Genomic DNA, 72,089 nt, shown 5'->3' with positions numbered 1-72,089 from the left:
TTTCTCCAAAGAAGACATACGGATGGCTAACAAACACATGAAAAGATGCTCAACATCACTCATTATTAGAGAAATGCAAATCAAAACCACAATGAGGTACCACTTCACACCAGTCAGAATGGCTGCGATCCAAAAATCTGCAAGCAATAAATGCTGGAGAGGGTGTGGAGAAAAGGGAACCCTCCTACACTGTTAGTGGGAATGCAAACTAGTATAGCCACTATGGAGAACAGTGTGGAGATTCCTTACAAAATTGCAAATAGAACTACCTTATGACCCAGCAATCCCACTTCTGGGCATACACACCGAGGAAACCAGAATTGAAAGAGACACATGTACCCCAATGTTCATCGCAGCACTGTTTATAATAGCCAGGACATGGAAACAACCTAGATGCCCATCAGCAGATGAATGGATAAGAAAGCTGTGGTACATATACACAATGGAGTATTACTCAGCCATTAAAAAGAATTCATTTGAATCAGTTCTGATGAGATGGATGAAACTGGAGCCGATTATACAGAGTGAAGTAAGCCAGAAAGAAAAACACCAATACAGTATACTAACACATATATATGGAATTTAGGAAGATGGCAATGACGACCCTGTATGCAAGACAGGGAAAGAGACACAGATGTGTATAACGGACTTTTGGACTCAGAGGGAGAGGGAGAGGGTGGGATGATTTGGGAGAATGACATTCTAACATGTATACTATCATGTGAATTGAATCGCCAGTCTATGTCTGACGCAGGATGCAGCATGCTTGGGGCTGGTGCATGGGGATGACCCAGAAAGATGTTATGGGGAGGGAGGTGGGAGGGGGGTTCATGTTTGGGAATGCATGTAAGAATTAAAGATTAAAAAAAAAATGAATATACCACCCAAAACAATCAATAGATTCAAACCAATACGTCTCAAACTACCAACAATATTTTTTTATAAAACGAGAACAAATTATTTTACGATTTGCATGGAAACACATAAGACCTCGAAGAGCCAAAGCAGTTTTGAGAAAGAATGGAAATAGAGGAGTCAAATTTTCTGACTTCAGACTACACTGCAAAGATATCAAGGAAGTATGAAACTTGCACAAACATAGAAATATAGACCAATGGAACAAAAAATACAGTCCAAAGATAGATTCATGCACCCATTATCTTTGACAATGGAGGCAAAAATGTGCAACAGAAAAAGACATTTTCTTCAAAAAGTGTTACTGGGAAAACTGGACAGCTATGTGTAGAAACTAGAACACTATCTAACATCATGTTCACAAATAAACTGAAAATGGATTACAGATGTAAATGTAAGACCAGAAAATATAAAACCCTTACAGTAAAACATAGGTATAACCACCACAAAATAAATCACAGCAAGATCCTCTATGGCCCGTTGCCTAAAGGAAATAAAAATAAATTCTAAAAAAGGAACCTAATTAAACTCTATAGTTTTTGTACAATGAAGGAAACTATAATTAAGGTGAATATGTAGCTTCAGAATTGGGAGAAAATAAGAGCAACTCTGAGTGAACTCCGGGAGTTGGTGATGGACAGGGAGGCCTGGGGTGCTGCAATTCATGGCGTCACAAAGGATCGGACATGGCTGAGCGACTGAACTGAACTGAACTGAATAGCAACTGAAAAACTCACACAAAAAATTTAATCTCCAAAATATGCAGGCTGCTCATGCATCTCAATATTCAGCTACAAATACTACTCAGTAAAACAAACCACCAATCAAAACATAGGTAAAAGCCCTCTGCAAAGAAGATATACAGATTACCAAGAGACACAGAAACGTTGCTCAGCATCACTCATTATAAGAGAAATGCAAATCAAAATCACATTGAGGTATCATTTCACACTGGTCAGATTGGCCATCATTAAAATGTCTACAATATAATTGCTGGAGAGGGTGTGGAGAAAAGGGAACCTTTCTACACTGTTGATGGGAATGCAAACTGGTACAACCATTATGGAGACTCCTTAGAAAGTTGGAAAGAGAAATACCATATGAACCAGCGATCCCACTCTTAGGCATGAACTTCGAGGAAACGAGAATGGTAAGAAACACAGTACTCCAATGTTTATTGAAGCACTGTTTGCAATACCTAGGATGTGAAAGTGACCAGGAGGTCCATCAGCAGATGAATGGTTAAGGAAGTTTTGCTACATATACATATGAAGTATTACTCAGGTATAGGAAGTCATGCATTTGAGTCAGTTCTAATGAGTGGGAAGAGCATGAAACCTATTACACAGAATGAAGGAACTAAGAAAGAGAGAGACAAAGCTGTATATTAACTCACATATGTGGAACTTAGAAAGATGGGCTCTACGCAGGCAAGGAGAAGAGACAAAGATCTCAAGAACAGACGTTTGACTCAGTGGGAGAAGGTGAAGGTGGGATGATTTGAGAAAAGCGCATTTAAATGGGTACGGTACCATACGTAAAAAATGGAAGACCAGTGTGAGGTTTTACAACATGGGTGATATGGGATACCCATGTCACAACTTCTGAACTTGCAATCTAATGCACGCATCAGCCACCAAGGAGCCCTCATTCTAGTGCACATCATGCACATTCTGAGCTTGCAGCCTCCAGCTCTCGTTTTACCCCTTCTGACATCACGATCCAGGGTAGGCTGTGGTAACTGCTGAATTTGCAGTTTAGGGGAGGCATCACGAACTTATTAAGCCCGCATTCTAGTGCAAACATGCTGCGTCTTGAACCGGAACTCTGGAGCAGGCATCTTGCCACTGATAATACTGTTCATCATCAGCTAGTGTTTCACTGTCATGACATGTTCCCATTGCTTCTTCATCTCTGGTCATCACTCTGTGTCGCTTACCACCATCCAGTGTTTCTCTCAGTTCTGTAACCTGTTTCGAGTGCTTGTTCAACTCACTCCGGGACAAACATATCTAGTATTCAGTGCTGTGACAGGCTCAGTGTTTCTTCATCCTCCCCTAGTTAAACACCTAGTAGTTTACCACCCTTAGTGTTTCATTTTGTGACATGCTTCATCCACTCCAGGTCTAACACACTCAGTAGATTATCATCATCCAATGTTTAACTGTGGAACATCCCACAAGTCTTCTTCATGCACCCCATGTTAAACATACTCACTAGCTTATCACTATCCCATGTTTCAGTGCAGTGAGGTGATTCAAGTGTTTCTTCTTTTTCTCCAGGTAAGGCACACTCAGCAGTTTGTCACCAGTGTTTCACCTGTGACGTGATTCTTCTTCATTTATGTAGTTGGCTTTGTTGGGTCTTAGTTGTGTCACGTAAGATAGTCCTTGAGACAAGCCAACTCTAACCATGGCATTCAGTCTCTGGAGCATGAGAACTTCAGTATTTTAAGCTATGTGGGTTTAGTTACTCTGTAGCATATGGGATGTAAGTTTCCCAATCAGGGATTGAACCTTCATCCCCTACACTACAAGGTGGATGCTTAAGCACTGGACCACCAGGAGAGGCCCTGTGACATGCTCTAAGTGCCTGCTTTTACACCCCATATCAAAAAGACACATTGTTTGATGGGAACATATCAGCATCCAGGGTTGCAAAGATTGGACATGCTTCAGGAACTTCTTCATCCACACTGGTCAAATACAAGCAGGTGTTTATCACAATGTAGTGCCATTCCATGTGCTTCTTCATTGATTACTCATTGAACCTATCCAATAGATTATCATCATATACTGTTTTAGTGCAGTGACACCTCGAGTTATTCTTCATGCACCCTGGGTCAAACACATCCAGTTGTGTATCTCCATCCAGTGTTTCACTGTTGTGACATGCTTTCAGTGTTGCTTCATCCACCCCAGGTCAAACATAGTAAGTAGCTTATCAGTATCCACACTTCAGAGAGGAGATTCAGCCGCGTCTTTCTCCACCCCAGGTAAAATAGCCTCACCAGCTTATCACTTCCTGTTTTTCCCTGCTGTCACAAGTTCAAGTGCATCTTTATCAAACACACCAGTAGTTTATCACCATCCAGGACTTCCAAGCTGTGACACAAACTGCTGTATCATCCAGCCTGGAAAAATACATCCAGTACTTTACTAAATTCAGTGTTTCAGTGCTATGACATGATTCAAGTGCCTATTCATCCACTCTCTGGAAAAACACACTCTATAGTTTAATACCATGCAGTGCTCAGTGCCTTGACATAGGACATGCTCCGAATGCGTCTTTGCCCACCTCGTGTCAAATACTCAATAGTTTATCAACATCTATATTTCAGTACTGTGAATCCCTGCAAGTGCTCCTTTGTCAATCCTGGCCCATCACTCCTTGGAGTTTACCACCCTTCAGTGTTTCAGTGCTGTAATGTGCTTCATGTGCTCCATCTTCTCCTGTAAAACATACTCATTAGTGTGTCATCATCCAATATTCAGTACAGTGATATGTTTCAAGTGCTTAATAGTCCACATCAGTCAAACATTCCCAGCATTTTATCATTAGCCAAGGTTTCAGGGCTGTAACTTGTGGCATATACTAGGTGTTTGTTTGACCCCCAGAGGTGAAACTCAACAAGTGTTTTATCACCATTCATTCTATCAGTGCTGTGACATACTACAGTGCTTCCTTATCTACTCTGGGTTAATACACACATCAGTTCTTTCAGTGCTGATTAACGCACAAGTGCTTCCTCAACTATCCTCTTTCAAATACATAGAGTAGTTTATCAACACCCAGTGTTTAAGTTGTGTGACACACTTCAGATGCTTCTTTATTTACCTGATTGATGTTTTTCAGTCACACAGTCATGTCCTGCTCTTTGAAACCCCATGAACTACAGCACACCAGGCTTCCCTGTCCTTCACTGTCTCCTGGAATTTGCTCAAATTTGTGCCCATTGAGACACTTATGTCTACAGTCAATCATTTTATTCATTGTCACACCCATCCCCACCTGCTTACAGTCTTACCCAGCATTAGGGTCTTTTCTAATGATTTAGCTCTTTTCATCAGGTGGAAGTATTGCAATTTCAGCATCAGTCCTTCCAATGAGTAGTCAGTGTTGATTTCCTTTAGGACTGACTGGTTTGATCTCTTTGCAGCTCAAGGAATCAAGAGTCTTCTCCAGCACCACAGTTCTAAAACATCGATTATTTGGCATTCAACCTTCTTTATAGTTCAGATCCCACATCCATGCACAGCTATTGGAAAAACCATACCTTGACTTTTGCCAGCAAAGGGCTGTCTCTGGTTTCATGTGCTGTCTAGGTTTGTCATAGCTTTTCCTGCAAGAAACAAGTGTCTTTTAAATTCATGTTTGCAGTCACCATGCACAGTGATTTTGGAACTCATGAAAAAAAAAATCTGTTACAGTTTCCATTGGGTCCTGATTTATTTGCTATCAAGAGGTGGGACTGGATAACATGATCTTAATTTTTGAATGTTGAGGTTTATGTCAACTTTTTAAATCTCCACTTTCATCTCAGCAAGGAGCTCTAACTCCTCATCTGCTTTCTGTCATCTGCATGCCTGAGTGTATATTTCTCCCAGCATTTTGATTCCAGTTTGTGCTTCATACAGTCTGACATTCTGCCTGATATACTATGCATGTAAGTTACATAAGTGGGGTGACAACAAGATAGCCTTGACATACTCCTTTACGAGTTCTGAACAACTCCATTGTTCCTGTATTATTCTGTTACCTCGTGACCTGCATACAGATTTCTCAGGAGCCAGGTAATGTGGTCTAGTATACCCACCTTTTTAAGACTTTTCTACAGTTTCTGTGACCCACACAGTCAAACGCTTTAGAATAGTGAATGAAGCAGAAGTAGATCATTTTCTGGAATTCCCTGCTTTTTCTATGATCCAGTGAATGTTGGCGATTTGATCTCTGGTTCCTCTGCCTTTCGTAATCCAATTGGTACATTTGAAAGGTCTCAGTTCACATATTGTGGAAACCTAGATGGAGGCATTTTGAGCATTACCTTGCCAGCATATGAAATGAGAACGACTGTGCAGTAGTTTGAGCATGCCTTCACAATGCCCCTTTTTGGGATCAGAGTGAATCTGACCGTTTCCTGTCCTGTGGTCATTGATGAGTTTTCCAAATTTCCTGGCACATTGAGTGCAGCATTTTAACAGCATTGTCTTTTACAATTTGAAATAGCTGAGCTTCAGTGCTATCATCTCGACTAGCATTGTTTGTGGTAATTCTTCCAAAGATCCACTTGACTTCACACCCCAGGTTGTCTTCTCTATATGAGTTATCACACCATTATGGTTATATAGGTGATTAAGTGGAGAAGGCAATGGCACCCCACTCCAATATTCTTGCCTGGAAAATCCCATGGACAGAGGAGCCTGGTAGTGTGCTGTCCATGAGGTCGCTAAGAGCTGGACACGAGAGAAGCAACTTAGCAGCAGCAGCAGCAGCAGCAGCAGGTGATTAAGACCTTTCTTTGGTACAGCTCTTCTCTTGTACACTTGCCAACTCTTCATCGCATCCTCTGCTTCTGCTAGGTTCATACCACTTCTGTCCTTGATTGTGCCCATGTTTGCATAAAATATTCCCTTGGTGTCTCTCAAGTTCTTGGCAAGATTTCTAGTCTCCTATTCTATTTTCCCCTCTATTTTCTATTGGTATTAAATGCACACAATATTATATCCCCATTCAGTGTTTAAGTTTAGATATGCTTCAAGTGTTTTTTAATCCACTCCAGAAGAAATTAATGTGATAGCTATCCATCCATTTTGTGTTTTTCCAGGAAGTGGATGAATAGGCACTTGAATCATGTCATAGCACTGAAACACTGACTTTAGTAAAGTACTGGATGTATTTTTCCAGTCTGGATGATGCAGCAGTTTGTGTCACAGCTTGGAAGTGCTGGATGGTGATAAACTACTGGTGTGTTTGATAAAGATCCACTTGAACTTGTGACAGCAGTGAAAAACAGGAAGTGATAAGCTGGTGAGGCTATTTTACCTCAAAATGGATACCATCCATCTTTTTCTGTATTGTGACATGGTTTGAGCCTCCTCCATTCCCTCCAGGTTAACACACACCCTGTAAATTATCATCTTTATTGATGCTGTGCTAGTACAGGCTTGAAGTGTCCCTTTGTCTCATTTAATCAAATACTCCCTGTCGTTTACCATTATGCAGTGTTCCAGTACTGTGGCTTGCCTCATGTACTTCTTTATCCTCTCCAAATAAGATATGGTAAGCAGCTTATCACAATTACTGTTCAGTTCTGTAATGAGTTTCAAGTCCTTCTTTGGTCTATCCTAGATAAAACACACTCAGAAGTTTACCATGGTCCCATGTTTTACTCTGTGCCATGCTTCCAGTTTCTCTGCATTCAACATGTATCAAACACACCCCATAGTTTATCACCATCCAGTGTTTCAATGATGTTTCCTGCTCAACTGCTTCTTCATTCTCTGCAGAAAATACACAAGCAATAATTTATCACAATCCAGTGTGTTAATTCTGGTATATGTTTCAAAAGATCCTTTTTCCACCCATGGTTGAGCACACTCTTAGTTTATCACCCTCCATTGATTCAGTGCTATTACATACTTTCATTGATTTTTCAACTACCACAGGTCATCATACACAATGCTTTATCATGATACAGTTTCAGTGTTGACATGCTCCTTGTGCTTCCTTCCCCATACAAGATCAAACACAGACCATTTGAAGTGTGAACTTATAGTGTGTCAGTCATGAAACCCACTTCAAGTGGTTCTTCACTTACTCCACAACAAATACACCATATAGGTTACCGACATTCATTGTTTCAATGCTGTAGCCCATACTAATGGCTGCTTCACTAACTCCAAGTCAAACACATTCACTGTTTTACCACTATCTTGGGTTTCAGATCTGTGACATGCTTCAGTAGCTCCTGAAACTACTCAAGGTCAAATGCACTCAGTAGATTTGTCGTTGCTGGCTGTTATTTGTTGTTCAGTCACTCAGTCATCTCCAACTCTTCATAATCCCATGGACTGCAGTATATCACGCCTTCTTGCTCTTCACCATCTCCCGGAGCTTGTTCAAACTCAAATCCACTGGATCAGTGAGGCCATCCAAGCATCTGGTCCTCTATCATCCCCTTCTTCTGCTCCAATCTTTTGCAGCATCAGAGTCTTTTCCAACGAGTTGACACTTCACATCAAATAGCCATAATATTGGAGCTTCTGCCTCAGCATTAGCCCCTCCATTGAATTTTCAGGATTGATTTCCTTTAGGGCTGACTGGATTGATTTCCTTGCAGCCACAGGGACTCACAAGAGTGGTCTCCAAGATTGTGGTTCAAAAGTTTCAATTCCTTAATGTTCAGCCTCCTTTATGTTCTAACTTACATTGTCACATGGCTTGTTAAAACACACACACACACACACACACACACACACAAATATAGCTCTGACTATATGGACCCTTCTTGGCAAAGGAATGTCTCTGCTCTTTAACATGCAGTCTAGGTTTGTCACTGCTTTTCTTCCAAGAAACAAGTGTCATTTTATTTAATAGCTGCAGTCATCATCTGCCATGATTTGGGGGTCTAAGAAAACAGAAGTCTGTCACTGTTACCATTGTTTTCCCATCTATTTGACATGAAATAATAGGACCAGATGCCATGATCTCAGTTTTTTTAATGTTGAGTCTTAAACCAGCTTTCTCGCTCTCCTCTTTCACCTGCATCAACAGGCTCTTTAGTTATTCTTTGCTTTATGCTATATCGGTGGTATCATCTGCATATCTGAAGTTATTGATATTTCTATTGATATTTCTGTTTTTCTCTTAATCTCAGCTTGTGTTTCCTCCAGCCCAGCATTTTCCAAGATATGTTCTGCATATAAGTTAAATAAACAGGGTGGCAAATATAATAGTTTTTTTTTATCCCCAATTTCAAACCATCTGTTCTTCTTTATCTGGTTCTCACTGGTTGTTTCTTGACCTGGATACAGGTCTCTCAGGAGGCAGGTAGGTAGTCTGGTATTTCCACGTCTTTAAGAATTTTCTGCAGTTTGTTGTGATTCACACAGTGGATTTTTACCATAGTCAATAAAGCAGAAATAGATTTTTTTAAAAAAGAATATTCTTGCTTTTTCCATCATCCAATGGATGTTGCCAATTTGACCTCTGGTTTCTATATTTTCTAAATCCAGTTTGAACATTTGCAACTTCTAGGTTAATGTGCTGTTAAAATTTTGCCTGGAGAATTGTGAGTATGCCTTTGTTCGATTCACTTCAGTTGCTCAGTTGTGTCTGACTGTGAAACCATGGACTACAGCAAATCAGGCCTCCCTTTCCATCACCAACTCCCGCAGTTTACTGAAATTCATGTCCTTTGAGTCAGTGATGCCATCTAACTGTCTTATCCTCTGTCCTCCCCTTCTCCTCCTGCTTTCAATCTTCCCAAACACCAGGGTCTTTTCAAGTGAGTCAGCACTTCACATCAGTTGGCCAAAGTATTGGAGTTTCAGCTTTAACATCAGTCCTTCCAATGAATATTCATGATTGATCTTTAGGATGGACTGGTTGGATCTCCTTGCAGTCCAATGGACTCTCAAGAATCTCCTCCAACACAACAGTTCCAAAGCATCAATTCTTTGGTGCTCAGCTTTCTTCATAATTCAACTGTTACATCCATACTTGCCTACTGGAAAAATCATAGTCTTAGCTAGGCGGAGCTTTGTTGGCACATTAACACGTCTGCTTTTTAATATGCTGTCTTAGTTCAGGTCAGTTCAATCGTGTCTGACTCTTTGCGACCCCATGAACTGCCGCAAGCCAAGCCTCCCTTGTCCATCACCAATTCTCTTGGATCACTCAGACTCACATCCATCGAGTCAGTGATGACATCCAGCCATCCAGCCATCCAGCCATCTCAGTTGTTCATAAATTGTCTTCCAAGGAGTTAGTGTGTGAAATAAGGGAGTTGTGTGATACTTCGAACATTCTTTTGCATTGTCATTCTTTGGATTTCACATGAAAAACTGACCTTTTCCAGTCCTGCAGCCACTGCTGAGTTTTCCAAGTTTTCTGGCATACTGAGTGCAGCACTTCAACAGTATCATCTTTTAGAATTTGAAATAGCTCAGCTCGTGTTCCATCACCTCCACTATCTTTATTTTAGTGATGCTTACAGGCACTTGATTGCACACTCCAAGATGTCTGGCTGTCTGTGAGTGATCACACCATCATGGTTATCTGGGTCATTGGGATCTTTTTGGATAGTTCTTCTATGTATTCTTCCATGTATTCACCACTTCTTTTAGGTTCATACCTTTTCTGTCCTTTATTGTGCCCATAGGTGCATGAAATTCTCCCTTGATACCTCTCATTTTCTTGAAGAGATCTCTAGTCTTTCCCAGTCTCTCATTCCCACTCAGTAATTTAGCAACATTTATTGTTTCACGGATGCGACATGCTTCCAGTGCTGCTTCTTCAACTTGAATTCCTACACTCCCAGTAGTGTATCACCATCCCATGTTTCAGTACTGGGACCTGCTTCTTCTCAACGCTAGATCAAACACAGTCAGTACTTTATCACCATAGAGTATTCAGTGCATTAACATGTGACACTTTCCAGTGTTTCCTTGTCACCTGGGACTAATCACCCAGTGGTATAAGTGCCATACTCTATTTTAGTGCTGTTACACAGGTCAAGTGCTTCATTTTCTGAAGCTAAAACACCCTCATCAAGCAGTGTCTTAGTGCAGAGACATGCTTGAGGCGCTTCTTCATCTACCCAGTCAAACACTCCCAGGAGTTTTTCACCATCCAGTGTTCAAGGTTTGTGACATGCTCAAGTGCTTCTTTGTGTACACTGGGTCAAAGACACTCAGTAGCTTTTCATTATCCAGTGTTTCAGTTATGCAACATGCTTCTGGGTTTCTTCATCCCCTCAGGTCATCACACCAAGCAGTTTCTCACTATCCAGTGTTTCAGGGTTGCAGCATGCTTCCAGAGCTTCTTTTTCTCCCTGGGTTAAACATACCAAGTAGCTTGTCCCCGTCCATGTTTGAGTTCTGTGAAATGGATCATGTGCTTCTTGTCCGCCCTAAATCAAGCACACTCAACACTTTGTCACCATCCAGTGGTTCACGTTGCTGACAAGGTTCAGATACTTCCCCATGCACTCTGGGTCATACACATCCTGTTGTTTATCACCTCCTGTTTCAGTTTCTTGACATGCATCAGTTGCTTCTTGTCCATCCTGGGTCAAACATACCAGTAGTTTAGCAACATCCAATGTTTCAGTACTGCAACATATTTCAAGAATTTTGCCACATACCACCGTTCAGAAATACCCAATTGTTTATCAGCATCCCATGCCTCAGTTCGAGGACTTGCCTCAAGTGCTTCTTCACAACCCTAGACAAAACATACCCAGTGGATTATCACCATCCATTGTTTCAGTCCTGTGGCATGCTTCATGTGCTTCTTCATCCTCTCTAGGTGAAGCACATGCAGTAGCTTATGACCATTTGGTGTTTCCATTTTATGGCAGATTCCAGGACGTTTCCATCCTCACCAGGCCAAACACACTCAAACATTAACACCATCCAGTGTTTTACTGTGTGACATTCCTCAAGTCTTCCTCATTATCCCAAGTCACACACATCTGTAACATTCACCACTTACTGTTCCAATGCCAAGATCCACTTCAATGGTGTGTTCATTCTCCCCATTTAAAGACATTCACTAGGCTATCACCATACAGTGTTTAAGTTCAGTGACATGCCTCCAGTGCTTCTCCATTCATCCAATGTCAAGCCCAGCTGGTAGTTATTGACCATTCAACCTTTCATTGTGTGACATGCTTCAAGGGCTTCGCTATTCACCCAGGTCAAATGTGCCCAAGACTATTAAAAAAAAATGGAAAAGAAAGAAAAAAATCACTCTTTAAGAGGTGATCAGTTCAGTTCAGTCACTCATTCATGTCCAACTCTTTGTTATCCCATGAACCGCAGCAAGCCAGGCCTCCCTGTCCATCATCAACTCCCATGGGTAACCCAAACCTATGTCCATTGAGTCGGTGGTACCATCCATCCATCTCATCTTCTGATGTACCCTTCTCCTCCTGCCCTCAATCGTTCCCAGCAACAAGATGCTTTCAAATGAGCCAGCTCTTCACATCAGGTGCCCAAATTATTGGAGTTTCAGCTTCAACATCAGTCCTTCCAATGAACACTAAGGACTGATTTCCTTTAGGATGGACTGGTTGGATCTCCTAGCAGTTCACCCAGCAAAACACCCAGTTCAAAAGCATCAATTCTTCAGTGCTCAGGCTTCTTTATATTCCAACACTTACATCCACACATGACTGCTGGAAACCATAGCCTTGATTAGATGGACCTTTCTTGACAAAGTAAAGTCTCTGTTTTTAAATATGAATATTAATAATCATAAAATCAATAATAATCAATTATCAACAATAATCAATAGCTAATCATCTAGGTTGGTCAAAAGTTTCCTTCCAAAGGAGTAAGAACCTTTTAATTTCATGGGTACAGTCACCACCTGCAGTTATTTTGGAGCCCAGAAATATAAAGTCATCTTCTGTTTCCACTGTTTCCCCACCTGTTTGTCATGAAGTGATGGCATCAGATGCCATGATCTTAGTTTCTTGAAAGTTGAGCATTAAGCCAACTTATTCACTCTCCCGTTTCACTTTCATCAAGAGGCTCTAGTTTGTCTTCACTTTCTGCCATAAGGGTGGTGTCATCTGCATATTTCAGGTTATTGATATTTTTCCATCAATCTTGTTTACACCTTGATATTCCTCCAGCCCAGCGTTTCTCGTTATGTAGTCTGTGTAGAAGTTAAATAAGCAGGGTGACAATTATACAGCCTTGAGGTACTCCTTTTCCTTTTGGGAACCAGTCTGTTGTTCTATTTCCAGTTCTAACTGTTGCTTACTGACCTTCATACAAGTTTATCAAGAGGCAAGTCAGGTGGTCTGCTATTCCCGTCTCTTTCAGAACTTCCCAAAATTTATTGTAATCCACACCATCAAAGTCTCAATAAAACAGAAGTAGATCTTCTCTCCTGGTTTTTCAATGATCCAGCAGATGATGGAAATTTGATCTTGGTTCCTCTGCCTTTTGGAAAACTAACTCGAATATCTGGAAGTTCCTGGTTGATGTATTGCTGAAGCATGGCTTGGATAATGTTGACCATTAATTTAGTAGCATATGAGATGAGTGCAACTGTGTAGTAGTTGGAGAATTCTTTGGAATTGCCTTTCTTTGGGATTGGAGTGAAAACTGCCCTTTTCCAGTCCTGTGGCCAGTGCTGAATTTTCTGCATTTGGTACCATGTTGAGTGCATCCCTTTCATAGCATTGTCTTTGGGATTTGAATTAGCTCAACTGGAATTCTATCACCTCCACTAGCTTTCTTTGCAGTGATGCTTCCTAAGACCCACTTGAGTTTACATTCCAGGATGTCTGGCTCTAGGTGAATGATCACATCATCATGATTATCTGGGTCATGAATATCTTTTATGTACAGTTCTTCTGTGTATTTTTGCTACCTCTTCTTAATATCTTCTGCTTCTGTTCTAGGGGAAGGGGAAGGGGAAGAAGGGGAAGGGGGAAGAAGGGGAAGGGGGAAGAAGGGGAAGGGAAAGGGAGAAGATCTTAATGATACAGATAACCGTGATGGTGTCTTTACTCACCCAGAACCAGACATCCTGGAATGTGAAATCAAGTAGCCCTTAGTACATAACTATGAACAAAGTTACGAGAGGTGATGTGTTTCCAGTTGTGGAATTTCAAGTTCTACCAGATTATGCCATTAAAATCCTGCACTCAATATGCCATCGAATTTGAAAAGTTCAGCATTGGCCACGAAACTGGGAAAGGTTAGTTTAAACTCCAATCCTAAAGAAAGGCTATGCCCAAGAATGTTCAAACTAAGACACAATTGCACACATCTCATATGCAAGCAAAGTCATGTTCAAAATTCTCCAAGGTAGGCTTCAGCAGTACATGAACTGAGAACTTCCAGATGTTAAAGCTGGATTTAGAAAAGTCAGAGAAACCAGAGATCAAATTGCCAGCATCCATTGGATCAGAGAAAAAGCAAGGGAGTTCAAGAAAACCATCTACATCTGATTTGAACAATGCCAAAGGTTTTGACTGTGTGAATGACAACAAACTATGGAAAATTCTTGAAAAGATGCAAATACCAGATCTCTTTAGTAGCCTCCTGAGAAATCTATAGGCATGTCAAGAAGTAACACCTAGAACTGGACCTAGAACAATGCGCTAGTTTCAAATTGGGAAAGGAGTACATCAAGGCTGTATATTGCCATGTGGCTTATTTAACTTATATTCAGCACATCATGTGAAATGCCAGGCTGGATGAAGCCCAAACTAGAATCAAGATTGCCTGGAGAAATATCAATAACCTCAGATATGCAGTTGACACCACATATATGACAGAAAGTGGAGAATAACTAAAGAGCGTATTGATGGAAAGAAAGAAGAGAGTGAAAAACCTTGCTTAAAATTTGATATTGAAAAAAATGAAGATCATGGCATCTGGCTCCATCACTTCCCATCAAATAGGGAAATCATGGGGAAAAATGGAAACAGTGATAGACTTTATTTTCTCGGGCTCCAAAATCACTGCAGATGGTGACTGCAGAGGTGGAATTAAAAGGTGCTAGGTCATTGGAAGAAAAGCTGTAACCACCTAAAGAGCATATTCAAAAGCAGAGGCATTACTTTGCAATTAATGGTCTATCAGGTCATACCTATGGAGTTTCCATTACTCATGTATGGATGGGAGAGTTGGACTATACAGGAAGCTGCGCATGGAATAATTGATGATTTTGAAGTGTGGTGTTGGAGAAGACTCTTGAGAGACCCTTGGACTGCAAGGAGATCAAAGCAGTCAATGCTAATGGAAATCAGCCCTGAATATTCATTGGAAGTTCTTTTGCTCAAGCTGAAATTCTGATACTTTGGCCACCTGATGCAAAGAACTGGCTATAGGAAAAGGCCTGATGTTGGGAAAGCTTGAAGGCAGAAGGAGACGGGCCTAGCAGAGGATGAGATGGTCAGACTGTACAACTAATTTGATGCACATGAGTTTGAGCAAACTCTGGGAGTTAGTGATGGACAGTGAGGCCTGGTGTGCTGCATAATAAGGAACATAACATTCCTTAGTATGTTGCAGAGAGTTACTATGACTGAGCAACTGAACAACAGCAGAATAATACATTTCAATAAGAAGTGAAGACGCAACTTTCAAGAAGATGCTCAGAGAAAAATAGAGAAAAAATATCAATGCACTTCTCATACAGCCATTTTTACTGCTATTGAAACAAGTTTTTCCATATTTAAATATAGATTTCGTGAAGTATGTGAATTCTAATTAGTTTTTTCACCTCAGAGAGGTGCGTTGATGAAGTCAGGATGCACAGAGACATGTCAGTTCTCACAGATTCCCTTAATAAAATCATGATGTACTTAAGGAGCTAGGGGTATTTTTCCATGGGAATGAAATATTTTGATGAGGAACTCTTTAATATTTTAGAAAATGTTAATTACTATAATCAAATTTGTTTGGAATATTTGTATTTGTAGTCTTTCCTTCGGTATCTGAAGATACTACAGCCCTAACCATAATGCAGGGTTTTCCAACCAAAACCCTGAAACAGAACAGCTCACCACACTCTAAAAGCACATTAGAAAAGCATTACTTTGCTATCAAAATCAGTGAGGATTATACCCAAATTAAAGAATGGCAAAAAACAGCTTGACGAACATCACTAGAGCCTGCTAAAAGAAATGCAATATGGGGTTTATGGTATGAAAGGTTAGAGTAGATGAAACTTGAATTATGTTAATTGAAAATATATTAAAATTTTCCTAGCATGTGGTCAGAATGAGAAGTCTCCTCAGAAACTAAAGCAAACAAAACAAATCTACACATTCTTTTAGAAAATCCAAATGGCTTCAGAATGAAATATAAAGGTGCAGAAGAGAGAGTTAACAGCTTAAGTAGATGTATGTATACTCGAATTATTTGAACAACATGATGTTTCATAGGCTTTTATGCATTCACACCACAAATTTGAACTCTGATGGTTGGGATGTCCTTATCTCTCATCCTGGTGAACTCTTGCACAGAATATTTTTATTCTGTGATAAATTTGTTCCAATCAGTATTGTTCTATCATGTTTTAAAAAATAAGTATTTTTGCACTTTCAACATGCAAAGTATATTTGCTTGTTGCTACCCATATGTAACTACACTTCTATGTTAAACTAAGTCTACTGCTTTTCTTCAAGGTCTTATTTATTTTATTCTTTTTAAAATTGCATTTATTTTGGCAGGGCCCAGTAGTCATGGATGTTCAAGGGCTTTCTCTAGCTGAGGCAAGTGGTATGGTGCACTTCAGTATGGTACATAGCCTTCCCATTGTGATGTTTCTTTTGTTGGAGAACACTGGCTCTAGTTTTGGTACATGAGCTCCTAAGTTGTGGCCCATGGGCTTAGTTACACTTCAGCACGTGGGATCTTCCCAGACAGGGATCATTGGGAAGCTGACTATTAATCGATGGATCACTAGGGTAGTTCTGAACAAACACAGACTATACAGGCTAGAAGTTGGATACAATACATATGAAAGCCAAGAAGCACTTCTTAAGTAGATAGTGTGTTGCTTTGGGGGATTCACCTGGTGCCTCAGTGGTAAAAATCCACCTCCCAGTGTAGATGACCCAGGGTTGACAAATCCCTGAGTTGGGAAGACAGATTTTCTGGAAGGGAGAATGAAAACCAACCTCAGTATTTTTGCCTGGGAAATCCCACGGGAAGAGGAGCCTGGTGATCTATAGTCGATGGAGATGAAAAAGAGAAGGAAATGACTTAGCAACTCATCATGACCACCACCACCATGTTGTTTTGGCAGATGAAGTAGATAGTTTGTTTAAATGACCTTTGTCTGGAATGTCTGAAAAGTAGTCAGTACTTTTGATTATTAAAACTATGCATAAGTAAAAGGCATTTTTATTTTATTGTGTGTAAAAATCCTTTACAATATTGACTGTGACTTTTTATAATGTATTGCCAGAGAATTTCGCCAGTCATTATCTGCATTTATTTAGTTCTCTTTTGAATCCATGTCTTAAAACAGCAACTGGTTTCAGGTATATTCTTGCTTTGGTATCCATCTTGAAATAGATTTTATTTATTTATTTATTTATTTATTTTTTGAAAGCAGCATTTCAGTAGGTTTAAATCATTTATTTAATCATTTACTATTTTCTACTACAACAACTAGCCTCTAACAAGGAAAAAGTCACTCCATTTCTCCTCTGATTTTATAGGGAAAAGAGAGTAGTAAAGTTCATTGCTTTATGTATTTTTTTTTTCAGGGTTAAAATAATCTTTCTAAGGGAGACTTCCAAATCTCAAGCTTTTCAATCATCTTTTTCTTTTCTTTTTAATCTATTTTGGTTTCTGGTCTGCTTAGTCTCATACTCATGTCTGACTCTTTGTTATCCTCTGGACTATAGCCCATCATGCTCCTCTGTCTATGGGGTTTCTCCAGGCAAAAATACTGCAGTGGGTTGTCAGGCCACTCTTTCAGTGGATATCTCATAGCAGATGGATTTTTAACCATCTGAACCACCAAGGAAGCCTAAAGAATACTGGAGTGACAGTGATCTATTGCTTCTCCAAACCAGAACTCAAATGGGTCCCCTGCATTGCATCAGATTCTTAAGCAGGTGACCTACCAGGGAAGCCCTAGTTTCTGCTAAAAAGTACCAATTGTCGTTCCTTATTATGTGGACTCACTGATCATATGTCATGATTAAGTAGGAGAAAATTTTCAGTACAAAGTTTCATATTTGAAGTGAAAATTTTTTTTCTTTGAAGAAAATTATACCATATTGATGAAACTACGCAATAAACACTATATAATAAAATTAGAAAAAAAATGTTTTTCAAAAATACTCAAGGACCATAGTCTGGAAAATGGTCTTCCATATAGTTTAAAGAGGAGTGTTCTGAATCTGTAGGGGCAGAGCCAGTACACATAGAAATTTCTTTAAAGTGGAAAATAAATGAGTGAAACATATATAGTGGTAAAAGAATCCTGTTAACCACAAAATACAGGTCTGGCAACAGTGATGTTAGTGGTTTCCTAGGCAAGAATCTGGAATCATTAAACTTCTTAATTATCTTAACTGACTAGGAACACACAACTCCAAATCACACAAATGCACAATCTCATTTTCGTACCCTGATTTTCCCAGAGGGTACACTGATGATAGACAACTGCAGTAGATTTTTATTTCTCCATTCAAGTGGATACCCAGTGACTATTCTCCATAGCTAAAGCAGATGGACAGGGAGGCCTGGCATGCTGAGATTCATGGGGTCGCAAAGAGTCAGACACGACTGAGCGACTGAACTCACTGAACTGAAAGCAGATGTACAGTATTTGTTTCACGGGTCAAAAATAGGGTATCTAGCATAAAGTTCAAGAAAAATTGTATCTAGCCAGAATATTCAGTAATACTTAAATAGGTGAAAAGGTTTTCCATCACTATGAAAAAAATCTAAGCATTTTCTTTCTGAAGAGAAAGTATTGTTTTGCTTGTTTGTTTACAGTAACATTAAACTTGACTCCATCACTCCAACATTAAATACACAGACTAGGGCATCTATCCCTGCCACCAACAGTCCCTAGCTTAGTGGACCTAAATATTTCAAAGAGAGGGACCCGTAATGAACCTCAAGAGGTTCCTGTCTCCAAAACCTAAGAACGTTTGTCCAAGTCTTTTGACAGATATATAACCGTTCTCTTTAATTCCTCCACCACTTGTATTACACTAGATTTCTAATAGAAGCATCCTGATGGAATTTGTTTCTGCAAGAAGGAAGACAATAGATACAATTTAAGTGAAGAAATGGTCAGGCAAGAACACTTATTAACAGGTAGCAGAAGTCTATTCAGTAGTATGAGTTAGCTCAAGCGGTTTCTAATTGGGGAAATGCACGCGGTCTCCACTATATTGACCCATGTCGTTTCAAGCTCAACGCGGTGTTCTCCAAAAATCTTTCACTCTTTACGGGAATCTGACACAGTGTCCCTCACGTTGTTGAGTTCCAGGAAGTCAGTTGGTTTGGACTACACGTGCTCCATAGGGCAGAAGAGACTGTGCTTGGGGGATAGGCCAGTAGCGTCATGCGCGAGGAAAGTGATTTAACCCCGTGACACCAGCCAGGTTGCCATTTTGCTGGTGCTAAGCGTGGCTGCATGACAATGTCTCCCGAGTTCTCAATTCAGAGAGTGTAACTTAGTTCCTTGGAAGCCTGGGAGGATTACCTGGCAGCGGCAGCAGCACAGGAAGCTGCTTGGAAACAGTGAGCCTGCCGCTACAGCTATGCCCAAGAATAAAGATAATGACTCCGTTTCCGGAACCACCGATTACTCACTCAGCTGCCGTCAGTGGACAGTGGTAGTTCCTCCTTCTTGTGGTTGGCTGATGTCTTTGAGTGGGACTGCTCAGTCCACAAAGGAGCAAGAAGCTGCTTCCTCCCGCTCTGTTCCCATAGCGACCTAATTTCCTCTCCCTTTTTGTCAGTTTTACACGGAGGGTAAAATACTATTAGTTTTGGATTCATGCCAGTTTAACTGCAGGTGCGTTAGTAAACTGGTGGAAGCCTACTTTTGGTGAGCCGAGGCTTTGCCCCTGTGGCCTTCATCCCTTCCCTGGACTCTCCCTTAGCTGTTTTTTGGTGACACGCTGATTCTCTCTTTTGGGACTGTTAAATATTTGTCCATGCTTTACTTTGTGGACACTTCACTACGGGTGAACTTGTCCTTAGTTTACTTTGTGACAGTTTACTACTTCCTCTTTGCAAGTGAAGTGAAGTGAAGTTGCTCAGTCGTGTCTGACTCTTCGCGACCCCATGGACTGCAGCCTACCAGCTCCTCGGCCCATGGGATTTTCTAGGCAAGAATACTGGTGCGGGTTGCCATTTCCTTCTCCAGGGAATCTTTCTGACCAAGGGATGGAACCCGGGTCTCTCGCATTTTAGGCAGGCACTTTACCATCTGAGCAAGCAGAAAAGAAATCCATGTTGCATGTTTAGGTTCATGTCTGCTGGTTTACTTTCCTCTACCTGTCACAAACCTTAGCCTTTTTTTTAGAAGGCACACATATCCCAACGTGTTCAGCCTTCTTTTCTCATAAAACAGATGCTGGCACTATGTATTTCTATTTATCTTTATTCTGAGGCAGACAGTTCACAAATAACCAGATTTGACAATAACTGCACTTGTAACTTCCAAAACGGTACTTCTAAGCTAACTGAATTCCTTGAATTCTCCTTTGTACAGTCCTGAGTTCTGCTTGTGTCACGTTTAATGTCCTTGTAACGCCTCCTGGAAAACTGTAACTAAAGGAATGAGAATACCTCTTTCAGAATAGCACCACTTTTCACATTCCACAACAAATCTCTCTTCATTATTCATTCCTGGCACTTCATTTTAGCTCTCAAGGCTTACTTAACCTTTGCTATATTTGGTCACACTTCTTTGCTTTTGAGTTCAGTGCTCTCTAGATTCCCCAAACCAACTGGCACAGCCTTTGTCTAGCAAATGTTTTGCTGCTAACTATTCAGGGAAACTCTAGGAATGTCTTTTTCATAATGTGTTAGGTAAATTACAAACCACTTCCACTGTTTTTTTCCCTAATCTATTAAATTCACTTTTAACTTACAAATAAGTGTACATTTCCATACATTCCTTTTTGCCTCTTCGGTTTCTAGGAATGAAGTTTCAGATGTCCATGTTGGATTGTGCATTCTAAAGAGAATAGTAATTATTTTATGAATGCAGAATTACCACAACTTGGTGCTTATAGATGTTCAACACATTTTTTTGTTAATGTTATCTTCCTAGGCTTCATTCCATCCTTGGGTAACACCCCTCTTCCTTCTGTGGGACTTTTAAACCAGCTGCTTCCTCTCAGGCCAAACTGAAAACATTTTGACATATGATTTTTCAGTTTTCATTGCTTTACAAATATATGGACTATTTTGGTTTATTAATTTGCAAATGAATTTTGGAACAGAATGTATAGAAGCCAGGTTTAATTGGAAAGCGTGGATGATAAAAATGCTAATGGTTGTCTCTGGTAATGGGTTATGTGGTTGAAAATATATGTATCTGCTAAGGGATTTAGAAGAAAGCCATCAACAATCTGTAAGTGGCTAATCAGTAAGCAAATTATATTAAATGTAAATCTCTTTTGAGGTCTGTTAATATTTTGCTGCTATTTAAATGATAATCTGTTTCCCTGTTTATATAAAATTTAACAGCTTATATTAGCTTGTTTGATGAGTTTGTAAACTATTATACCGATGATTAGACTTTAAATTTTATTCACTTTTTAATCACTGAGGTAAAGCAGGCAGAAGCAGGTGCAAGGGTAAAGAGAATGAATATGAAAAAAGAGACAGTATTTAAAGAAGATGGACAACGTAAGAATTCTTTAGCTATTTATACCTTTTATAATAATGTGAATTTCAGAGTTTAATCTGAAACATACCTTAGTCAAAGTCCTGAAGAGATGCCTCATATGTCCTTTTTTTTTAATCTACATGTTGTTATTTGCATATATACATACATACATACATACATATATATATATATATATATATATTTTTCTTTTCCTGCTGTGCTGGGCCTTCATTACTGTGCATGGGTTTTTCTCTAGTTGTGGGGAATGGGGTCTGCTCTGTAGTTACAGTGCACAGACTTCACACTGGGGTGCCCTCTCCATTTGTGAAGCATAGGCTCTACTCAGACCAAGCTTCAGTCATTGCAGCATGTGGGCTCAACAGTTGGAGGCTGCAGAACACAGGCTCAATAGCTGTGGCACAGCGGCTCAGTTGTTCTGAAGCATGTGGATTCATCCTGGACCAGGGATCAAACTGGTTTCTGCTGTATTGGCAGGTGGATTCCCTATCACTGAGCCACCACAGAAGCCCCTCATGGCTCCAGCTTTTCCCCCATTTGCAGTGCCATACATTTCTCTAGAATTTCTGTATTAAATAATTCATTTTACACCATTTCTTGTGGAGGATTAATGTGTCATTTCTGTAAGCAAAGTGTTCTGTTTTAGGGTTTAGAGCAGAGTAAGGCTGTCTTCCAACACTGAAAATTCCCTACTATTGTAATATTTTTCAGTAGAATATGATAAGTCTATGCCAAGACCTCAGACCATTAGTACTACCATTTCATTAGTGCATGATCATATTTAATAAAGTTACCGAATAACTGACTTTTTTTTAAGTAAGTGAATACTAAACTAAGAGTAAAATAATTGACTGAACCACGTACTTTTTTTTTTTTCATTTTAATGAAAATTTAAGCCCATGGGAACGTTGAAATGAGATTACAAATCCTGTATGTGTTTCACTTAGACTCACTAATCTTTAATGTTTTCTTTTTGTATTTACTTTCTCTACATGAACATCTTCCTTCTAACATTTTAAATTGCGTTATAGGCAGGTCTAGTTATGTAGATACAGACTTGAGCCCTAAATATTTCATCTCCTAAGAGTGAAGCCTTTTGTTATAGGCAGGTCTAGTTACATAGATATAGACTTGAGCCCTAAATATTTCATCTCCTAAGAGTGAAGCCTTTCTCTATATAACTCCAGGAGAATGGTCACAAGACATTTAACCTTCCCATTCTATTGTTACCTAGTAAACCATAACCTTGACTAGACAGACCTTTTTTGGCAAATTAACGTCTCTGCTTTTTAATATGCTGTCTAGGTTGGTCATAACATTCCTTCCAAGGAGTAAGTGTCTTTTAATTTCATGGCCACAGTCACCATCTGCAGTGATTTGGGAGCCCCCCAAAATAAAGTTTGACACTGTTTCCACTGTTTCCCCATCTGTTTCCCATGAAGTGATGGGAACAGATGCCGTGATCTTAGTTTTCTAAATGTTGAGCTTTAAGCCAACTTTTTCACTCTCCTCTTTCACTTTCACTAGAGGCTTTTTAGTTCCTCTTCACTTTCTGCCATAAGAGTAGTGTAATCTGCATATCTCAGGTTATTGATATTTCTCCCTGCAATCTTAATTCCAGCTTATGCTTCTTTCAGCCCAGCATTTCTCATGATGTACTCTGCATAGATGTCAAGTAAGCAGGGTGGCAATATACAGCCTTGAGGTACTCATTTTCCTATTTGGAACCAGTCTGTTGTTCCATGTCCAGATCTAACTGTTCCTTCCTGACCTGCATATAGGTTTCTCAAGAGGCAGGTGAGGTGGTCTGGTATAACCACCTCTTGACCAAACTAGATAGCATATTAAAAAGCAGAGACATTACTTTGCCAACAAAGGTCCATCTAGTCAAGGCTATGTTTTTTTCCAGTGGTCATGTATGGATGTGAGAGTTGGACTGTGAAGAAAGCCGAGCACTGAAAAACTGATGCTGTTGAACTGTGGTGGTGGAGAAAATTCTCGAGAGTCACTTGGGCTGCAAGGAGATCTAGCCAGTCCATCCTAAAAGAAATCAGTCCTGGGTGTTCATTGAAAGAACTGATGCTGAGGTTGAAACTCCAATAATTTGGCCACCTCATGCAAAGACCCTGATACTGGGAAGGATCGGGGGCAGGAGGAGAAGAGGACAACAGAGGATGAGATGGTTGGATGGCATCACCAACTCAATGGACATGAGACTGGGTAAACTTCAGGAGTTGGCGATGAATAGGGAGGATTGGTGTGCTGCCATTCATGGGGACGCAAAGAGTCAGACACGACTGAGCAACTGAACTGAATTGCACTGAAGTACTTTTTTCTAGCAATTTTGCTTGCGCTTAGTCATGTCTGGCTGTCTTTTGAAATCATGGATTGTGCCCCACCTGGCTCCTGTGTCCATGGAAATCTCCAGGAAGAAGACTGGAACGTGCTGTCCTTTCCTTCTCCATGGGATCATCCTGGCCCAGAAGTCAAATGTGTCCCTCCTTTGTATCCTGCGTTTGCAGGTGAATTCTTCATGGATGCTTTTGAACTGTGGTGTTGGAGAAGACTCTTGAGAGTCCCTTGGACTGCAAGGAGATCCAACCAGTCCATTCTGAAGGAGATCAGCCCTGGGATTTCTTTGGAAGAAATGATGCTAAAGCTGAAACTCCAGTACTTTGGCCACCTCATGAGAAGAGTTGATTCATTGGAAAAGACTTTGACACTGGGAGGGATTGGGGGCAGGAGAAGAAAGGGACAACAGAGGATGAGATGGCTGGATGGCATCACTGACTCGATGGATGTGAGTCTGAGTGAACTCTGGGAGTTGGTGATGGACAGGGAGGCCTGGCGTGCTGCGATTCATGGGGTTGCAAAGAGTCGGACACGACTGAGCAACTGAACTGAACTGAACTGAACTGTAGTGAATTGAGCCACTGGGGAAAACTGTTTTTTTGTTACAGCCGCTAGCCAAATGTGGAGGTTGAAATGAATGGAAATTAACATATTGTTCAATTCACATGTATACTTTTCTCTTAACTGAAAACTCTATTACCTGTCATTGAGCTGGTGTATAACCTCCATTCACACTTGTACATTTGCTTATGTAATTTACAGCACTTCTTAACAAGGCCGTGTAGTTATTCCTGCATAGTGAAAGACATGAAACACATACAACAGAGAAAAACACACACACACGCACACTCACACACAAGCACAAATAATTTATTAATTTCTTGGAACATGATGTGAGATAAAGATAATCCCGTCCTTGACCTTCATATTTTTTCCTTACATTAGAAGTTTGTTTTCATGGCCTATTTTTAAATTATTGTCTTCTTTTCTTTGTTATTTTCTTCTGTGTAGCACTCCTGAGTACTAAGCTGGGTTCATGGGCTGTTTTCCAAGGAATTCTCCAGCATGTGAATCCTATTACATGTCAGGATAATTACAGATTGGACTAGGAGCTCTTGGTGGAGTTGTTACTCAGTTGCTAAGTCATGTGTATGACTCTGTCATAGACAGAGGACCCCATGAACTTCAGTACACTAGGATACCCTGTCCTTCACTATCTCCCTGAGTTTGCTCAGACTCTTATACCTTGAATCCTGTGATACTACCCAAACATCTCATCTTCTGTTGTCCTCTTCTCTTGCCCTCCTGCTTTCACTGCATCAAGGTCTTCTCCTTTCAGTCGACTCTTTGCATCAGGAGGCCAAAGTATTGGAGCTTCAGCAGCAGATCTCGCAGTGAATGTTCAGGGCTGATCTTTAGGATTGACTTCTCTGATCTCCTTGCCATCCAGTGGACTCTCAAGAGTCTTCCCCAGCACTTCAGGTGAAAAGCTTCAACTCTTCAGTGTTCAGCCTTCTTTATGTTCCCAACTGATACATCCATATGTGACTACTGAAAGAACTAGATATTTGACTGTAGAGACCTTTGTCGGCCAAGCCGTCTGCCTTTGCTTTGTCTGCCTTTTAACGTGTTGTATAGAGTTGCCATGGGGGATGATCTTGATCCCTGTCTCCTGTACAATGTCATGATCCTCATTCCATAGTTCATCAGGCACTCTATCTATCAGATCTAGGCCCTTAAATATATTTCTCACTTCCACTGTAAAATCATAAGGGACTTGATTGAGGTCATACCTGAATGGTGTAGCAGTTTTCCCTACTTTCTTCAATTTGAGTCTGAATTCGGTAATAAGGAGTTCATGATCTGAGCCACAGTCAGCTCCTGGTCTTGTTTTTGTTGACTGTATCGAGGTTCTCCATCTTTGGCTGCAAAGAATATAATCAATCTGATTTCAGTGTTGACCATCTGGTGATGCCCATGTGTAGAGTCCTCTCTTGTGTTGCTGGAAGAGGGTGTTTGCTATGACCAGTGCATTTCCTCGGCAAAACTCTATTAGTCTTTGCCTTGCTTCATTCAGCATTCCAAGGCCAAATTTGCTTGTTACTCCAGGTGTTTCTTGACTTCCTACTTCTTCATTCCAGTCCCCTATAATGAAAAGGACATCTTTTTGGGGTGTTACTTCTAAAAGGCCTTGTAGGTTTTCATGATCAAGACCATCCCCTTGGAAAAGAAATGCAAAAAAGCAAAATGGTTGTCTGGGAAGGCCTTACAAATAGCTGTGAAAAGAAGAGTGCTGAAAAGCAAAGGAGAAAAGGAAAGATATAAGCATCTGAATGCAGAGTTCCAAAGCATAGCAAGAAGCGATAAGAAAGCCTTCCTCATCAATCAATGCAAAGACATAGAGGAAAACAACAGAATGGAAAAGACTAGAGATCTCTTCAAGAAAATTAGAGATACCAAGGGAACATTTCATGCAAAGATGGGCTCAATAAAGGACAGAAATTGTATGGACCTAACAGAAGCAGAAAATATTAAGAACAGGTGGCATGAATACATGGAAGAACTGTACAAAAATATCTTCACTACCCAGATAATCATGATGATGTGATCACTAATCTAGAGCCAGACAATTTGGAATGTGAAGTCAAGTGGGCCTTAGAAAGCATCACTATGAACAAAGCTAGTGGAGGTGATGGAATTCCCATTGAGCTGTTTCAAATCCTGAAGGATGACGATGTGAAAGTGCTGCACTCAATATGCCAGCAAATTTGGAAAACTCAGCAGTGGCCACAGGACTGGAAAAGTTCAGTTTCCATTCTGATCCGAAAGAAAGGCAATGCAAAAGAATGCTCAAACTGCCACAGAATCACACTCGTCTCACATGCTAGTAAAGTAAGGCTCAAAATTCTCCAAGCCAGGCTTCATCAATACGTGAACCATGAACTCCCTGATATTCAAGCTGGTTTTAGAAAAGGCAGAGAAACCAGAGATCAAATTGCCAACATCCGTTGGATCATGGAAAACACAAGAGAGTTACAGAAAAACATCTCTTGCTGCTTTATTGACTATGCCAAAGCCTTTGACTGTGTGGAACACAATAAATTGTGGAAAATTTTGAGAGAGATGGGAATACCAGACCACCTGACCTGCCTCTTGAGAAATCTGTATGCAGGTCAGGAAGCAACAGTTAGAGCTGGACGTGGAACAACAGACTGGTTCCAAATAGAAAAAGGAGTGCGTCAAGGAAGGATATTGTCTCCCCCCTTTTTTAACTTATACGCAGAGTATATCATGAGAAACGCTGGCCTGGAGGAAACACAAGCTGGAAACAAGATTGCCAGGAGAAATATCAATAACCTCAGATATGCAGACACAACCCTTATGGCAGAAAGTGAAGAGGCGCTAAAAAGCCTCTTGATGAAAGTGAAAGAGGAGAGTGAAAAAGTTGGCTTAAAGCTCAACATTCAGAAAACGAAGATCATGGCATCTGGGCCCATCACTTCATGGGAAATATACGGAGAAACAGTAGAAACAGTGTCAGACTTTATTTTGAGGGGGCTCCAAAATCACTGCAGATGGTGATCGCAGCCATGAAATTACAAGACACTTACTCCTTGGAAGAAAATTTATGACCCACCTGGATAGTACCTTTAAAAGCAGAGACATTACTTGGCCGACTAAGGTCCGTCTAGTCAAGGCTATGGTTTTTCCTGTGGGCATGTATGGATGTGAGAGTTGAATTATGAAGAAGGCTGAGTGACGAAGAATTGATGGTTTTGAATTGTGGTGTTGGAGATGACTCTTGAGAGTCCCTTGGACTGCATGGAGATACAAACAATCCATTCTGAAGGAGATCAGCCCTGGGATTTCTTTGGAAGGAATGACACTAAAGCTGAAACTCCAGTACTTTGGCCACCTCATGAGAATAATTAACTCATTGGAAAAGACTCTAATTCTGGGAGGGATTGGGGGCAGGAGGAGAAGGGGACGACGGAGGATGAGATGGCTGAATGGCATCACGGACTCGTTGGACGTGAGTCTGAGTGTCTTCTGGGAGATGGTGATGGACAGGGAGGCCTGGCGTGCTGCGATTCATGGGGCCTCAAAGAGTCGGACATGCCTGAGCGACTTAACTGAACTGAAATGATAGAGTTGCCATAGCTTTTCTCCCAAGGAGCAGTTCAGTTCAGTCACTCAGTTGTGTTCGAATCTGTGACCCAATGGACTGCAGAATGCCAGGCCTCCCTGTCCATCACCAACTCATGGCGTTCACCCAAATGCACGCTCATTGATTCAGTGATGACATCTGTCCATCTCATCCTCTATTGTCCCCATTTCCTCCTGCCCTAAATCTTTCCCAACATCAGGGTCTTTTCAAATGAGTCAGCTCTTTGCATCAGGCGGCCAAGTATTGGAGTTTCAGCTTCAACGTCAGTCTTTCCAGTGAACACCCAGGACTGATCTCCTTTAGGATGAACTGGTTGGATTGCCTTGAAGTTCAAGGGGCTCCCAAGACCATGCTCCTACACTAAGTAAGAAAGCATCAATTCTGTGGCACTCAGCTTACTTTACAGTCCAACTCTCACATCCAAAAATAACTACTGGAAAAATCATACCCTTGAATAGAAGGAACTTTGTTGGCAACATAATGCCTCTGCTTTTTTAATAGGCTGTCTAGGTAAGTCATAACTTTCCTTCCAAGGAGTAAGTGTCTTATAATTTCATTGCTGCAATCACCATCATCAATGATTTTGGAGCCACCCTTAAAAAAAATGTCAGCCAGAGAATCCCCATCTATTTCCCATGAAGTGATGGGACCAGATGCCATGATCTTAGTTTCCTGAATGTTGAGCTTTAAGCCAACACTTTCACTCTCCTCTTTCCCTTTCATCAAGACGATCTTTAGTTCTTCTTCACTTTCTGTGATAAGGGTGATGTCATCTGCATATCTGAGGTTATTGACATTTCTCCAAGGAATCTTGATTCCATCTTGGGCTTCATCCAGCCCAGCGTTTCTCATGATATACTCTGCATAGAGGTTAAATAAGCAGGGTGACAATTGATAGCCTTGAGGTACTCCTTTTCCAAACCAGTCTGCTGTTCCATTTCCAGTTCTAACTGTTGCTTCCTGACCTGCATACATATGTCTCAAGAGGCACATCAAGTGGTCTGGTAATCCCATCTCTTTCAGAATTTTCCACAGTTTATCATGATCCACACAGTCAAAGGCTTTGGCATAGTCAATAAAACAGAAGTAGATGATTTTCTGGAACTTGCTTGCTTTTTCAGTGGTCCTGCAGATGTTGGCAACTTGATTCCTGGTTTCTCTGACTTTTTGAAAACCAGCTTAAACAGCAGGAAGTTCATGGCTGAAGTAATACTGAAGGCTGGTTTGGAGAATTTTGAGCATTACCTTTCTAGTGTGTGAGATGAGTGCAATTGTGTGGTAGTTTGAGCATTCTTTGGCATTGCCTTTCTTTGGGATTGGAATGAACACTGACCTTTTCCAGTCTCCTGGCCGTTGCTGAGTTTTCCAGATTTGCTGGCTTATTGACTGCGGCAATTTCATACCATCATCTTTTAGGTTTTGAAATAGCTTAATGGGATTTCCATCACCTCCACTACCTTTGTCCATAGTGATGCTTTCTAAGGCCCACTTGACTTCCCATTCCAGAATGTCTGGGTCTAGGTGAGTGATCATTCTATCGTGATTATCTGGGTCATGAAGATCTTTTTTGTACAGTTCTTCTATGTATTCTTGCCACCTCTTTTTAATATCTTCTGCTTCTCTTAGGTCCATACCGTTTCTGTCCTTTATTGTGTACATCTTTGCATGAAATGTTCCCTTAGTATCTCTAATTTTCTTGAAGAGATCTCTAGTCTTTTCCATTCTATTTTTTGCCTCTATTTCTTTCCACTGATACCTGAGGATGGCTTTCTTGTCTCTCCTCACTATTCTTTGGATCTCTGCATTCAAATGGGTATATCTTTCCCTTTCTCCTTTGCTTTTCAGTTCCCTTGTTTTCACAGTTTTGTAATGCCTCCTCAGAGAACCATTTTCCCTTTTTGCCATTTTTTCCCCCTTGGGTATGGTCTTTATTCCTGTCTCCTGTACAATGTCACAAACCTCCGTCCATAGTTCACCAGGTACTCTGTCCATCAGATCTAGTCCCTTAAATCTATTTCTCACTTCCACTGTTATTATCATCAGGGATTTGATTTAGGTCACACCTTAATGGTCAAGGAGCAGGCACTTTTTAATCATGGCTGCAGTGGCTATCACGTTGATGTTGGGCCTTAATACAAAATTTAGTAATGTACCAGTTTTATATTAATTACCTGTTTCATTCTCTTTATTCTGATGCCCACATTTGTCATTTAAGTCAAGAAGACATGGTCCCATACTGGCTAATGCTTATGTCAGTGCTTTCAAGTGATAGTAGCATTAGGTGGTCTCTTGGCTATTCTTGGATATAAAAGATGCTTTATCTTGAAATACGACTTTAAGCACTTTAGAACAAGCATCAACGTGTTCTCAGGCAAAAGTTTGGTAATGATCAAGCTACTGTTTATAGTCAGTAGCGTTCATGAAAGAAAGGCGAGCCAAGATTTGATGAATACTCAGCGTGAGGGTTGCTAAGTCAGCATTTAGGGTACCACTTGAAATGAGCCACTTTCATGTCCAAAGGTAGAGTGTGTAGTCATAATGACCAAGACTGAATTGTTTTTCTCATATTAGCGGATAACTTAAATTTTCCCAGTAGCAGATAGTTTTTCGTGGAAATAGCATTTGTGATTTTGGATTAACAGCTTTACTTGTGTTGACTTTTTCCTGCTCTAAAAATAAGGGGATATATACATAAGTGTAGCTGAAGAGACTATAGACATTGTTTGAGAGATTAAGAGTCTTCTCATTTTCATGGGGAAGATTAATATATGTCACCTTGAGACAGCTCTCATTTGTTATAACGCTTGACCTTTTTTTTTTTTTTTTTTTCCCTCTCTAATTATGGTTTGGTCTAAAGATAGCTCTAAAACTGAAGTTACTAACCTAATAACAATGTTACATTTTAGGAAGTATTGAACAGTATCTTACAGTTGTTTGTTTGTTTGTTTGTTTGTTTTGTTTTCTTTTTTGCTGCTTCTGAAGAATAGGCTCAGGTAACCAAAATGTCAGGAAATGCACTATTGGAAGCAATGTGTTTTGATGGTGTGAAAAGGGTATGTCATATCCGAGGAAGCTTAAATCAGAAGGTCAATGTGGATATATATTTTACTTTAATACAAAGCTTACCTTTAAAAAATTTACCTGTGCTTCCGAGTGACTGACTTTTGTGAATTCTTGATGACTTCAAAAATAATAATTTATGTGGCCCTATAAAAGCATAAAATTAGAAAATCCTTGATAACTTTCATAATAGGATTTATGTTTAGAAAGAGTGATTTGTAAGATCTAGGCTGGACTTATGCCAGATATGTTTAAACTTGATGAACCAGACAAATTCTGTGGATGAAACAAATGGCCTAGACTCAACAAAAATATTAAGCTGTGAAAGAAAGAAAGAAAGAAAGAGAGAAAGAAAGAAAGAAAGAAAGAAAGAAAGAAAGAAAGAAAGAAAAAAGAAAGAAAGAAAGAAAGAAAGAAAGAAAGGAAGGAAGGAAGGAAGGAAGGAAGGAAGGAAGGAAGGAAGGAAGGAAGGAAGGAAGGAAGGAAGGAAGGAAAGAAAAAATTGTTTTCAAGACAAAATGAGTCTAATTGCTAATCAAATATAGTGTACAGTCCTGCATAACACTTTGATTTGTGGAAACAGCTGTAGGTAGTGTTAGGAGCATTTGAAACTGGAACATGATAGGTCATCTTATTTAGTAATTTTGGCATATTTATTGATCATGTTGTTTAAAAGTTCTTTCAACTCAAATTTTTTGGATTGAAAAACAGTTTTGGTCTCTTGAATCATTCTTTTCCAGTTAATGATTTTGGGCCTGAATCGATGTATATTTGTATCAAGATGACTATTTTTGTGTAGAAGGGTTATTTTTATTTGCTTAAAATAACTAAAAATTCCCAGAGTGATTTGTGAATAAAAGTAATTTATGTGACAAAGAACTATGCTCTTGTAATTTTAAAAGACTTTAGTTGAAGTAAATATTGTATATTTTAATATACTAAATTAGAAAATTTGAACCAAACTGAACTGCCTAAATTTAATTTTTGCTTAATATACTGTAGCTATAACAAGACTTTGTCACGTAGGCATGAGCACACGCACATAATACACACATTGCTGCACAGGCATACAAGACAAACACACACACACACACACACACACACACACACACACATATCTGTAGTTTTCTCCTAATCCTTAGCAGATACTTTTCACACACATGTGATACTTTTTTGTATCACATTGCTGCTGCTAAGTCGCTTCAGTCGTGTCTGACTCTGTGCGACCCCATAGACGGCAGCCCACTAGGCTCCCCCGTTCCTGGGATTCTCCAGGCAATAACATTGGAGTGGGTTGCTATTTGTATCACGCTAAGTATGGCTTAACATCAAACACTTTTGTTTGTTTGCATTTTAAAGACAATATACTGTGAGCTTTATTTTATAGATTTGGATAAATACTTCAGATATTATATTGGTTGGTCTTCGAGATTATCAGGTAACAATTACACTTAAATTTATAGTGTTCTTGAATTTAGAAATCATTAATATCAGTATTTCACTGATGCGATAAAATACATTTGACCTGTTCTAGCCAGTTATGATTCTCATCCTTTCGGCATCACAATTTGTTAATATCCACTTATGTTTAAGACAATAGGATTCACGGTATATGTGTTCCATGGGAAGACTGGTTGTTTCTTTTCTGATTTTAAATATAATATGCAATACATATCCTCTAATAATTTTGGATAAATACTACAGCTCATCATTCTGTCCTCATCTAAAGTCCAAGTATATTCAAGGTTCTGTGCTAGGTTTTCAGGGTTTATGCTGCAGGCTGACTTCAGCTTTCTGTAGTAAAACGAAGAGATATCTTTGTATTTTATGATATATATTTCACAGTGCTAGATTATTCATTTTCCTTTCAATATTTTTTTTCTTAATTTTTGACCACACTGCAGCTTGTGGGATCTTAGATACCCAGTCAGGGACTGAATCCAGAATACTGCTGTGAAAGCCCTGGGTCCTAATCATTGGACCACCAGGGGATTCCCTCCAGGTTTGCTTTCTAAATCTTTTTGCAAAATGACCTTTGCTGAAAAAAAAGAACACTAGCATATGACAGTGATTTTCATTAGCATTCTCACTCATCAAAAGAAAAAAAAATAATGTTTATATTAGGTTCTCAGTTGTGATTTTTCAATTTAAAGGTCTCAGATCCAAGTATGAGAAACCACTGCTGTAGATGATGCAGTTAAATGACACAAAACCTCTATCTCCAAAAAAAAAGTGTTTTGGGGGGCTTATAGGAGAAAGGTAAGGCATAGACTAGGTCTTTTAGAGTGTAAGTTATTAATCTGAGATGAATGCTTAGAGGACGACTTGGTGGTTGGCCATTATGACCTCAACGTTTGGAATATGACTTGTGAAACAGAAATCCTTTTGATTTCTGTGTCAAACCCGTTGCTTGTGCTTAATTAAATTTTGAGTGAAATGATTGCTGTTTCTCTCTATTCTATTACCAGGTCATGTGTTCTGTAAATACCTAAGACTTTCTGGTTTGTAAATTTTCAGTCTTCTGTTTCCTTGTTTAGTTTTTGGTGTGATTGCTCTATTAGTGATTTACAGAGACAGTTTGAGTCAGCCATTCCACTTTTCATCTCCACTAGGTTTCTTTTAAAGAATCTATATGACCTGATTCTTTAGTGAAATATTCTTGAAAATTAAAACAAACAAACAAACAAACGAACATTGTGCACATTGTTTCTTGCATTATTTTTGTCTATACTACCAGATGTAAAGTCTCTGTTAGGTCCAGCTTCTAGGCTTTATGAGCCATGCTTCGTATTAACTGCGCATTTCCTTATATGTGACCAGACACTCTCTCCTATTTCTTTGTGTGTCTCTTGATTTGTTGTTGTTGTTGAAAACTAGAAAATGAAGATATAACGTGGTGAGATGGGACATCAGATTTCTTCTCCCAGAGCTTTTTCTTGTCATCGTTTGTTGGATAATTTCTGAAATAGATTCTGTATGGTATATATCTTTTCCTTTTGTGTGGCCACTGAATGCTTGTTTATAACCTAGCAAACAGCCCATGTTTGAGGTTTTATTAAAAGCCCATAGGCCTCTCAACCTCTGCTTTTAGGCTCTGTGCATGTTGGGGCATACCTTTAATACTCAGCCAAGCGACTGATAGTTCTTCTCTTCATTTGAGGCTTGTGCAGAAAATCCGGGTCACTCAAAGCTGAGAGATTAGGAGCATACCTAAAATTTCATGAGTTTGTATTCAGTCCTGATTCCACATATAAATGAGGTCCTGCAGTGTTTGCTTTCTCTGTGTGACTTGTTTCTCTTAGCACAGTACTGTCCAGGTTCATCCAGGTTCTTGCAAATGGAAGGATTTATCTACCTTGGGTGTTAATTGGTCATACCATTTGCAAATATTTTTAACGATCTAATGCACTGCTTTTTTCTAATGTTGTTGACAATTTCCTTTTCCATGCAAAAGCGATTTAGTGTGATATAGTTTCACTTACTAGGTTTTACTAGTTTGCAAAGAGCAAGAGTGGCATTCGGCACACTGTGTTCTCTTGCAGTAGTTTTAAGATTTCAGCTCTGTGTTTAAATCTCTGATCTATTTCAGGGTAATTTTAGGTAGATTCTGGTGTAAGAAAGGAGGTCTACTTTTACGTTAAGCGTTGTTTTTCCAGTCCTGTCTATTGGAGAGGATGTCTTTTCTACAGTGTGATCTTGGTTCCCTTCATAGGTATTAGTTGAACGGTTGTGAAAAATTTTATTTCTGAGTGCTCAGTTTTGTTCCAGGATCTGCATTATGGGGTGGAATGCAGTCTCATATTGTTTGGACATTTGTGTTTCAGAAGCAGGAAGTGCGTGTCCTCCAGCTTTATTCTTTCTCAAGATTGCTTTGGCAGTTTGGGTTGTTTGAGGTTCCATGTAACTTTGTCTGTGGGGGGGATAAATGCTACTTGAATTGTTATAGGAATCACATGGAATCTGTACATTACTTTGGGTAATATGAATGCATTAATATTATAACAGGTTTAAGTATGTTGATTTTATACCCTGATACTTTACTGATTTTTTTTTCATCTGTATGTTTTGTGATCTAGAACATCCATTGATAACCTTTCCATTTTTTTTTGTATTTGATGACTAAAAACATACAATCTGTCCATAAAAGTGTATATTCTCATGTCCATTTATGTTAGTTTAACTACATATAATCCTGCAAATGGATCAAATAATAATTCCCAGTTTAATTCTCTGTTTGATGGGCAATGTAGCCACATTTATATTAATCCCTTAAGGGATTAAAATACTAACTGTAAAGTGATACCCACATATAGCTCTTCTGATTATAATCTGTTGTGGATAATTGCAAACCTTTGCTACTCAAATCATAATCTAAAAGTAACAGCAGCATCACTACTCCATGGAATTGTATGAGCAGACTTTTCGCCTATCTCTTTACTACTGAGTTACATTCAGTGTTTTAACAGAATACTTATGTGTTTTTGGTGCACATAGTTTGAGAAGTGTTGGTCTGTATCACACTGCAGTTTTATGACTGTGATATTTTCAGTTGCCTTTCTTTAGGCCTTTTCTAGCCTAATTGCAAGTATTCAGAATATTTTCCTCTGTGAGTGACTCAGCTTCTTTAAAATGGAGAAACGTGAACTCCTTAAAAGGCAGTAATTCTCAGGCATATTTGCATCATAAACTCACAAAGACTTCACTTCAGGCCTGTCAAGCTTAAGGAATATAAAAAGCACCACAGATAATTCAAATCAGTAAGATACTCTAAGAACTGTGGGTTATAGAAAGATTTCTCTTGGGTAATAATACCACTTTCAGTTTGAACTACAGTGTTAGAGTGTGAACAAGGACCACATTGCCACCCCACATGTTTCCTGTTCTTTCTTTGCTTCAGTGCATTGTATACATAACTTTCCTTGTTATTTGGAAATAACTTTATTTGGTCACGCATGCAAACTTCATCACGATGATTGTGCCTGTGTGTGTTTGCAGATGACAGAAGGAAGGTGAGAGAATAGTGAGGTTTTTCTTAAGGGTGTTTAATTTGAAAATAATGTATGAGACAACTGATGATTCTTTGCATAACCGGTTTTGATCCTTCCTGTTTTTCTCCAAGGATAACAAAGCTGATGTAATTATAAAGTACAATGCAGATGAAGCTAGAAGTCTGAAGGCTTATAGACAGCTTCTGGAATGTGGTAGTTAATATCAAAGTGATTACACTTCCCTGTCTTTTCATAGTATTTACTACTTTGTATTTAGGTAAAACAGTCGTTTCAGAATTCTCTCCTGTCTGTATTTTTGCATAGATGCTTAAATTCACATTAAATTAAATTTAAATGTATTAAAAACTTCAGAATATTAACAACTTAGTAATGAATTCTCTTCCTAATATATGTTCTTTTGGTGGGGAATTAAAAAACTCAGAAATCTTAGACTTATACATAATAATTGTTAAAGGAATGCCTCTTTTACACTCTTAAAAGCTATTCTTAAGAGATTATACCTATTTTAAGCTAATCGAGGGCACCATTTATGGTATTGGTTTTGATTTTTTTGGAAAAGAGTATTCAGGTATTTTTTTAGTATTTAGAGTACTGCCGTGGAGCTTTGGGGACAGTGTTTTTAAATCCCTTTTATTTCTTAGAGCCAAAAGTATTCTATTCTTCCTCTAGTACACTTGGAACAATTAAAATGTTTCTAGTAACAAAAAGAGGAAGTGTACTAAAGTCACATTTTGAATATGATAACTTTTTAAAATTCCATTACAGTGCATTTTATTATAACTTTATGAATTTTTGAGTAAGAATGAAGATTCTGATGAGATACAGGCCGTTTAAGAAATACTAAGATAATTGGGAATCAGATAAATACTTGGCAGTGAATTTCTTTTAGCAGTTTCATTGTGAGTTTGTAGTTAGGAAGACTTTTCTTGGAATAAAACTGTTGATCCAAGGATTGATTACAAGCAGTTTTTTTTTTTTTTGTACAGTTCAGCATTTTAGTATTAATCCAGTGTTATTTATTTAAATAGACAATTAATCTAGTAACATCTTGGTTTTATATCTCTAAGAGTGTGTTCTTATTGTTTTTAGCTGAACTTAAACAGACACCTTTGATCCTGAAGATGATGATGAAATACAGTTTAAGGACCTTGCTGGTGAAAATGAAGATACTGAGGTTTAAGTCCAGGCTGAACCATATGTGTGTGTGTGTGTTTACTGTTTTATATAAGAAAATAGTCAGAAATTTCATCATCTTTGGCCTCAGAAGGTTGAATGTTGAATTGAAGATATAGTGAAAATTATGTATCCATGAATTTGAATGTTCATTACTATATAGAAGCCAGCTTGGCAATGTTTCTAAATTTTCTAAAACTTTATAATTATTCGGATCCTTTTTTTTTTTTTTTTTAATTAATTAGGTCTGACGCTAGGTACTCCATAATGACACTTTGTTATACAAGGGGATCTACAGTGATGGTGGTAAGAAGTTTAGCAGGCAGTTTTAAAATGTATCATGTCCCAAGGCTGATACATTAAAAGAAGAAAAGCAAATTGAAGCCAGCTTGCTGAAGCACTGGGATTTCAGTGTACTCCAAAGCATTCTTAAAATGAAGGCCTGTTTTTTTTGCTCATGGATTTAGAATTCACATTAATTGCCTGGTATCACTTTAGGACAAACTTTTGGCTCTCAGTTTGTGGGAAATGGTTGTTTATCATGGTAAGGAAATAGTGATGATAGGAGTTTTATATGCCTCACTTTTCTGCTATGGAAGTATTTAAGTAAACATTTTATTGATTTGTATCTCGACTTATTGGACAGGCATATCAAGTAGCTGGAATGACAGTATGGCTTATACTCTTGCAGGCCCTCTTAGACTTCTTATTCTTTTGGTACTTCTGCAGTAAAAATGTACAGTAGAATCCAAAAATGTAAAAGAATCAATGAGTGTTTGAATAATAAGGCAGAAGGTTAGGATTTCAGGAACAGATTTTAGGAAGTCTAAATTGGATCACTGACCTCCCACACGGTTTTCAAGATCTTTCTGTCATCAGCATTCTTATTAGGAGCATTTCAGACACTCAGAGAAAGTGAATTTTAATTTGAAGGGAGCACTTACATATTCACCAAGATTATACAGTTTACAATTTTCTACTCAGTGTGTCACATCTATCCTGTTCATACCAGTCCACACTATACGTTGACGGGTTTCCAAATCATTTAGGAAATAAAACGAAGGCACTACCCTGGTGGTCTAGTGTTTTAAGATTTTCACTGCAGGGTTCACGAGTTCAGTTCCTGGTTGGAAAAAAATGACCTGCGTCCTGTGGTGGCATGGTCACAAATAACAATGAAAACCCAAATTGTTTCAGATTACTCACTCCATGAATTAAAACAGCTGAATATGTATCTTTAATGGTGAAATTTTTACCAGATTTTTTTTACCATATTTTTATAGATTTTTAAACATATGATAATACTCTACTATAGTGAAAGTGAAGTCACTCAGTCGTCTCCAGCTCTTTGCGATCCCATGGACTGTACCCTCCCAGGCTCCTCCTTCTGTAGGATTCTCCAGGCTGGAATACTGGAATGGGTGGCCTACCTTCTTCAGGGGATCTTCCTAACCCAGGAATGAAACATGGTTCTGCATTGCAGGCAGGCATTTTACCCTCTGAGCCACCAGGGAAGCCCAATACTCTACTGATATTGTAATGCATTCTAAACCACACGAGAAATATGAAATAAGAAAAAAATTAGAAAATGTTGAAATATCATTAAATGTTCTAAAATTTTTTCTGTCCCAGTTTTGCTATCATTTCTCAGAGGCTCTAAAAATATAACACATATTTCTATTTTATGTATTTATGATGTTTTTGTCATCATCTTTTATGTATTTGGATTTATGAATTATGCAAATCTTAAAATGAGCATCTTAAAGAATCATCAGTTAAATCTTGACTTTAAAAAAAAGCCAGTTTTATTTGAAAAAGTGGACCCCAGGTTTTGTGAAACAGTTGCAGATGAGAAAGTATAAAAGGATTATATACAAAGAAAGAATCCAGTAATGAAATGTGTATTAAGTAGATGTCTATTTAGTGATGACTTTGTAGTTTATAGGTCGTTTATAATGCTGACAACAGATCTCATAGAAGTGCTGTCCTGTTTCTGACATTTTGTTTAGTTTAGCCAGAGATTCCCTGTGGCTAAATTAATACTGTGGAGGTACAACTGACAGTTATTTTCTCTGGTAAGCATGTGAAATTCACCACTTGCATAGTATGTTATTTGAGACCTGAAGGTTGTCAGCACTGAGCTGGAGTTGAAGGCAAGGAATCTAACCAAAGGGAACACTTGAATGCCAAGCCCCACAGATGTAAGCCTGTCCTTAGAAGGAAAAGAGAATAGCTTTCTGGAGCTGTGACTAAGCAGCTCAGTTGGGGAAAAGACTAAAGAAAATGGTAATGAAAAGAGTTTGTGTTAGTTTGGAAATTTTGTTTATGATTCTATGTTTTACATCAGAATCCCAGTTCTTGCCAGAGTCATTTATCCTGGTGATTTACTAGAGTGCCACTCCTGTGGTCAGATTGAGTGAGAAGTATTTGATTGTGTACCACCTTTCTCTCTTTAGGAGGAAATAAGATGCTAAACTCCAATTAAAATGAATGCTGCTGCTTCTAAGTCGCTTCAGTCGTGTCTGACTCTGTGCGACCCCATAGAGGGCAGCCCACCAGGCTCCTCTGTGTCTGAGATTCTCCAGGCAAGAATAATGGAGTGGGTTGCCATTTCCTTCTCCAGTGCATGCATGCATGCTAAGTCCCTTCAATTGTGTCTGACTTTGCAACTCTATGGACAGCAGCCCTCCAGTCTTCTCTGATCACAGGATTCTCCAGGCAAGAATACTGAAGTGGGTTACCATTTTCTTCTCCCATTAAAATGAATAAGTTAATTTAAAACATTAAAACAAAAATAGCTTGTATAGCATGTGATGTTCTCATGCCGATCAGTGAAAACAGATAGGAATCGAGAAAACAATCTGGGTTGTGTCCTTCACGTTAGTACAAAAGGATTGATTTTCGAAGTAGTGTAGAGAAGATCCATTATTTACTATTACAAGAATTAATTTTTCTGTACATCTGATGTTCTTTTCACTTACAGATCTGAATTGAACTCAGAGGTCTGAAGATTGTGCTATGGTTTGGATTGTGGTCATCACCTGTTAAGAAGAGTAACACTTCACTATGAATGTAATTTAAAGCACACTGTGCCTTAAATACCCACTCCAGTGTTCTTGCCTGCAGAATCCCAGGGACGCGGTAGTCTGGTGATCTGCCATCTATGGGGTCACCCAGATTTGGACACGACTGAAGCAACTTAGTAGCAGCAGCAGTGCCTTAAATAAACAATAGTGTGTTTTCATTGTTTTAAAGTATCATATTACTTTTAAAAACTTATGGAGATGAATTATTTTGAGGACAATGTTAACACTTTGTTCTTTCAATATAATGGAACTTAGGGGTAAAGACCACAATATCTGCTTAAAACGCTGGGAAGAAAGAAAGAAGAGAAAAGATTCCTCTCCTGTTTTGCCTCCAGTTAACAGGTGTTTTGAATAAATTGTCTCATCATCATAAGCCATAGTACGAACTCATCTGTTTGCAGAGTCTTTCTATATATTCCAATTATTTATATATTTTCTTGAAATTTTTGATAGAATTTAAGGAAAGTGGAAATATGCATTTGAAGTTAATAAAAGGGGCTATTTTCTTAAAAAAATGTTGCCCAAGTGTAGTTTTATACCATTTGCTAACATATATTTTTTTCCTCATTTTGTGTTGCCACTGTCATAAGAAGGGCATTTCCAAAGTAAAGCTATCAGAAGACAGACTGATTTTCAATTCATGTGATTAGAAGTTGCAGAAATTCTATACTAAGTAATCCTCACTCTTCTTAATACTGAAAGTTTTGACCTGTTTGTTCAGAGTGTTTTTGCTTAGCATTTTAAATATTTCTCAGGTACAACAGCCATTAAGGTAATATAACTAGCTGATCCTTTATAGAAAAAAAGTAGGTTGTATGTCATTTTATTCTCAAAAGTCATATGTTTTGTAAGTAAATGGTGCTAAATTTGATGAATCATATAATCAGGTTGTATAAGTGAAAATCTAATTTCATAACTAAATTCTGTAAACTTAGACTTTTGTAAATTTATCCCTTAGCTGAGATAAGGGAAAGGAAGGAACATCCACTGGAAAAATCGAGAAAGTGTTGCACGCAGTGTATTTTGGCCTTACTTTTTGTCACTGGTGTATTTTTGTGCGTGTGTATTTTCCTGCGAATTTAGATAACAACCTTGCTTTTTAACAGTGTGCTTTGAATATATCCTCTGTAGTAAGAGGAAATGAATTTCAGTGCTAGTTCATTAAACTCAATAAAATCATACTCGTGTGTAGTGAGAGACCATTCATCATGTAATTTCTGAAACACATTTCTTCTGAGAATTTATAGGGAATACACATTTAGCTGGTTTCTATAATATAAAAAAGGCGGGAGTACACCCTCAGATGGTTTCATTTCATGTTGCTGGAGTTTTCTTTCCCAAGCTGATAAACTGAAGTAGTAGTGAAGTCGCTCAGTCGTGTCCCACTGTTTGCGACCCCATGGACTATAGCCCAGCAGGCTCCTCCATCCATGGGATTCTCTAGGCAAGAGTACTGGAGTGGGTTGCTATTTCCTTCTCCAGGGGATCTTCCCGACCCAGGACTCGAACGCAGGTCTCCCGCATTGTAGGCAGATGCTTTACTGTCTGAGCCTTCAGGGAAGTCCTGATAAACTGAGTGTTTACATAAATAAATCCAAGAGAAAGTTCACCGATGTGGCTTGTGGTGCTTCATCTGTGGAGTTCCTGAACCCTTATATGCTGAATGTATTTGAGATGCAGGATTACTTTTAGTATGCTGGAGAAAAACCTTGAGAAGCTGACTTCATGGATAATAAAAACTTCCTAGTTATTTAGTCTTTTTACATATCTTTCTTCAACCCTTTGCCAAAAATATCAGAATCTGCACACATGACAGAGTGAAAAACTTCTCTGTGTACTTTCTCAAACACATAGAGGTTTGCCCAAAGATTTAATCTATCCTGAAATTGTGTTCATTAGTTGTCATGGTCTGACCGTTGTACACTTGTTTGTTTGTTTGTTTGTTTTTATCTTCCTAAAAATTGTATACTGATGCCCTAACCCCAGAAGATGATAGCATTGGGAAGCAAGCCCTCTGGGATGTCCTTCTGCCACCACGGAGGAACTCTTGGCAAAGGAATGTCTCCACATATGAAGGAGACCTCAGAGGGTTCGCCATAGCAGAGGGAGCAAGAACTCAGCAGTTTGCAAAGCAGAGGAGGATATACACCAGAACCATAACCCTACCAGCACACTGATGCTAGACTTCCCATGACTAGAAGTGAAACTTTCTGTTGTTGAAAAGCCAGTTTGTAGTATTTTGACATAAGAAATTGAATGAAGGGAAACACTGGTGACAGCACATTTTATTCTCACTCTTTAGTAACTGTGAGGCATAGCGTTTCATCTTGAGATGCTTATGTGAAATTTTACATGGAAGACTTATCTTGATACATGTCATGTAGAAATTGTATAGATACATTTTTGTCAGGCCTAGAAACTTTATTCAAAATTGAATGTCCCACATTAGTTGGTGCTAAAAAGTGAGTGATCTCTTTTGCTCCCTCTCCAGCCACTTGAAACATTCTGTAAGATGCCCTGAGGGAAGCACAAAGTAATATTTTAATGGAAACTTAACAGTTCTGTTTTGTAGGATTTTAGAGTGTGAGAACACACTTCTTGGCATCAAAACTTGACACTACCCTCTTTCAAATCAGACATTGTTACGTAGATTCAGAAGACAGGCTGGACCATGGACCCCCAACGCTGAAATTTCGGAAAGCAACCTTTTCATTTTTTCAAATTATTTTAATGGGAAGACATTCAATTTACAATATTGGGTTAGTTGTTGCCTTACATCAACAAGAGCAGGTCACCAGTGTTCCCGCATCCAGAACCTTCCTCCCACCTCACTCCCCAGACTATTGCTCTTTGTTGTCCCAGAGCACTGGCTTTGGGTGCCCTGCCTCATGCACTGAACTTGCACCAGCCATCTGTCTATGTAGGGTAATGTACATCTTTCATTGCTATTCGCTCAAATCATCCTACCATTGCCCTCTCCACAGTCTGTTCTTTCCATCTCTGTCCCTTTTGCTGCGCTGCATGTTGGGTCATCATGACCATCTCTCCAAATTTCATACATATGCATTCCTACACAGGATCTGTATTTCTCTTTCTGACTTTACTTCATTCTGTAGAAGAGGCTCCTGTTTCACCCAAATCTCTAGAATTGACTCAAACGCATTCCTGTCCACTGCTGAGTAATAGTCCACCGGGTATATATACCACCACTTTCTTATCCATTCATCTGCAGTGGATATCTAGATTGTTTCCGTGTCCTAGCTATTGTAAATAGTCAGGCAATGAATATTGGTGTACACGTGTCTCTTTCACCTCTGCTTTCCTTGGGGTGTACACTGGGGTGATTGCTGGGTCATATGACAGTTCTATTTCCAGGTTTTTAAGAAATCATACGGTTTGTTGTGGCTATACCAGTTTTCCTTCCTACACAACAGTGTAAGTTGGTTACTTTTCACTCTCTCTCCTGTGTTCCTTATTTGAGACTTTGGGTGATGGTCGTTGTGACCAGTGTGAGATGACACCTCATTGTGGTATTGACTATCATCTCTCTGATAATGAGTGATGTTGAGCATCTGTCCTGTGTTCATTAGCCATCTGTATATGTTCTCTGGAGAAATGTCTATTTAGTTTTTTTGCCCACTTTTTGATCGAGTTGTTCATTTTTCTGGTATTGAGTTGCATGGGCTGCTTGTATATGTGGGAGATTAACTCTTGGGCAGTTGCTTGATTTGTTGTAATTTGCTCCAGTTCTGAAGGCTGTCTTTTCACTTTGCTTATAGTTTCCTTCACTGTCCAGAAGCTTAGAAATTTAAATCAGTCGCTTTTGTTTCCTTCTGTGTTTATTTCCATTACTCTGGGAGGTGGGTCATAGAGGAGAAGATCTTGCTGTGATTTCTGTCAGAGTGTTCTGCCTTTGTTTTTCTCTAAGAACATTATAGTTTCTGGTCTTCCACTTAGATCTTTAATCCATTTTGCATTTGTTTGTGTGTGTCCCATTAGAAAACATTTCATTCTTTTAATGCGGTTGACCTGTTTTCCCAGACCTGCTTGTTCAAGAGGTTGCCTTTGCTTTGTTGCAAATTTATGCCTCCTCTGTCAAAGACAAGGAGGCGTGGGTGTGTGGCTTCATCTCTGGACTCCCTATTTTGTTCCATGGATCTGTTTTTCTGTCTTTGGCCCAGTACCTTATAATCTTGATGATTAGCTTTTCAGTATAGTCTGAAGTCAGGAAGTCTGATTCCTCCGTTTCCATTGTTTCTCAAGAGTGATTTCCTCATTGGAGGTCTTTTGTGTTTCCACACAAATTGTGAAATTACTTGTTCTAGTGCAGTGAAAAACACCGTTGGTGTTTTGATAGGGATTCCACGGTTGAATATGAGAATATCAGTGTGAATGAATGTACTGATAGATTGCCTTGAGTTGCATACTCATGGTGACCATATTGATTCTTCTGATCCAAGAACATGGTATACTTCTTCAACTATTTGTGCCATCTTTGATTTATTTCACCATGGTTTTATCGTTTTCTGTGCCAGGTTCTTGCTTTCTTTAGGGGAATATATTTCTAAATATTTGATTATCTTCCTTGGATGGTGAATGAGATACTTTCCTTAAGTTCTCTTTCTCATTGCTTGTGTATCAGAATGAAAGGGATTCCTGAGTATTAATTTTGTATTCTGCAGCTATACTCTATTAATTGATTAGCTCAAGTAATTTTCTGCTGACATCCTTATTGTTCTCTGTGTGGAGGGTCATGTCATCTTCTAAGAGGAAAAAACAAATTTTTTTTTCCCCAATCTGTATTCCTTTTACTTCCTTTTTCCCTGATTGCTGTGTCTAGCACTAATTTAAAAACTAACTCCAATGTGTTTTTCACGTCAGAAAAACTTATAGATGAAATCACGAAGCCTTGAGAAATCTCAGTTCTGCCAGATTCCCGCAATAAAATCATGAAGATCTTCAGGAGTTAGGGGTAATTTTTTGGGTGGCGGGGAAGCAGAATCTGTTTAAGTATTTACAAAGCTATATCATAATCAAGTTAGTCTGGAATACTTGTAGTCTTTCCTTCAGTTTCAGAAGATTCTAGAGCCCTAAGAGTAATGCAAGGATTTCTAACTGAAACCAAGAAACTCTCCAAGAGCTCATCAAACTCTAACTGTGCACATTAGAAAAATTGTGTTACTGTGCTATTAAAATTTGTGAGCTTTATAGCCAAATTAAAGAATGGCAAAGACACCTTCAAGATGATTGTGCTGAAGATCCTGCTAAAACAGGTCAGGCCACAGGACAAGGGAACAGGGGAGGCGTGGGAGACCCCTGAATGAAGTGTGGTCCAAGGCAGAGGTAGGCTCCAAAGGCACAGTTGAGAAGAGTCCATTAGAGCCACAGCTGTTAAGTGTCACAGTCATGACTTTGGATGTCTCCCTCAAGCCTGCGTCTGAGGAGGATCAGCACCTGAGGCCTCTAGGTCAGGGATGATGAGAGACGGTACACCAGAGCAGCCACCAGAGACAGTTATTGTTGTAAATGTTGATGATCCTGGGAAATAGCTGAGAGCGCGGGAGTCCAAGACCCATGCCCGTCAGTCAGAGCCCCTGTAGTTGCTCCCACTAGTGCAATGCAAAGGCACGAAGTGGTCCACCAGCAAAGAGGAACTGGAAGGGGCTGCTATTCTCATCTGCTCTGAGTGCCAGACGGATTCAGACACATGCCTGCCATCTGTTGTGAAGACAGGGAGCAGGTCAGAGACCTAGGGCTATCTTGCTGAAGACACATACACACACACATACACATGCACACCACCCCCTTGCCTGAAGACACAGTGTGCAACAGGGACTGCAAATCCTGACACGATAAGCGGTGACATTACTCTACCCAGCACACACAAGTCAGGAGGAGGACAGTAGCAGTCAGAAACAACCCCTGCTTGGGGGATGCAGACCACCTCAGATGCAGAACACCACAAGGAACCCAGAGCCCTAAGTCTGTCTGATGGTATGGCAGGGACTGAGGACGTGAGTGGTGGGTGGGCAAGTGGAAGTACCCAACATCCTTGGAAGCTCCTATGCCAGTGTGCTTCTTCCACTCAAGACTAGGGCTGTTGCTTTTGGCTCTTCTGGCCCAGCATGTGGCCTGAAGGGCTCCTTGACCTCAAGCAGATTATGAATCACGCGCAAGTTTTTGTCATGATCGGCGACCAAGATAAAGACTTTCTTAGCTACAAGATCGACTTGAAGGTCAGTGAGGGCATGTGGGTATGGGGCTTGGTGGGGAGTTGGGGGGATCATGTTATCTGTGTTCATGTGATGTGAGAATGTGCAGAGGTTTAACTGTTAATGCCTGCCTGGGAGACAAGCTGAGGCACCCAGAAGGTTGCACCTTTACCCTCATCCCTGTCCTGGAAGGCACAGGAGCGGAGCCATCCAAGGTCCAGCTGCAAGCTGATCTTTTCCTATCGGGACAACTCCTACTTTTGGAACATGGTGATCATTAAGGAGCATTACTTTGACATCACTGGTAAGACATGGCTTCAGGGAGGTGTAGGTGTGTAAGGGGATGGATGATCCCCCTGCGGAATCCACCCCTGTGTTCCCGGTCTTTCTGCAGGGTGTAGGGCACGTTACTCCACTCCACTCCACTGGTTCTTGGACTTTGAATGAGGAGCACCCAGCTGCAGGCTGGACATCAGGAGCCTTAAATTTCTCAACTGGTTGTCAGGCCACAACTGCCCAGAAGCGAACAGGATTGCTGAGGTGGAGTTGCTTTGGGCCTGCATACTGTTGATGACTGATGTTGGAGTTCTTGGATGCTCATGAGAGTGTTTGGGCCTGGTCAGCCCTGGGCTGACCTTGCTTGTGTTGCCAGCAGATCATTGGCAAAGACATGTGGGACAGTCCTGTGACGTATTACACGAGGAAGGAAGGTTCTGCCATGAGTGGTAACTGACAGAGACACATGTGGGGAGGGTGTCTGGAGGTGGGCCCTGAAGGGACAGCCCTGTTGTGGCCAGGACACTGTCCTTTCCCAAATGGGGATGCTCAGGCTCATGTAAGCTGGCTGCAGAGCCAGATTTTGGGTCCTGCATGTAGCACATGACCTGCTGAGACTGGGGGCTTTGGAACTCGGTCTGTCCGTGAGTGAAGCAAGTCTCCCTCAGTGCAATAGTCCTAGGTGATACTACTAGAAAAGGGATGAATTAAGTATCTTTGCCAGAATCTTCTTTCCGTGGGTCAAGCCATTCCCCAGCCTCCTGTTACTCAATGAGTTTAAGATTGCCTGTGCCTTACACTCCCGCCCCTTACCCTGGGTAAGCCTATCATTGAAAGGGCACCCTGTCCAGTGTCCCAGTGCACCTGTGTGTGACTTTGGGATCTTCTGTGAATTTACACATCCACCAATCGGCGTCTCACCACAGCCACACATGCTGCACTGGAAGCTGCTTCAGGCTGCCTTCGGAAAATACGGAAATGCTCAGGGAGGAGGTGGACAGGGAGCTCCAAGGGCAGGACATGGTGCCTCCTGACACCATCTCCAACAGTGCTGGACATGGTGCCTTCAGCTCCTGAAACACCTGTGTTCCCTGTATACATTTGCGTCTCTGTATCAAGCCTATAATTGCATACACATACATGCTTGTGTCGCCTGTGTTTATGTGTGTATGTGTGTGTGTGTATCTGGTCCAGGGAAAAAGCAGAGATGAAGGCAACACGAGAGGAGATGCCAAGCAACCAGAAGAGGAGACACAGGCATCACAAATCTGAGGGTGGTTGCTCACTGTATCTCTGCAGTGACCCTGTCCAGGATGGGAATGAGGAAAGGATGGCCAGTAATAACACAGGAACCTGGCTCCAGAAATCTGCAATTAGACGAAATACAGAAAGACGCTCACCAGTTCCACCGTGTTGTAGTATGTGTTAGGACCAGGAAGAGCGGGTGCATGGTCTCTGGATTCACCCAGGGCAAATCAGGGGGTGTAGGGCTTTAAAACCACCGCCTGTGGAGCCCACAGTCTGTGCGGACATGAGCTGGCATGCGGAAATGGTGGATGTGGATACAGAGGACCTGGGATGGTTGAGGAGACTAAGGTCTTGCTGAGAAGGAGGAGACCTGAAGGAGAAAGAGACACAGATTGCCTGCTGCACTGGTGGCTTGTTCCACACACATAAAAAGGAGACCCGGGAAGGTCCCGGACCAGGGCTGCCCAGGCTCAGCCCATCAGCCAGCACGCTCTCTCCATGAGGGTGGCACACACTGGCATGATGCGACAGAAAATGCAAGACATGCTAAGATAGGTTGTCCATTCAAAACCACAGGCATCCTAAGAGAGACAAGGTGTGAGCGTGGCATGCCTCCAGGCACTTCCAGTCTCCCTGGTAGTGCAGAAAGGCGAAGAAAGTGCAGGTGTTGGTGTACGCGTGTGCTCCTCTGCCGGGGTGTGCCTATGAGGGAGGGAACAGGGAAGAAGCAAGGATGGTGGGCCCATTGCATGTCCCAAGGGACCTCAGGAGAGTGGGAGACAGGGAAGCCCCTGGGGATAGTTCGGGGCCTGCTGGTTTTCAGGGTCTAGAGAAAGTCCTGCCAAAGATACCCCATGGCTCATGCTGGAAGCCCTGATGTAAATTCTTTCTTTCATACGGGCCTTGCCCGTGGCTTTTGGGGCCTGAGGGGCAAAGGTGTGTGTCTGCACCTGAGAGAGGTTTCCAGCAGTCTTGCTGGAGCAGGCTGCCTGATGTTTTCAAAGGGAATTTGCACCATTTGAAACTCAGAGGGAAGCTGCGTCCTGTTTGACCGTCTTCGATATTCCTGTGCCCAACTGAGGACTGGCTTCCTAGGCACATGGGCTCTGTAGGTAAGCAGGGATGCCTGACTGCAAGGAGTCCTACCTGGGCCTAATAAGACCCACTGGAAGAGCGTATTCGCATTAAGCAAATCAGTGAGTGTGGTTGGTTGGAATCAAGCCCTCTTGTTGTTTTTGAGATAGAAAAGCTGCTATCTGCCCAAGGGAGGCCTGAGCTTTGGACCCAGTAAGGGCAGGTTTCCCAGGTCACCATCTGTTTGGGGATTCTGTGGGTCAGGGTAGTCACAAACAGAAGGGACTACCTATGGAAATGCCACCTTATCTTTATGGCCTCAGGTTGCACGCCTTGTACCAGAAGTGGCCCTCTAACTATGTGCACCTTCCTCACAACATTTTTATTTATTTTTAAAGCTTTATAACTTTTTATTGAAATACTCATATAGAAAAATACATAAATCATGAGTGTACAGTTCAATGGATACTCACAAACTAAACACATCCACGTAATTAGCTTCCAAATCAAGAAACAGAACATCACTGGCAACCCTGAAAACTCTCTTGTGTCTCTCCCAATCACCGCACTCCAAAGATAACTAGGATATCTGACTTTCAACACATAGATTAGTTTTATCTCTTTTGGACCTTTACATGAACGGAATCATACAGTATGCATCTTTGTGTCTAGCTTACTTTACTTAACATTATACTTAATGAGACATATCTATGTTTTCCATGCAGCAATAGCTTGTTCATTCTTGGGCTACAGTTCAAGATCTTTCTTAAATCTAAATCTTGGCAAATTCATCTTCAAGAAGTAGATTGGAGATGCCCAGCTGGAGTGTTTTATCATATTCAATTATCACTTGACTTTCCATGTTTCAGTGAAGACAGTTTCTGCCTCTTCTTTTGGAGCACTATTTCACAAGTCCTGACGCAGAAAATGTTCCTGAGAGTGCGAATTTTCCTTCCCAAGAATCCTTTTTATGTTATCTAGTTACTCTCCCTGGGACCATGATATTTTTCCAATGATAGAAGACTATTATTGTTCCCTCTGAGTCATCTTTTTGGCAGTAGTGCATTTCTTCTTGCTTTCGTAGAACAACGTCTAAGTGTCTTTCTGCCTTCTGCCATCATTTTGAAGTTTAGGGTCCAAACCCATCAGCAAAATTCCAAGGACCATGTTCAGCCAATGGACACACACTGGGTTGTAAACAATCTTCATCTAAGGGAAGAATTTGTTTTTGTTTTTTTAATTTTTATTTTTTTTATTTATTTTACTTTACAAACATAAACACGAATCCTCACAAAATTGGATCACACAGAGGCCCATCACAGTCCCTGGGGGCCCTTGGGGGCTCAGGCATCTCTTTGGCCTTTTCCTGCTAAAGGGAGCTAGCCCTTGGAAGCACAGGTAGACAGGTGCACATAGAAAGCTACACAGATAGAAAGAACAGGGGGCCTCACTCAGAATGTTGTGGGCCCAAAGGGGTGGTAGGCTAGCAAAAGGGACATAGACATTGACCAGGAATGACCTAGATAGGTGCACACCAAGAAGACAGTTCTCCAAGTCAGCGGAGCCCATACGTCCTTGTTTTCTGGTCCCCTGAAGGATTGCACAGACAATGGATCAGAATAGCCTGACTGGTACTGGGAAGCTGTACAAGGTGATGGGAGAATGCAGAACGCAGGTGCCTGTCACTCAGCTGTCCAGGGCGAGCGTTTGCACCTGCCCAATTCTCTGCAGATCAGTCCCTGTCAAGAGCAAATGCCAAAATTTTGTAGCCTTTGAGGCTAAATCACAGAGTTAGAAGTGCAACCTGACATGATCGATGAGCATGTGAAAGAAAATAACCAGGACCAAGAAATTCGGGTGGTTACCAAAACTCATGTTCCTGCAGAAGAAAGCTTGTACTTCTGCATGCCTGCAAGTTTCCTGTCAGGGATATTAGTGTGTGCACACGCATGCGTGTGCATATGTGTGCACAAAATTGCCTGGCAGTACGCTTGTGAATATGAAGTGTCAGAACTGACCTAGCTAAGTGACGGAAGTTGAATAGCGAAAACATGAAAGCCATAGGGAAAGGTACATACTCGGGCCATCAGAAGCACTGGAGCCAGGGTACCAATGCCTGTTATCTCACTGAGTGAGCAACTTCTAAGTGGAATCACAGTGGTGCACCCAGGAAGCCTGGCAGAAAGGAGAGGCAGAAAGAAATTGACTGGGGGCCACCAGTGAGAGTGCAGAGGATCCAAGACACAGAACAGACTGCAATCCCAGACACAGAAGCCGCAGTGGGTGACCCCACAGCCCCTTGGACATGCAGCTACAAAGGCCTTTCCATCCTTCTCGAATGCTGGGCATTCTTTCCCTGACCTTACCATGAGCATGAGCAACACTTGCCATTTATGTGAGGTTTCAGAAATGGACAAGCACGGCAACATAGGCACTTGCTACCTGCACAGTCTTCCAGTCTGAAACATCACTCTTTGTACTCTTTTCAGAAAGCATATACAGGGGGTCAGGACTATAGGATGGATGGCTTAGATTGCTCCTGTTGCTGCTCCCAGCCCCACAGGATTGGGTCACTGGGCAGGCTGGTACCTGCTCTCAGATGGAGAAAAGAACCACTTGAAAGGGACTTGATAGGGTAAATGGGCAGACGTACATGTCTCCAGCACCAGTGAGTCACGGAACTTAACAGGGAGTTGTCCTTAGCAATTCACTGGCAGGAATTTGAACAAGGTTCAGGGAGCTTCCTCATGCCAGCAGAGCATGCCCCATTTCTCCCTCTGTGAAAAGTGTGGCCAAGCCACCTCACGCCTGTGCAGCATTCATGTCTGTCCAGTGAGGGAGGGAGGGTTACCTGACACCTTCTGCAGTTCAGTAGTGACTGCCCACGGTTGGCTTTCAAGATTGAGAAAGCACTCTCCAATCCTGTGGACTAAAAGAGTCCGATCTCCCGTTGGTGCAACTCACTCAGGAGGAGAAGGGCTTGCCTTCACTCCAAGGATAAGCTTCTCCTATAAGTGCTGGTGTTCATACAGTGGGAAACGGCAACGGCACCACTTAAAGAGACGGAAACACACAGACACCAGCCCTGGCACACACAAGGAAGGATTGCTCCAAACAGTGCTATGCCAAAGCAGAGACAAAGAGACAAAGAGAGAGCTCTGTACCCTAAGGTCCTGGTGTCCCTGAACAACAGAGATCAATGTGGCAAACGGTGGGGTTTTTCCCTACTCCCCTAGCATCCGGCCAGCAACAGTCTGTCAGTCCCATGGAGAAAAGTATCCAGCCACTTGGCACCCCTGTGTATCCTTTGGATACTCAGGGAGAGCTCCCAGTGTGCTGTTTGGATTGTGGGTCAGGAATCCGTGGTTGGAATTTCCAGATCCAGATCAATGACAGCACCTGAGGTAGCAGCAGATGCAAAACCTGCTAGTTCTATGGAACAGAATCTGGCCATGTAGTGGAGCTGGATCCCAGAAACCACGGAAGATGACATCCAGTCTAGGGGCGTGTCCATAGTGTGCTGTCCTCTACCCTCTCGGCTGTTGGTCTAGATTTGGGTCAGCTGCCTGTGCGTGGCTCACAGCCTAGGGCCCCTCCTGTTTGGCTGATGTCCCAGGGCCCGTTTACCCTGTCCTGGGCTGCCACCACCCGTTTCTATAGTCTCAGGCCACCCAACACACACACCAGCCATAGCCTCTGAACCATGCCCCACACTCCCCACAGGAAAAACGCTAGTGGGCCCCACAGGATTATGCACCCTGGGGCACCGTTGCTCACCACTCGCTGTGGTGCTACTATGTCCTGTCCCTTAGCATCTGACCCAGGCTGGGGTCATGGCCAGAGCCAAGAGGAGTGTGAGAGGCAGTCAGAGGAATGCGGGAGCGTCCTGAGACCCCGGACCTTCTTAGTGGTGAGCCTGGGTGCTCAGGGGGATGGGGCCCCATGGCCTGTCCTGGTGACGCTGTGCGTGGCTGGGAAGTTGCAGCCACCAGCGGTCACACCAGGCGAAGATGCCACCCTCTTCAGAGTGGAGGCAGGAGAGGACGGCAAGGCCCAGGTGGATAGAGACATGGTAAGGATCAGACAGGTGTACCAGCTGCTTGCAGAGGACATCATTTTGGATGTGGAGGTTGTGCCAGATGAGGAGCAGCAACAGGGGTCCTCCCTGGAGCTGGAGGAGAAGACGGTGGAGGAGCAGTGCCAGGAAAGGCCTGGAGGCCCGAGTGAGCTCCCGGCACTAGATGTGCTGCAGGCACTGGCGACCCTGCAAGTGGAACTGAGCTCTGAGCCTGAGAAAACCTGCAGGGCCTACGTTTGGTTCATGTGCAAGAGCCAGGAGAGGAGGAAGCGTGACTTGGCTCAGGGGAGCACCATCATCCAGGGCATCCCTGGCTTCTGGGCCAAAGTGGTATCCTTTCTGCTACTCCTAGGGGTCTGCTGCTCAGGAGGAGGGGGAGGTGCAGAGGCAAGGGCACAAGATGGGTGCTGGTGGACCCTGAAGAAAGTGTGGTACTGGGGCAGGCTTCAAAGGCACAGCTGAGTAGAGTCCGGGCAGGGCCACACCTGTAAGGGTCGCAGCCATGACTTTGTGTGTCTACCTCAGGTCTCCATCTGAGAAGGAATAGCCTCTAAGTCAGAAATGACCAGAGACAGCACACCAGAGCAGCCTTAGCTGATAGTTATTGTTGTAAAGGTGAATGATTCCAAAAATAATTGAGATATGGGAGTCACACACACACACACACACACACACACACACACACACACACACATACACAAACCCATACAACATATGTACACATATGCTAGCCAATACCAACCCCTTTGCTTTCAGACATGGTTTGTCACCATGACTGTAAATCCTACCATGTAAGCAGTGACATGCCACTACCCAGCATACACATGTCTGGGAAATAATAGCTATCAGAAACAGCCCCTGCTTGGGGAATGCAGACCATCTCAGATGCAGAACACCACCAGGAACACAGAGCCATGAGCTTGTCTGATGGTATGGCAGGGCCTGAGCTCATCAGTAGTGGCTGGGTAAGCAGAAGTGCCCAGCATCCTCGAAGATACCTGTTCCCGTGTCCTTCTTCCACCCCAGACTAGGGCTGATGCTCCTGGCTCTTCTTGGCCCAGCATGTGGCATAAATGGCTCCTTAACCTCAAGCAGATTATGAACCACCCTCAAGTTTCTGTCATGATCAGCGACCAAGATAAAGACTTTCTCAGCTACATGATCGACTTGAATGTCAGTGAGGGAGACTGAGCACAGGTGGGTATGGGATTTGGTGCGGTGTGGGAGCATCATGTTATCCATGTTCCTACACTGTGAGTTTGGAGAGGCTTCGTGGATGCTGTTAATGCCTGCCTGGGAGGCAAGCTGAGGACCCTAGAAGCTTGCACCTTTTCCCTCCTCCCTACCCTTGCAGGTTCAGGTGCAAGCCATCCACGGTCATGCAGCAAGCTGATCTTTTCCTTTCGGGACCACCTCTATTTCCTGAAAACAGTGATCATTACCTTGACATCACCGGTAAAACGTGAGTCCGGGAATGATGATTGTGGGTGTGCAGGGGTGTGGATGATCCACCTATGGGATCCACACCCATCTCCCCTCTCTTCCTGCAGGGTATAGGGCACATCATTCCACTCCAGTCCGTTGGTTCTGGGACTTTGAACAGGGAGCACCAGCTGCAGGCTGGACACCAGGAGCCTTCACTTTCTCAACTGGTTGTCAGGCCACAACTGCCCAGAATCAAACAGGATTGCTGAGGTGGTATTGTTTTTGTCCTGCATATAGTTAATGACTGTTATTGGAGTTCTTGGCTGCTTGTGTGAGGGTTCAGATCCTGGTCAGCCCAGGGCTGACCTTGCTCAGCAGCAAAGTGTTGCCAGCAGATGATCAGCAAAGACAAGTGGGATGATCCCCTGAAGGACTACCCCAGGGGGGAAGATTCTTCCATGACACAAACACATGTGGTGAAGGGGTCTGGAGGTGGGCCATGAAGGGACAGCTGTGTACCAGCCGGGACACTGTCCTTTCCCAAATGGGGATGCTCAGTCTCATGCAAGCTGGCTGTGGAGCCTGAATTTGGGCCATGCATGTAGCAGGTGGCCTGCTGAGACTGGGGGCTTAGGGATTCAGTGTGTCTGTGACTGAAGCAAGTCACCTCAAATCAGTTGTGGTTGCAGAGTGAGAGTCCTAGGTGATACTACTAGAGGCAGGGTGAACTAAGTTTCTTTGTCAGAATCATCCTTCCATGGGTCCTGCCATCCCCTGGCCTCCTGTTGCTCACTGAGTTTGAGATTGCCTGCGCCTTACACTCCCACCCCTTACCCTGGGAAGGCCTATCATTGCAAGGGCATCTTCTCCGGGGTCCCAGTGCACCTGTGTGCTTACTTTGGGATCTTCTGTGAATTTCCACATCCACCGCTCGGTGGCTCAGCACAACCACACATGCTGCATTGGAAGCGGCTTCAGGCTAACTTGGGAAAATATGGAAGAGCTCGGGGAGGAGGTGGACAGGAAGCCACAAGGACAGGACATGGTGTCTACTGACTCCATCTCCGACATTGCAGCGACCAACCACCCTTAGACTGGGGACGCCTCGTGCTTCCTCTTATGGTTGCTCAGCACCTGCTCTCCTGTCGCCTTCATATCTACATCTTCCTTGGGCCAGACAAATGCACACACACACATACACACACACACACACACACAGCCGACAGCAACACATGCGTGTATACAAATGCATGCTCAGCATGGGGACACAAACACAAACAGGGAACACAGGCTCCTGACATACCTTTGTTTCCTGTTTGGGTTTGTGTCCCCATGCTGAGCATGGGTGTGTATACACACATGTGCTTGTGTCGGATGTGTTTGTGTGTGTGTGCGTGTGTGTGTGTGTGTGTGTGTGTGTGTGTGTGTGTGTCTGGCCTAGAGCAGACGCAGAGATGAAGACCAAATACAAAAACACACTCATCATTTCTACCTTGTTATTGTGTTTGTTTGGACCAGGAAGAGGGGTTACATGGTCTGAGGATTCACCCAGGACAAATCAGATGGGCTGGGACTTTGAAACCACTGGCTGTGGAGCCCTCAGTCTGTGGGCACATGGGCCGTTCTGTGGAAATGTGAACGTGGCTACGGCAGGATTGGGATGGTGAGGAGACTAAGGTCCTGCAGAGAAGGGCAGAAACCCAAAGGAGAATGAGGCACAGATTGTCTGCTGCACTGGAGTCTTGTTCCACACACGTGAGGAGAACCAGGAATGTCCTGGGCCTGTGTTGCCCAGGATCAGCCCATCAGCCAGCACACTCTTTCCATGAGGGTGGCACACACTCACATTATGTGACGCACAACACAAGATGAGCTACGGTAGGCTGTCCATGAAAAACCACAGGCATCCTTGGAGAGACAGGGTGTGAATGTGGCATGCCTCCAGGCACTTCCAGCCTCCCTGGCAGTGCAGATAGGCAAAGAAAGTGCAGGTGTCCATATGTGGCTCTATGCCAAGATGTGCCTGTGAGGGAGGGAACAGGGAGGAAGCAAGAATGGTGGGCTTATTGCATGTCCCAAGGGACCTCTGGAGAGTGGGAGACAGGGAAGCCACTGGGGTCAATTTGAAGCCTGCTGGTTTTCAGGGCCAGGGTCTAGGCAATAGCTGTCCTGCCAAAGATGACCAACCCATGGCTCATGCTGAAAGCCCTGACATGAATTCCTTCTTTCCTGTGGGTTCATGCCACTGGCTGTGGGTCTAGATGGGCAAAGGAGCATGGCTGCACCTGAGGGAGGATTCTGGCAGTCTTGCTGGAGCAGATTCTCTGATTTTGTCATAGCGGTTCTGCCCCAGGTGACACTCAGATGGACCCTTCCTTCCCAGTGACTGTCTTAGATGTCTTTGGGCCCAACCAAGGACAGGCTTCATTGGCACTTCAGCTCTGTGGGCAAGCAGGTATAGCTGATTGTATGAAGACCTACCTGGCCCTAATGAGAGCAACTGAAAGGGAGTCTTGGCATTTAGTAAATCAGTGAGGCATGGGTGGTTCAAGCACTCTTGGAGCTGTCACAGAGTTAGAAGTGCAACCTGACATGATTGATGAGCAAGTGAAAGAAAACAGCCAGGACAAAGAAAGTCAGGTGCTTACCAAAATTCATGTTCCTGGGGAAGAAAGCTTGTACTTCTGCATATGTGCAAGTTTCCTCTCAGGGACGTTAGTGTGTTCACGCATGTGCGTGCAGATGCACCTGCCAGTACGTTTATGAGTATGAGCTGTCAGAACCGACCTAACCAGGTGATGGAAGTTGAATAGCAAAAACATGAAAGCCATAGGAAAAGGTACGTAGACTCTAGCTAGCAGAAGCACTGAAGCCAGGGTACTTACTGATCCCCGTTAACTCACTGAGTGAGCAAGTCCTGAGTGGAATCACAGTGGTACAGGAAGGACGCCTGGCAGAAAGGAGAGGCCGGAAGAAAGTGCCTGGGGGCGACCAGTGAGAGTGCAGAAGATCTGAGACACAGAACAGGCTGCAATCCCAGACACAGAAGCCATGGTGGGTGACCCCACAGCCCCTCGAACACCCGGATACAAGGGCCTTTCCATCCTTCCCAAGTGCCAGGCATACTTTCCCTGACCTTACCATGAGCATGAGCAACCCTTGCCTTTTTCGTGTGGTTTCAGTGATGGACCAGAACTACAGCATAAGCACCTGCTACCTGCAGTCTTCCAGTCTGAATCATCACTCTTTGTACTCTTTGCAGAACACATATATCGGGTATCAGGACTATAGGACGGATGGCTTAGGTTGATCCTCTTGCTGCTCCCAGCCCCACAGGTTTGGGTGACCGGGCAGGCTTGAATGTGTTCTCACATGGAGAACAGAACCACTTTGAAAGGGCCTCGATAGGGTAAATTGGCACCCGTGCATGTTTCTGGCACAAGTGGGTCATGGAACTTAATGGGGAGCTGTCCTTACCATCTCCCTGGCAGGTATTCAAATAATGTTCAGGGAGTTCCCTCAGGCCCCAGGGCATGCCCCATTTCTCCATCTGTGCAAAGTGTGGCCAAGCCACCTGAGGCCTTTGCAGCATTCAAGTCTGTGCAGCGAGGGAGGGAGGGTCACACCGCACCTTCTGCAGTTCAGCAGTGACCTCCCACTGTTGACTTTCAAGTTTGAGAATCCACTCTCCGAATGTGTGGACTGACAAAGTCTGATCTCCCATGGGTGCAACTCACTAAGGAGGGGAAGGGCTTGCCTTCTTATATAAACTTCTCGTATGAGCACTGGTGTCCACAGAGTGGCCGACAGCAAGAGCACCACTTAGAGAGGTGGAGACAAACAGACACCAGCCCTTGGTACACACATAGAAGGTTTGCCCAAAACAGTGCTATGCCGGAAGCAGAGATGAAGAGACACAGAGCGAGCTCTGTACCCTAAGGCTCTGGTGTCCCTGAACCGTGGAGACCAACTGTAGCCAACAGTGGGGTTTTTCCCTTCTCCCCTAGCATCCGGACAACAACAGGTTCTCTGTCCCATGGAGAAAATTATCCGGCCACGTGGAGCCCCTGTTTATCCTCTGGATACTCAGAGAGAGTTCTCAGTTATTGAGGGTCCTGAGGGACACAGGAGTGTGCTGTTCAGACTGCAAAGCAGGAACCCATCGTTGGAATTTCCAGAACCTGGTAAAGGACAGCGCCTGGGGTATCAGCAGATGCAAAACCCATTACCTCTCTGGAGCAGTATATGGTGTGCCGACGAACAGGAACCGTGGAAGATGCCCTACGTTTGAGGGGTGTGTCCACAAGGGTGCCACCCACCACGCTCTCGGCCATTGGACTAGATTTGAGCCAGCAGCCTGTGCGTGGCTCACAGCCTGGGGATCCGCCTATTCGGCTGATTTCCCCAGGGCCTGTTCACCCTGTCCCGCGCTGTCTGCCACCCCTTTCTTCAGCCTCAGGCCACCGGACAAACACCGGCCCCCGCTTCCCTACCATCCCCGTCACTTCCCGCCGCCAAAGGGCTAGAGGGTCCCACAGGATTCCTGAAGCCTAGGCCGCATTTGCACACCACTTGTTCTGCTATTATGTCCCGTCGCTTCGCATCTGCCCCAGCCTGGGGTCACGACCAGGGCCAAGAGGCGTGTGAAAGGCCGTCAGAGGAATGCAGGAGCATCCTGGGACTCCAGACCTTCCTAGTTGCGAGCCCCGGTTTCAGGGCGCTGGGGTTGGCAGCCTGCCATCCTGAGGCTTTGTGAGGCTGGGACCTTGCAGCCACTAGTTGTCATGCCAGGCAAAGGAGCCACCCTATGCAGGGTGGAGGCGGTGGACAATGGTGAACCCCTGGTGGACGGAGACTTGGTTGGGATTAGGTGGTTGTTCCAGCTGCTTGCAGAAGACGTCATGGAGGAGGTGGAGGTTGTAGCAGATGAGGAGCAGCAGTAGGGTTCTCCCAGGAGCTGAAAAGACGGTAGGGGGGCAGGGCCAGGAAATGCCCAGGAGCACAACTGAGCTTCCAGGGCAAGATGCGCTGCAGGCACTGGCTGCCCTGCTGGTGGAACTGAGCTCTGCGCATAAGAAAAACTGCAGGGCCTACTTCCAGTTCACGTGCAAGAACCATCAGAGTAGGAAGTCTGACTTGGCTTGGAGGACCGTCATCATCTGGGACATCCCTTGCTTCTGGGCCATAGCTGTATCCTTTCTGCTGCTCTTTGAAGTCTGCTGCTCAGGAAGAGGAGGCGGCGCAGGAGCCTTTTCCCTCCTCCCTATCCTGACAGGTGCTGTTGCAGAGCCATCCATCGTCCCATTGCAAGTTGATATTTTCCTTTCAGGACCCCCCTACTTCTTGAACACAGTGACCACTAAGTAGAATTACCTTGGCATCACTTGTGAAACGTGGTTGCTGGGGTGATGAGTGTGGGTGTGCAAGGTTGTGGACTGTCCACCTGGGGGATCCACACCCATCTCCCCTGTCTCTCTGTAGGGTACAGGGCACGTTGTTCCACTCCTGTCCACTGGTTCTGGAACTTTGAACGGGGAGCATCCAGCCGCAGCATGGACACCAGGAGCCTTAACTTTCTCAGCTGGTTGTCAGGTCACAACTGCTCAGAACTGAACAGGATTGCTGAGGTGTGGTTGCTTTGGGCCTGAACAGTTAGCAATTCACTTTGAGATTCTTGTCTGCTGGCTCACCTTGCTCGTACCGCTAGCAGATTGTCGGCCAAGATGTGTGGGACGATCCCCTGAAGTAGTACCCTGGGCAGGAAGGTTCTTCCATGAGAGTAACTGACAGAAACATGTGTGGAGATGGGGTCTGAAGGTGGGCCCTGAAGGGACAGTCGTGTGATACTACAGGGACACTGTCCTTTCCCAAATGGGGATGCTCAGACTCATGGAAGCTGGCTGTGGAGCCTGAATTTGGGCCGGGCATGTAGCAGGTGACCTCCTGAGACTGTCTATTTGGGGACTTAGTGTGTCTGTGAGTGAAGCAAGTCTCCATCAAATCAGCTGTGGTGGCAGCACCAGAGTCCAGGTTATATTACCAGAGGCAGTGTGTATTAAGTATCTTTGTCAGAATCATCCTTTGTGGGTCCTTTCATCCCCTGGCCTCCTGATGCTCACTGAGTTTGAGATTGCCTAGGCACTTCACTCCTGCCCCTTACCCTGGGAAGGCCTATCATTGAAAAGGTGTCCTCTCCGGGTTCCCAGTGCACCTGTGTGCTGACTTTGGGATCTTCTGTGTGTAAGGTCGGACCCCGGGGGCCATGATGGGCCACCCCTCCTTTCCCTCCCGCCGGCGAGAAAGTCCCTAATGGCGGATCCTCCCAGATCCCAGGGACCAATGACAGCACACTTCGCTGGTTGCCATGACGAGCCACCCCCTCCTCAGTCCCTAACGGAGGGAGCCTCCCAGATGCCAGGACCAATGACAGCAGACTACACCAGCTAAAGCCGCCCCGCCCCAGCCGCACAGAGAAACCTATCAGCTCGTGACTCCATGAACCAGCAGCCTATCCAAACCTCCATCCGCTAGCCCAGCCATCCCTCGCAAGGTGCATATATAAACAAATTTCCAACATGGTCCCGGCGCGCGGATTTCCTCGACCTGCCCCGTTCGGGTCCGGGAACCTCGCCCAGGAGCGCTTCACCATTAAAGCCCGGTAAACATTTTTTGGTGTACCTGGTCGTCTTTTACCTAACACTGTGAATTTCCACATTCACCACACAGTGTCTCACAACCACCAAACATGCTGCGCTGGAAGTGGCTTCAGGCTGCCTTGGGAAAATATGGAAGAGTTTGTGGAGAGCCCCAAGGGCAGGACATGGTGCATACCGTCGCCATCTCCGACATTGCTGGCCTCAGTCGTCTTCACCTCCTATGTTCCCCGTTTGAATTTGTGTCCCCGTGCTGAGCATGTGTGTGTATGCACACGTGTGCTTATTTATGCTGGCTGTGTGTGTGTGTGTGTCCGGCCCAGGGCAGAGGCAGAGATGAAGGTGGCAGGAGAGAAGGTGCTGAGCAACCAGAAGAGGAGTCATGAGGCGACCAGGCTGAAGGTGGTTTGTCGCCGTATCTCTGCATTGACCCTGCCCAGGATGGGAACGAGGAAAGAATGGCCAGTGATAACTCCAGACTGCGGCTCCAGATATCTGCAATTAGACCAGATACAAAACATGCTCATCAGTTCTACCATGTTGTTGTGTGTGTTTGGACCAGGAAGAGGGGGTTCATGGTCTAAGCGTTCACCCAGAGCAAATCATGTGGGGTGGGGCTTTGAAACCACTGCCTGTGGAGCCCTCAGTGTGTGGGGCCGTGGGGTGGCCTGTGGAAATGGTGGACATGGCTATGGCAAGACCCGGGATGGTGAGGCTAATGTCCTGCCAAGATGGGCAGAGAGCTGAAGGAGAAAGAGTCATAGATTGCCTACTGCACTGGAGACTTGATCTACACTCATGTGAAAAGGACAACTGGGAAGGTCCTGGACCAGTGCTGCCCCGGATCAGCCCAGCAGCCAGCACACGCCCTCCCTGAGGGTGGCACACACTGGCACGATGTGACACAAAACATGAGACGTGCTAAAGTATGCTGTACCTGCAAAACCACAGGCATCCTAGGAGAGACATGCTGTAAGCGTGGCGTGCCTCCAGGCACTTACAGCCTGCCTCCCTGGCAGTGCCAAAAGGCGAGGAAAGTGCAAGTGGGTTTACCTGTGTGATCCTCTGCCAGGATATGCCTGTGAGGGAGGGAACAGAGAAAAGACAAGGGCGGTGGGCAAACTGCATGTCCCAAGGGACCTCAGGAGAGTGGGAAGACAGAGAAGCCCCTGGGGTAGTTCAGGGCCTGCTGGTTTTCAGGGTCTAGACTCTAGGCAATAGTGTTCCTGCCAAAGATACTCCATGGTCCGTGCTGAAAGTTCTGACATGAATTCCTCCTTTTCTTTGGGGTCTTGCCCCTGGCTTTGGGGGCCTGAAGGGCAAGGTGCACGTCTGCACCTGTAAGAGGATTCTGGTAGTCTTGCTGGAGCAGATCTCTGATTGTGTTGTAGGGGATCTGCACCCAGGTGACATTCACAGGGATGCTGCCTTCCAGGTGACCGTCTTGGATGTCCCTGGGCCCAACCGGGCACTGGCTTCCTTGGCACGGGTGCTGTGTAGGGAAGCAGGGATGCGTGACTGTAGGGAGTCCTACCTGGGCCTAATGAGAGCAACTGAAAGAGAGCCTTGGCATTTAGCAAATCACTGGGGCATGGGTGGTTCAAGCCCTCTTGGTCCATTTGAGATAGTAATGCTGCTTTCTGTCCAATGGAGGCATTAGCTCTGGGCCCAGAAACTGCAGGTTTCCCAGGGCATCATTTGTTTGGGGACTCCATGTGCATGGGTAGTGTTAAACAGAAAGGAAGACGTGTAGGGATGCCACCTTACTTTTATGGCCTCCGGTTCCATTCTTGGTATCGGAAGAGACCCTGTATCCATGTGTACCTTCTTCACAACCTTGGATCAGAACCAGGCCTGTCACAGTCTCTGGGGGCTTTTGGAGGCTCAGGCGTTTCTGGCCTTTTCCTGCTACATGGAGATAGCACATGGGGGCACAGGAAATGGTACACACAGAAAGCTACACAGATAGGAAGAACAGGGGGCCTCATTCAGAATGTTGTGGGCTGTAAGGGGGGGTAGGCTAGCAAGAGGGGCACAACATTGACACGGAATGACCTACATAGGTGCACACCGAGAAAGCAGTGCTTCAAGTCAGCTGAGCTCAGTGGTCCTTGTTTTCCGGTCTCCTGAAGGAATGCACAGGCAATGGATCAGGCCAGCGTGACTGGTACTGTGAAGCTGCCCAAGGTGATGGGAGAATGCAGAAGGCAGACACATGTTATACAGCTGTTCATGGCAAGAACTTCCAACCCTGCCTGCTGCTCTGCAGGCCAGACCCTGTCAATAGCAAATGCCATGATTTTGTAACCTTTGAGGAAAAGGCACAGAGTTAGAAGTGTAACATGACATGATCGATGAGCAAGCGAAAAAACAAGGACAAAGAATTGTGGGGGCTTACCAAACTTCATGTTCCTGAAAAAGAAAGCTTGTACTTCTGCATATGGACAAGTTTCCTCTCAGCGATGTTACTGTGTACACATGTATGTTTGTGCACATGTGCACGTAGAAATCCCTGCCAGTACGCTTGTGAGTAGGAGCTATTGTAACTGACCTAGCCAGGTGACAGAAGTTGGACAGAAGTTGGACAGTTGAAGTTCTTAGGGAAAGGTACATAGTCTCTGGCCAGTAGAAGCACTGAAGCCAGGGAATCGAACCCGGTTATCTCACTGAGCAAACACGTTCTAAGTGGGATCACAGTGGTGCACCTAGGATGCCTGGCAGAAAGGAGAGGCAGGAGGAAAGAGCCTGCGGAGTATGAAGAAGAAAGTCTGCTACACCTGCAGTTTATGAAAAGTAGAAATGTACCCAATGAGCTGGGAGGACAAACTGTACTTAATTAATTGAGTTATCTAGCTAAGAGCATTTCCAACAAAACAGCCAAAAGTGCTTCCTGGTTTCTTCTCACTGCCTGTAGTAAAACATGAAGGGAATTTTTTAAAAAATGTTTAAGATAAAGACTATTAAAAAAGGAGACAAAACTTGCTGATTTGGGAATGTTCCAGTCTTTTAAGATGACAGAAGATGTTAAAATTAATGACTCTCAAGCAAGATCATATCCAGGGCATTGAGATTAGGTGGTCTAAATATAACATTTTACACCACCTATAGGCCAGTTCTTCTTCATATTATATATATATATATATATATATATATATATATATATATATATATATATATAAACAAAGGTGTTCTAAAGATGAGTGTGACTGTAAAATTCTTTGTTAAGCCTCAGAAAGCTGGAAGGAGGGGTGTCACTCAGAGATCATTTCAGTCACACAATGAGACTTCTACCACGGTTCAGGGTGTTATCCTTCAGCTATCTCAGCAGAAAACCAAGTCAGAGTAGGCCTTATTATGAAGACATGTGTGATTGTGGCTTTGGAGTGGGGTGCTTTGCCATGAACATCAGTAAGATTATCAGGAGACACACCAAGTTTTTCAGATAACATATTTAAGTTCAGCTCGGACTGAAAGGACCAGCAATAGTACAAAATAAGAGCTCTGGACTTCTACCTTCTACAAGAAGGAAGCAGCCTAGGGAGACCGTTTCGTGTAACCATATACTAGCCATCATTCATGCAATGGCATCATGTCAGGGGGCAGAATTAAAAAATCAGAGACTGAAGCCTAGGAAGTCTCCAGGCCTTAAATACTAATCAAATGACCACCACAAGAACCCATGCGATTTCAGAACTGCTGCTATTGACTCCCATCTCCCCTCCCCTTTCTGGAACAGGAGTGTCTATGAAGGTTATTTATGCCTGACCCACCACTGTATGTTGGCTGTGAAAGTGAGCAGATTAACTCATCTCTTTTGCTCACACACCCTCAGGTCTAGAGGAACTACACTTGTATAACTTGCACTGATGTGTGGGAGAAGACTTGAGAGGCTCTTGGACTGCAAGGAGATCAAACCAGTCAATCGTAAACTAAATCTCTCCTGCATATTCACTGGAAGGACTGATGCTGAAGCTGAAGCTCCAATACTTGGGCTACCTGATGGGAATAATTGACTCATTGGAAAAGACCATGGTGCAGAAAAGAATGAAGGTAGGAGAAGGGGACAGCAGAGGATGGGATTGTTGAATAGCATCATCGACTCAATGGACTTGAGTTTGAGCAAGCTCCTGGAGTTGATGGACAGGGAAGCCTGCAGTGCTGCAGTCCATGGGGTCGAAAAGAATAACATACAACTGAGCGACAGAACACTTGAGATACTGTACAAGTGGACCCTGATCCATATCTAGACCTGGCTTAGATGACACGGTCCTGAACTTCAAGTTAATGCTATAACGAATAAATTGTTTGAAAGCATTGGCAGGAAAATGCATTTTGGACATACAAGCATGTAAACAATTTGTGGCCATGTGTGTACCACTTGGTTTTAAATTATGTCCACGGTTCCTTCCTTCTCCCCTTCACATGTGTGCTGGACTTAGTGGCTCACTTCTAATGTTAGAATATTGTAGAAACGAACAATGAAGCGTCTGAGACTAGGTCATAAAAGGCACTGCAGCCTCCTTGCTCATCCTCTTGGATCACTCACTCAGTCATATCTTGAGAACACTCAGGTAGCCCTTTAGAGAGGCCTATGTGAAAGAACTGAGGCTTTCTCCCAACAGCCCGCAAGGAAACTGGTTTCAATAGCTATGTGAGTAAGCCATCTTGGAAGGAAATCCACCAGCCTATGTCAAGGCTTCAGATGATGGCAATCTCATGAAACACTGAGCCAGAACACTCAGCTGAATTACTCCTGGATTCCCAACTTTCAGCAGCAGTATGAAATAATATTGTTTTAAGCTGCTAATTTGGGGTAATTTGCGATGCAGCAGTAGTTCATTAATGCACTGCCAACTTTGGGCAATGCCTTTATTCAGGGGTGCCTGTCCATTTAGTCCAATCTAATCCAGAATCTGCTACTTCAGTTTAGAAAACATACCCCACCCTTCATCTGACCACCCTCAGTATCAGATCAAATTTCACTCACCGGAATATCTTATCAGCCTTGCCTAGCCTCAGCAATGATCCTCTCAGTTGAGCCAGAATCCACCCTCACCCTTATGGTCCTCTTAATAAGTTTCCATCCACTGACACCCACTCTGTTGTTGTTGCCCATTGCTTTTCAGCCTCCCAGTATCTCTTTGCAATCCCAAGGACCTACCCTGTTCCTTAGCTATAAATCCCAGCTACATCTCTGCTGGAGTCAGACATAAGCTCAATCTCTCTCCCGTATTATCATACCCCACTGTAGTACTCTTACCTTGAATAAAGTTTTTCATACCACCTTTAGCAAGTGTTATGAATAATTTTTTTTAACATTTCCAAGTTCTGTTAGTAAGGATTATTCTCAAAGGATTATAGTTTTATACCTTTACTTTTTATACTATATTCATTTGGGGGAACAAATTTCTAGAATTAAAACATTTCATGTTTTTACCATACAAACAGAAAATATCTTTTAAAATATATTTACATATCTGAAAAGGATGTGTATATAGGCATGTCTGTGTATATACACACATACCCTCAGAGATCCAAGGAAAACTTAATTCTCAGTAAACTATAAATGAAAATATTCAGCCTAAAAATACTGAAATCTTTGGAATCAACTTGCCAAAAATCTTAGAGAAGGAAATTTTAATTAAAACACATGTATACATTAACATATTTGGGATTCAGACAAAACTGCTAAATAAAGATACGTCAATCCCTAAACCATCTATGGAAAAAAAAATGCTCAGTATCATGTAATAACCTATAATGGAATAGAATCTACAAAAGAATAGATATGCATCTGCATAAATAAATCACTCTGATATACATCTAAAATTCAACATTGTAAATCAAATATATTTACAGAAAAAAATTGTAAAGAAAGCTTCTAAAATACAAAGTTATAAAGAAAAAGAAATCCTAAAGAATGTAGAAAGTATATATGAATTGAAACAAAAATAGAAAACAACTTGTTGGGACAATAAAACAAGAGCTGCTTCTTGGAAAAAGAAAATCAGAAACACTGATACAACTGTGGCAAATCTAATAAGGGGACAAGGAGGTTAATTCCAATACTAGAAATGAGAAACGAAATGGGATTCTAAGAGGATAATATTCAACTCTGAGTGGAATTACTTTTCTTTCAGGAAAGGTCCAGTCAAGCAAAAACCTGGGGAAAGAAAAGGAAGGAAAGAAAGAGGAAGAGAGACAAGGGAAGAAAGCAAGAAAAAGAAAGGAAAGCAGAAGGAAGGAATAGTAAATGTCTCAACAAATGTTGTAAACTATCCAATAAAACAATTCTCTTCAAGATCTAAAAGCAGAAACGGAAATTTATTAAGCCAGATACTCATTGCTTTTGATGGTACTCAGAACAAGAACACCCATTTACACATCACTGTTTAGATGTTTAGAACTGGCCAACACAATACGATTATTTAAAAAAATTAAAATATGCCATGTTATTTGTAAAAAGACAGACAGCAGAAATAATTAAAAAAATTATTTTACAAGTACTAATTTTACTTACAATGTTTTGGCAAGTTAATAAAATAATAAATTTTACATGAAAGAACAAGCAAGGCAGACAAGGAAATTCACAAAGGGCAGTAACAAAAGAGTAATCTTGACAGAGCTTCAATGTATTTGTAAAGAAAACAACGTGTCATTGTGTGAACAAAATATAGAGGTATCAATAGAAAAACAGAGGAAGCTCCTGAAAGAACTCAACTCACTGTTAACTATCTTTGATTTGCAGGCACAGAAACTGACTCAAGTTAATTCTAAGAAGCAAAGCCCTGATGTTATTATCTCTTCCTTTTTTTTTTTTTTTTGGTGAAAATTTAGGAAATTTAGGCTGGAGAGGGAAGAAGAGGATAGAGACTTCAAGTGCCTTTAAGGAGGACGAGGAAAGAGAGGGGGTTGGAGATTTGATTGTGTTATTTGAACAGCATTGGTGAAGCTCAAACAAGGGAGGTAACAAGCTATGCAGGCCTGCAGGAAGAGCATTTCCAGAAGAACAGCATTTGCAGTCTTGGGATCGGGAAGAAATGGAATTTGATGGGGGAAACCAAGGCCAGTGTTGTCAAAAAGAGTACATTAGTGGGGAAAATAGTAGAGTAGAAGGACCGAGAATGGAAGAGAGGAAGCAGTTAGGGACCTATTGCAGGAACCTTCTAATTTGGCAATAAATACAACTTGTACTCCTTAGGAGCATACTTCACAGCAACTAACAGCAACAGTGTTGATAATACTAAGCAACAATAAAAACACATAACTAAAACATTTCGAATTTTTACTATAGAAATCGAAGAAAGGAGATAAGAATGCAATAGTCTGCATATTTATTGATACAGAGAGTTTTCACCTGAGACCAGAACACAAACACATACTCTTTATACAACTAAAAGTGGTTTCAGCTGACACTTAGCAAAGTGCTTTGGCCCAAGTAAACTAACTGGAAAGGCCTAGTAAAGTATTCAAAGTGCAAATAAATCAATCAAGCTTTGAGTAAATAAATACAATTTATTTGAATTTGAATTTACACTCAGGAAATTACCTAAAATGGAGACAATAGATTCACTACAGCTTAATCATCTGTAGTGCTTCCTCTTCAGTTCTGAGAAGGATGCTAACCCCTTGGTGATTATCATTTTCCAGCATTTTGTGAAATCTCAGAGGACTTAAATAAATTGAGGAGTGGGGAGAGTGGAGAGAGACAAAGAGGAAGAGAATGGAAGAGGAAACGGAGAGATTGCTCCTGGCACAGGTCTACAGACAGGATGCCAGCTTCCTTGAATGGTGCACAGAGATTGCTAGGTATCTGTGCCAGAAGTGGAGAAGGGGTGACATTCAACTCCAGGAGGAGACTCAACTCCAAGAACCTATGGAGGCAGCCAAGTGCGCTGATGTTCAGGAACCAATACTTAGAGGTTACCCCACAGGTCTGTGAAAGAGCCCTTGGAGACCGCAAGAAAAAAGGTTTCCACAAGTATAACCACAGATTAGATGGTTGGATAGATTAGAGGAAGGATAACTCTATGACCTGATAATTACTGAAATACATGAGACAATTCTTGCACATCAGACTGTGTCAAGAAAGACTGAAACTCAATTAGTTTGATACAGTGGGAAAGTACACACGCAAAGAATTAGCTGTTAACTGTACTACATTTGTGTCCAAGGCAAGATAAGATACAAAACTGAAATCGTCACATGTTCAACTAGGGTAAGACACATGTAACTGGAAAAGGTAAGGAAAAGTTCTAAAAAGGGTTTAATCACCCTGGACTATTTTTATCCACTATATTTACTATTCTTGGACAACTCCATTGTAGCTTAAGGGTAAGAGAACTCAATTTAGCCCAATTCAAAAACTGAACAGATTTCCTGTGTTTGATCCTTTTCAGTTAAAACTATGGGTCCAGCACAAATCAAAGTGGACATCAAGGCTCTTTTTCCTTTGGGAATTCTAACTTGCTTTACTACTGTGTGTGACACAGATATGGCTACCTCATTGTGACTATAGGAAAGGGGATGGAATGAATCAAATTCCCCTTTTGATCACTCAACAGAAGGTCCACAGACACCAGGTCTCATTCTATTAACTATCTCTGCCTCTCCAACTGCAGTCAATGATACACAGGGCCTGCCTGATGCTTGCAAGGGTCTCTCACCAAACACAGGCATTTTAACGGTTGGCTTCCTTGAGATGTCCCTGGGCTAGGTAAGAACACTCTGAGACAATGTTCCTTCTACCTTGGCTCTATGCCTGGAGTGAATGTATGCCACTTCCTCAGCTGGGAAAAGAAGCCACTGATTAAAGCCACTGCTTAAATCCCGTGTCTTGTGCAAACTCACATCACAGCTTCTCCATCAACTTCTCCACTGCACGCTTTCAGAGCCAGGTTATCTTACATCAGCCCAAGAGGCACTTCAGAGAGTGACATTCAAATCTGGCTATACAGTTGATACTGAGATCTTCAAGGCATGAAAACAGTTGAAAATTACGTTGCTAAAACACTCTACAGATTATATGTATAGTAGAGCTTTCGAACTTACAAGTAACATCAAACACCAAAATAGGTTCTTACTTTTCCTTTCTCCACTTCTCTCATTCTCTCTCTCTCTCACACACATGCACACGTTCTTTTTACATGTTAAGACAATTATATGAAAAAACAGATAATAGGTTTTTAAATAACATCTCAATATGCAAATCAGCAAAACTGTACTTCCTCTATTTTAAACAAAAACACATAAATTACCCATTGGTTTCCCTATATTTGGTATTATTGAATAATGCTCTAATTTGATTTTTTTTTTTTTTTTGTTTTTAATGGGGTTTTTAACTTTGACTGAAATACTTGCTTCAGACTTACTGAAAGTAGAATTAACTTTTTTTTTTCTGACCTCCTACTTTTAGATTTGGGGGGTGATGATTCAGAATCAGATGTGTTCACATTGATGGATGCTACATCCACCAATCCTGGTTGAAGGGGTTCCAGTGATACCTGAATAACAACTTTTGTTTAAGGAGATAATCCTTCTAGCTGCTTAGGCTTCTTAAACATTTGATGACACTGGGTCTTCTGCTCCCTTTCCTCTTTGGAAGTTAAAAACTGTAGCCGACATTTGCAACACTGGTGAAAACTCTTTCCCCAGTGCCCTCTATAATGAAGTCTGTATGGTGCTGCAGTTTTAAAAATTTTGAGACAAAACGGGCAAAGCAAATTCTTAGTGTTACCATGGTATGCTCTGAAATGTGCATCCACATCTGCAAAAAATGATGATCTGTAACTGCAAACCTGGCATACATAGGGCATTTCACCAGGCTTATGACTGTCTTTCATGGGCTGTAAGAGAACCTGATCTGTCTCAAAGGACAACTCACAGATGTGACAGACTGCGGAGGGCTCCTGGGGAGTGTGGACACTTTCAATGTGACACTGCAGCTGGAAGGGAGTAGGAAACTGGCGGAGGCAGTGCTGGCAGGTGGTGTGGTTTTACCAGCCGTCACCTCTCTGCCTCTCAAGTTCCAAATGGTGCTTCCTGTGATTCATAAACTTGACATTTTTTAGAACTTTCAAGCAGCTGAAGCATTTTAAAGGCTGTGTGGGTCTTAGGTTCTGGCTGCCCAACTCCTATATGCTCTCCATAGTAGAAGTCATGAAGTAACACAATCAGATTTCCTTCATGGGATCAATGGTCTTGTTTCGACTTGCTAAACTTGGAAAATCAGTTTTTGTCAGTCCATTTCCCCCTAACGGTCTTACAAGCTTGCAATGAACATTGTCCTTTGGAAAAGGTGTTGGACAAGGTTCTCCATTCTGAACATGGCTTAGTGAGATATGGACACGGTCTGGTGTGCTTTGCTGAGTGGTCACTGTATGAAAAATACCTGACGGGGAGAAACCTAAAGAATGTTCCCCTACAATGCCATCACTGAGTTTAGGCCTTCTGGGATTTCTGCGATTTGTTTCACAAGGGGAAACTCGCTTTGATACATGAGCACTTTTATTCATATCTCCTGCAGAAACTGCTGTTTCTACTGGATGCTGCAATGACCTTGTGAAAGTAATCAAAGAACAACACAACTCCTTCGAAAAGCTATTAGGCACTATTTGTGGCGAAAGATTTTTATAATCAGCTTGAGACGGAGGTTCAATAATAATAGGACTATCTGTTGATCTTGAGTCAGAGTCAGAAACTGGCAAGACAGTCTTTGCTTCTGATGTAGGAGTCACATGACTAACAGGCTGTAATCTGTGAGCATTACCTT

General features: G+C 42.4%; 4 pseudogenes; 3 read left to right on the top strand and 1 right to left on the bottom strand.

Moving 5' to 3' along the window:
• Positions 1-19,402: 19,402 nt before the first annotated feature.
• LOC132658940 (eukaryotic translation initiation factor 1A, X-chromosomal-like) lies at positions 19,403-37,273 on the top strand (annotated as a pseudogene).
• A 15,592-nt stretch (positions 37,274-52,865) lies between these two features.
• LOC132658939 (testis-specific Y-encoded protein 1-like) lies at positions 52,866-58,956 on the top strand (annotated as a pseudogene).
• A 231-nt stretch (positions 58,957-59,187) lies between these two features.
• Positions 59,188-60,438, top strand: LOC132658990 (testis-specific Y-encoded protein 1-like; annotated as a pseudogene).
• A 10,612-nt stretch (positions 60,439-71,050) lies between these two features.
• The window catches only part of LOC132658989 (zinc finger protein 280B-like), a 1,298-nt pseudogene continuing 259 nt past the window's right edge, over positions 71,051-72,089 (bottom strand).

This window comes from Ovis aries, chromosome Y (genome assembly GCF_016772045.2).
Source record: "Ovis aries strain OAR_USU_Benz2616 breed Rambouillet chromosome Y, ARS-UI_Ramb_v3.0, whole genome shotgun sequence".
NCBI lineage: Eukaryota > Metazoa > Chordata > Mammalia > Artiodactyla > Bovidae > Ovis > Ovis aries.
This window is presented reverse-complemented; position numbering and strand designations above follow the sequence as displayed.